The following is a 72,089-nucleotide window of genomic DNA, read 5'->3' on the forward strand; positions in this document are numbered from 1 at the left end:
TTCACGTTCTTTGATTATTTGATTGTTCTTTTTTTACTGTTGTAATTATTAATTAATGATACATTGTACTGTTCTCATTACGTTGTTCCCATCTCCCCACTTGTATCCCCAAAACCCACCCCCCACAACATGTACACCAATTATGTTTTCTTCTTTTTAACGATGTTCCGTTCTGTATACACGCGCTTTTTGTTTTTCTTTTTATTACGTTTCTCTTTTCTGTTTGTTCGACGATGAAGAGGAAAAAAAAACTTTCAAAACTTCGATGTATGAAACAAACTGTATGTGTGGTTATGTAACCTATTTACTGGAATAGCAAATATTAAAAAATAAAAAATAACTCTTCGTCTTTTCATTTATATATCCTACAACATTTCCTCATTTACATGTATTGGACGACTAATAGCCGAATGGTTAAGTCGCCTTACCCACGTGCCAGTGGTCACAGGTTCAAATCCTGGTCAAGCCAGGCACTTTGTGAGCCCATTCGGTGCTTGCATCAATAGGGCCATCGTTCATCACATATAGACAATCAAATGAATGAGGCTCAGCATATGGACCTTCAGCCAAGTCGATGGACAATGACAGTGTTAAGGATAGCAGCAGATTCGCAGAACATCAATATACTACTGAAGTTAACCCACAAGATGACAGCGAACCTACAAATTAGAAAAAAATATCATAATGGTAACTATCCACCGAAAAAGATTATCTATCTAATCTTAAATTTACCGCGATCCTAAATTTACTCAATGTTCACATTGATGAACAGATTGTAATAAAATTACACGACAAAAAAAAATTACATGATTTAATTTAATATTATTAAGTTAAATACTTAAATATTTTTGATCACCTAAAAATTTTAGTGGATTACTATAAAAAAATATCCTAAATGAAATAAAAACTCCATTAAGGTAAGAATTTTATTTGTAATTTATATTTAACTTATGAGTTTGAAGAAACCAATAAATTGTAATTAAATTATCAATAAAATATAAATAAGTCATAATAAAAGTATTACAGTCATGTTACTTCTCATAACGTAGTCCGCAATTGTCCGAAAACATGAATAGTTCTTGGAAAGAAGACTATAAGAAATGCTTAAATGGAGGCTCAAAATATAGGCTGAACTTATACTAGAACAACAAAATTAGAAAATAAGTTATCTAGATCAGCGTTTTTCAAACTTTTTGATACGAAGGTTTTGCGACCTCCAGAAGATTAGGTATGTGTAGAAAAATATCTTGGATTGATCTGTTGTCAATTTTTCTGCGACCCACACTTTGAGAATCACTGATCTAGATGGTTCAATCAATAGGTTTGAAAATGTCGATGAAATGGATGTAACGAAATAATTTAATGCAGATTATTGAATAGACAATTTAAGAAAACTTGTTAGTAGCGAAGACAAAGAATACGAAATGTAAGAAGTGCCTACCAAAAAAATGTAAACAACCAAAGATTTAAAGTCAAAAAAAATCCTGATTTAAGAGTTATTGTTAAGCTATCAATTTTTAATGCAATAACTCCATATAAACGATTGTTAAATGAAAGAGAAACAAAACACAAATGATCAAGTTTAGATTTATATTTTAAAATGTTATTTCGCTTTGCATATAAGCTTTCTATTTCCAAAAGTTTTTTCTAAATTTATTAAAGTCTAACAATATTTCATGTCAAATTTCAAGAAGATCGGTAAGAATGGATAGGATGGAATGAAAAATTGGTTTGCCATTCTTTATGGATTTCGACATCAACTCAAGCCTATGCAAATTTTCCAAGAATTCCAAAATGCATATGGAGTGTTTCATCCCTTTTTCTGTGGAGGACGAACATGATGAAGGTTGCCCGAAATCTTCACCTGATGGTACAAATGTAACCCCGGTGAAGGCAAAAATTAACAAAGATCCATGAATGACACAGGAAATGGTAGTTGATGAACTGGACTTGAATGTCATGGCTCTGTCGCAAATATTAAATCATTAATTTGGCTGCACGAATAAATCCGCTCGATGAGTTCCACAATTTTTAAATGACTAAATAAAGGCACGTGTTCGTTTTGCCGAATATTTCTTGGACAATTTTGCAAATGGAGATTCTAGCACTTTTAGTAAAATCGTAATAGATGATGAATCTTGATTAGGTGATTTTATAAGTATAACCTGAGAACCAAGCAGCATTCCATGGTAAAGCAAGACAACAAAAATCAGTAACAAAAATGATGATGTCGATTTACTTTAAAAGGGCTTAATGGAAATTATGTAGAGAAATTACAAAAGGATGAAAATTAAAAATATTAAAATTAAATTGTTACTATTTTGTTTATTTTTCAGCTAATTTAGCGATCTTTTGTTAGAGCCCACGTATGATAACGGGATTAGGAAAACCTTTGACACGACTTAGATAATGACGATAGATTATAAAATTATTTAGGTGTATTGGAGTATTTCATGACATTTATATGGTAGGTAGACTAGCGAAAGATCTAGCGTTCTAATTCATGACATTCTGAATCTTCTGTGAATGAACTAAGGCACTGATTCTGAAAGTGGAGGTCGCAGAAAAAATAATGACAGATGGACCCTGGATATTTTTCTATACATACCCATTCTTTGGGGAGTTCGCGGAAATTTTGTAAGTGCAAACGGTGGTGCAGGACCAAAAAGTTTGGGAAACGCTGAACTAATATATTACTTCTATTCTTGCTTCCTAACATTTTAATACTTGGAGCTAAATCGGAATTTTTGATTTTAGAACTTTAGAACTTTTCTTACAAAGGACATCGTCAAGTTCACGGAAGAACGAGAGCAATAATTCCTCAATCATCTCTTCCTCCGACGATTGCTGTACAAATGCTAAAGGCCTCGGCTCTTTGAGTTTCTGCTGACGTATTTTTGATTTCGTTTTTGGAGAGTTAAATGTGGGTTTTTTTCTTATGAATGGCTGACTGTAAGAATAGTCCCATGTGAGGGTGCGGATCAAGGAAGTATGATATACGGTTTCCCAAACTTGTTATGTTGTCGCTGACGAACATTTATGTATTAAAACTAATGTGTACTAATTTTTGTTTTAAAAATTTATTTTTATTATAGCAAACAAAATTTAGTTTGTTTTTTCAGCCGGTATAGCGAATCCAAACTGTTCGAAGCCGATCTACGCGAGGAAAAGCTGTTGATACAATATCTAAGCAACATTTGGTGGATATGCCAGGTAAAAATATCATTAATTTATGTTGTCCATGAGTTATACTCAAACTATATTAAATATTTGTAATAAAATCATTAATATCAATAACAACTTGCTTCAATATTAGTTTAGTACTCTATATTTATGATTGTATCAAAGGGTAATAATTCATTCCAACTTAGTTAATTATTATATAAAGACCTCGAAAGATTTATTCTCTCGAATGGGATATTTAAATAAAAACCATACGGTGCCATCTATTGGACAAGTCTTGAATTATATTTTTAAGTATTTTTCTACTTTATTAAATTATTGTATATTTTATAAAACGTGATAGTAATTAATTATAATATTTATTAAAATTTCAATTAATGTATTCAAATGCTATACAGAATATTAACTACATAATATAGTATATTTTTAAATGATCTAGGTTTAGCATCTCAGTATAAGATGGAAGCACATGTAATTTTCTTTTTCAAATTAGAATTTATAGTACTAGGCAACCAAAGAATCAATACAAGATAAAAAGTAGTTGAATTGACTTTTACTATTTCATTTTATAAATTGTAGTCAATATAAACAATATTTATGTAATTATTACTCTTCATTTGTATAAAATATAATATATTTTCATCTTTAAATTTCATATGCAGAATTCTGCTATTTCTTTATTTATAATTTTGCTATGTTAACCTTATTTTCTTTATTGACATACCAGGAACTATATATTTATACATTACTGCTTTATTAGTCATAAAAGCAAAATAAGCATAGTTACTTAACTTACCAATAAATGAATCATATCCTAAAATATATCATTACATCTATTTGTTTTTAATTTGTTAGTTAATACAACTTATTCTCAATATATCCAAAAATAATATAATTCTATAATATTTTTAATACGTCTTAACTTTACGAAATACTTGTTGAGAACAATTTACAACAACATTTTGTTTTCAATCAGGGGAACTCCCGACCACAGGTCATGTGATATAGCGTTTGATATAAGGCATGTATAAAGATAGATAACGTCATTGTGAGTGAGTAATTTTCAGTAAGTACTGCACGTGTGTAACAATATCAGTATTTATAAGGTTAGTACATTAAATAAATAAGTAATAATTGATGATGACAAAAGATGCTACGAAAATAAAACAAATTTACCTTAAGAAAAATGTTGATACATCTATAAATAAAAATTGAAATTATCATTGTACTGAATTTTCTAATTTTCTATAAAAGATAACATGTTTTATAAAACGTATTTTGTATATTTGGTTGCATGTGTATAATTTGGATCAAAAATACATTACATTCGCTGTAGGGAATTACCCTAATTTTTATTATAACTGACTGAAAATATGTGTTGGCAGACCTGTGCTTATTAGTATAGTTTGGTACTGGGTTAAAATGGTTACAATCTGGCAAGCATTTAGGGGAATCCCGTGCTTCAGTCATTTGTATAAATTCCACTGTTTATTATTTATTCGTTCAATTACGTTTTATGTGAAACATAAGTTAAAGACTAAATAATGGGTGAGTTATTCATTTATTAAGTGATACTGGTTTAATAACCTCAATAATATGTACATTTTGTTTTGCAGCTTCAAAAAAACTATTTGGATTTGTTAAAGTGAAAAGTGGCAAATTTATACCAATTGAGAGATCAATTAAAATAATGACAGAAACTGCACCAGTAGCTGAAAGTGATAAAAAGATTGAAGTGAAAAAGTTCATAAAGATCCCTTGTATAAAAGCAGATGGAACCAGTGAAGAAATTTCAGTACCACAAAGAGGTGAAACAGAGCTTCCCAAGAATAATATATTTCTAGAGCCAATATCCAAACACTCGTATAAAGTAATAAAGAAACATTCTTATCTACAAACAAACAAAAATCAACAAGAATGTGCTTGCCGTAAATTATGTAACTGCTATAAGGATCTGTTGAAAATATATGAAGAATTGAAACAGAAATATGAAGAGTTAAATATTAAGTTACAAGAACTCGAGCAAAACAAAGTATTATGTAAATTAGCACAAAATGAAATTGAACAATCAGATAATATGCAATTGAAGCTAACAAGTGTAGTGAGTAATGAAATTAATGTAGAACCTGGTATATCCACTTTTGCTGGTGAAGAATATACTAATGATTGTAGTAATGTGGATAATATTTATGAATCTAATGTTTTTGTTGACCCTAAGATAACATTGTCTTCACCATTAATTGGGTCAAATGTGAATATGGGAACAAGTTTGAATTTTCCAAAAGTTCAAAATGAAATTGATGATCCCCTCCAATTGAAGGTGTACCCATATTGGGTTCAATGTGATATACCTGATAATGATGGATATTAGTGAATATTTTACATTTTTATTATTTTTTTTAATTAATTAATAACATTTTAGTCCCATTCATCATGCAGTATTGGATCATGACATAATATCAGTGACGCGACAGTGTATAGTGTTAAAGATCAAAACTAATGACATCAATTTGGAGTGTTCTGATGGATTGGTAATACATTTTTTATTAACATTTATATACAGTATTAAAGGTACAATTTTCAGACTCCTCTTCACTTGGCTGTTATGTACAATGCACCAATAGAAATCACAAAGATGTTGTTAAAATTTGGAGCAGCAATGGATTTTACCGATGATTCAGGAAACAACTGCTTCCACATAGCAGCAACTAAGAACTATATGAAAACGCTACAAGCGTTGAATGTATGGAATAATATTGAATGCATAAATCAGTGTAATCATGATGGTAGATATGCAATACTGTAAATCGACTATACTATGCTTAACATACTATTTATTTGATAGGTTACACGCCACTGATGATTAGCGCAATTGAAAACAACATTGAAGATATAAATACGTTAGTAAAGCATGGCGTCGAATTGAACGTCACAGATAAGAAGTCGGGACGGACGGCTTTATTCTATGCAGTAGAAAATAATGCAGGTATATATCATGATACAAATATGTAAGGAAGGATATGGCGCTTATTTTAGGAATTTCCGAGTTACCAATTAGCTTAGATAGCGAGTACGATATAAACAAAGTTTGAGGTTGTATATTTGTATTATGGTTATATATTTTGATTACTATAAAAGTAATATACGAATCGGACTGAAAATTTGCATCTTCATTCGCATAAACTTACTCCACGATGACACGAACGTACACTTGGTTTCGACATTTATTCTCGTGTTAAAGTGAGGAACTAGAATACTCTTAGCAATTTGGTCGCAATACAACTACAAACAAATATGTTGTGTAAGCGACGACATTTTTAACAGATATAATATTAAAAATGTATCTTCTGTTTCATTAAATTTAATGGGTATTATGAAGATGGTTGATTTATGAAAATCTTGATTACTACTTCATTAGAATTAAAATTTCTTATTATGCTCTTATTGTCTCTTATACTTATACTTTTTTATGTATTATTTGGGTATATCTTTGATACATATCTTATTTATCGTTGCAGTCGAAACTGTAGAATTGCTGATTAAAGCTGGAGCTGATATTACGATAAAGAACTTCGCAGGATTAACGGTCTTGGATTTGACGGATGATATGACGACCATGCACCAGGAAATAAAACAATTAATAGTTAGTAACAGTTTTGAGATAGCTCAGAAACGAAAACGTACCGGCGATACGAGTCGAACGACGAAACGAAAAAAGCAATAGTTGTGCATCTTTTTTTTAAATGTACATATTTAAATAATTATATTTAATTTGGTAATATATTAGTAATTTTTTTTTTATGTTAATTTTACCTATTGAAATCTCGAGTACAAATATTTTGATTACAACTCGCATAAAGTAGTAAATTTTACTCTTTTTTGTTGTATATTATGTGATTAATTCATTAACAAATTTTATTATTTCAATAATAATTCCTAACTTATACAATTATTTAGTGATATGAAAAATGCATTTTTGCGAAATATTTTTTTGTTACCTATCATGAGATTATTATTACATTGTATATTACATTTAATTAGGAAGTCTAGTACAGTTTATGCCGCCTTGGGTCATATTATTTTTATTTCTATTTCAAATGAATTTATTACTTTTTAGAAAATGTTCCATATTCGGTAGCTGTAACAATTAAAGTCGCGAAGAAGCATGTGTATTATTTATCTACGAAATAAATGAAGACTGAAAAACCGTTTGTAGAAACAGGATAGACCACGTTTTAAATAAAAATAATTTATTATTACATATTAAAGATCCCATAATTTGTAGCATAGACTAGGGGTCCTCAACCTTTTTGCACCCACGAGCACATTCTAGAATGGAGGTTGGGCGGCGGGCACCATTTATTTTTTCAAGGTAAATTTATAGTTTGACATAGTCAATAATACACATAATGCACATTTTTTTTTATCGTGGCCGCATAGCGGCGGGCACATGTAAAATGGTCGGCGGGCGTAATGGTATCCGCAGGCATATGATTGGGGACCCTTAGCATAGATGATTATGACTGTCAACTTTTTAGGATATTTCTTCCATTACGTGTAATATATTCAGTTAAATTATATAAATGAATATAAATATCTATAGCTTGTCTATTAACTTGTTGACAACAATGTAGCAACACAATAAGCGCATATATTTTAGACCTTTTTTACTTGCTTAGCAACGGTAAACAAAATTGTTCGAAATAGAATGTAAATAGAATTGAAATAAACTAGACTCTTTATAATTATAAACAAGATTTAAAGTAGTATATGTTTAATGAAATAATTTATGTTTTTTGCAACCAATTTATGAAGAGATGGAAAATTAAATTTAATAATGTTAATAATTTATTTGTAATATCATTGTTAAGAATTGTTCTATAATGATAGTTTGAAATCAGACTAATTGAGCAACTAAAGGGAAATAAATGATCATTTTCGTATAAAAAATAATTTTTTGTTTGTACTAATTGTATATATCTGAGGTTTGCCCTCACTAATTCGGTTTTTTATATTTTAAAAAGAGCCACACGTAGGTACACAAATTCATTTCTTTTATTTAATGTAAATGCATATTATCACATATAAGAACATAAAACAAATAAACAAAATATAATTATGAAAAAGAATATATTATTTCAACATTTTAAAAATATAATGGCATAATTACCTACGGTAGCAGATCAATTTGTTTTTATTAATTTTCTTGTTATATTATGTTATTTTTTTTTAATATGTATTATGATTTGTTACAATAAATGTTATTATTATTTAGTAATACAATTTAAAAATAAAAATTTAATGGCAGCCGCTCTTGACTCAACAAGAGCCGCATTAGCTCACAGTATATACAATGACCGGATTAATCGAAGTCACAAGATGTCAAATATTGCTGTATTAAACGAGATTGCCGAACTAAGAAGAAACAGCCAGACGGCAATACCAGTGACAAAGGTGGAGAACACGTGAAGGAAACTATAAATACAGTTGAACGCCCGTAAGCGAGGTCGCATAACGAGCAAAATGAATTGTAAAAAAATGATTCGCTAAACGAGTGACGATGAGAAGAGAAGTCCAGGATTGTGCACCTGCTACATCATTTTTAAAACTTGTGTACATAATATGTATGTGTATTTTTTAATAGACTTAAACCCCATTGACGAGAAAGAGGAATATTCTTTATGGCTACCGTTCACAAAGAACGAACTTGATAGAGCACGTGATATAATAAAAATCGGCAAAGCCCCAGGGCTTCTGGTCAAGGAATTTCCAAATGCTGTTCTGTCTCACACAAGTACTATCGTGGCATGGGTGCTTTGGGAAATACCTCCACTTCATCAAGAAGAACGACCCTAAGTGTTTGTACTGCCCAGATTATCTAGATCTTACACTTAAAAATTTCAACATTTCTGCGACCCCCCCAAGTATTTTTCCACACTATGAGAGTCACTGATCTAGAGCACACCCTCTTCAGATGCAACTGGTGGCCGAACTGGAATCGGAGTCGGATAACATGGTAAAAGTCATTACGGAGAGTCAGGATAGATGGAACGTAGTGGTGGGTTACGTAAAGGGCATAATGACTACCAAGGAGAAAGAGAAATTTAGTGAGGCAGGCGGATGATGGCGAGTGTACCTGACTCAACAGGGCAAGGGCGGAACGAGAGCACGAAGACATACCGGTATGGGCAAAAAGTCAGTGGCCAACACGTCTGCTCACAGGCTTCGGTTTTGTACCAGCCGTGGTTCCTTTTGAAGGTTTCCACACTACAATTAATTACTTTCAATATTGAAACTAGAATAAATAAACACTGAATATTAGAATACTGTGGGCGGAAAGACCCCGGTCGTTAGCCCTTTGGGCAGCCTATTATTATATATATTTCTATTGTATGTTAAAATTTATTTATTTATATGTAAAGAATGTACTTTTTTTTCCTTATGTATTAATGTTTGGCCAATAAATTATTATTATTATTTAGAATACTGAAACTACAGTAGTACAGTAAATAAAGAAATTTGCCAAACTTTAATTAAATAAATAATTACAACCCTATTTCCGCAACCTTTTTGTTTTTTTTTTAAATTTAGGTGGGATTCAAATTATCGTCTTTGTTTTGGATATTTCAAACATTGAATTGAAGTAAAATACATAAATATGTCTTCTGATTAAACAAAGAGAGCAATGAGTGTAGTAGTTAAACCATTAAAATCTCTGGTATTAGATTGAAGTACAACAAATAGACTTTTTAAGAGATCACGGTTTAACGAAATATTAAGCAACATTGTTCTGAATATGTAAATAATATAAACATAATTAGAAATTATATTTTCGATTTAACGTAAATAACCAGAAATGTTTGATTTAAAGCGTTTAATGTCGATAGCGATTTGGCCAGATTGTTATTTAATTATTATTTTTTATTGTTTATTAATTGTTATTTTCAGGATTTAATTGTGAATTTCTAATATTTTAGTGTATTTATCAATTTTATATTTTTTCTCTTTGGTTTCATTTATGTTTTTTGTACATATACTCTGGCCAATAAATTATTGTTATTATTAATAATTTATTTAATATTTTTTTTATTTATGCACATAGACTTATGTTTTAAAACGTTATATTTACTTAAAAGTATAATGATATATTAACTTTCAAATTTGTTTACCATTTACCAAGTAGGAACCTTGGTAAATGGTAAACAACATTGTTCTGAATATGCAAATCAAAATAAGACGACGTAAAATAAATTCTTATCCTATATAGCGTAAATAACTAGTAACGTTTGATGTAAATAGAATTATTTTTGAGAAAAATATTGTAAATAAATAATAATTTGTAAACAAATTCATTAGCACATGTTGCGTTGTTGATGTTTTCAGACTAATGAGAAGTTCATTTGCTGTTGTTTACAAAATGATTATGGAGATAGATGCAAGTGATTCCTGAGAATCAAACTTTATCGTAAAAATAAGTCAATTCTTATGTAATACGAAGGTGTTTGTTTGCCTAGTGTGCAGGTCAGAATTTGTGTTCTTAAAAATAGCGAGAGCACACAAACACACCACACATGCACACTCAAACGTCTCGGATTAGAATAGACCGTCGAATTGGTTATATGAATTAGACGTATCCTGATAACGGAGAAAAATAGTTCCCAGAAAATATTACAAGAAGGTCGAAATCGAGTGCGCGTTTTGTTTGTGTGTCCATTGTTTTGGTTTGTTTTTATTGGGGGAAGTAATAACGATGACGAGATTTCACAGGACCAGGAATTGGCGCGGGGAGACAGTGCGTAGGTACGTCTATTGCGAATGGATGGATATGTTTGATGATCGGAAAGAGAATTGCATCTGATGAGTTGAAGGCATGCATGGTTCGGGTTTTCCGACTAGACCGCAGCATCGGATCGGATCAGATCATCTCCTTAATAAAAACGGCTCTCGTATACTTCGTCTTTGGCATCGGGCCCAGTACAGTCCACCCGAAAAGGACCTCGATTTTCTTCTTATTTCGACGACAACAAAGGCGTAAAAAAATATGCATAGTTTCGGCCGATTGGCCGTGTCCGAGATTACCGATGCACCGACCCCCTCGACCCTCTTTTACTTGTTTTGAAGACGTTGAGCGTCGCGACGCATGTAAATAAATAATTATATTAATCGCATTAAGTTTTTGTTCTGCGGGGCGGATATTTTCAGGATGCATGTTGTTTTGAGTGTGTGTGATGTTTGGCCGCTTCAGTATGTATAAATAAAGGCGTAATTGTGCGCGTTTTCCAGTTTTTCCAAACGCGTCACAGCGATAGGACCTATAGGGGAAAATATATTCACTGCAATATCAACCACCAGAACAAAACATTGCTTTTTCTCATAAAAAGAACTACAGTTTAGCAAAATACGAGTGAAGTTTAATTGTTTCTTCATCTTTGAGCAACAACACCAGCGCAATTGAAGTAAGAAATCATAATATTGCACATACATCGTATATTTTTTAAATTAAAATAATATATTATTTCATCCTTATTAATTAATGAAGTTATTACGTTATTATAACAAATCAATTTAAATATTTCAAAACAGTCATTGAAGTAAGAGTATTTTTGAAAAATTAGATTATATTATTTCTCCGTTTTCAATTAATATTAATTTCTTTTCTTATTAATATATTTTGTAATAGTGTATAGATTACAACAGTAATAACTTACATAGTGCGGCTACGATAAGTGCGGATTTACAAAGGTATGGTTTCAAAATTAAATTAAGCAAAATAAAAATTAAATCTATAAATTTAGTATAAAAAATTATTATTTTTTACAAATAAATAATCGTTATTTTTCCTGTATACAGTCACAATGTACTGTTTATTTTTATGTTGCTCAATTTCAGATATCCCGCACTATACGAGGCACTGGTGACACATAATATACAAATGAACGTTTAAATTGACTATTTAAGAAATAAATCATAGCATATTGATATCTATATTTGAAAAAAAATGCTTATATTTCTTTTTAATCTAAATTATCTTACGTTTCTGTTGAAAAAATCAAGTTAGTAAATTATATTTAATAAATAGAACTAAATTAAAACGAGCATTAAAATGCTTTAAAAAATGTATTATTGGCAGTGAGGAAATGCACTTTCTACACGAAACGAGCGTTCCAAGTGGAACTCTAGCAAATAAATTTCGAAACATCGTCATTTTCGTCATGCGTTTCAATTTCAAAACCGAAATATTCCATGGTTTTCTTTTCTTGATTTATATTCATTCCATCTATTTATTTTTATGTACCATTTTAAATGCATTATTTTGTACACATTCGAAAATGGTACACACCATTATTACTTTGAATTACAATGGTACTCAAAATAATAAAACTTATTGATTTTGTATACTTTTCTGACCTATGCCTATTGCGTTACGGGTATTCCCTCTGGCCTTTCGACACGCGCATCCTGCAATTGGCAGCGAATCCAATGATTACGATTAGAAAATGACATTTTGCATACAAAACACGACGGTGGAAGCTGCAGTCAAATCAAAGAATATTCTATTTTCGCACATACTTCCCGCTGGCCACGACCTTGCGTCCACAAATAGATTCGCAACTGCAGGCGACAGCTGTTTCTAGAGATAGGGGAATTAAGCGGAAATAATTATAAAAAAAATGAAACGAAATGGTACGCCAAAGAAAGGCTTTCGAGGCTTGCCAAGAAGTTGTCATTGTCACAATGGAACAATGGATAATTATTGAGTTGATGACCTTTTTCCTTTTTGCAGGTTGAGAATGCCCACGGAGTTCATTACGAATCCGCTGCAGCGAGAGCTGGCGGATTCCATAATTCGGATGGTCCCATTGGATGAAATAAGGATCATCTTGGCATGCGGAGCTAAGGTGCTGGAATTTAATTCTTTTGTATTTACTTTTAGACTAATTTTTGTTATCCTCGTCCAGGTCAATGAGCAAGTGACCCAAGGTTTAATGCCATTGCATTATGCCGTATGGCAAAGATATTATGAAGCAGCCCAACTTTTGTTGACCAGAGGAGGAGAGGTCAATGCTGTTGATGAGTGTGGATATAGCGCTTTACATTTGGCTGCGGAGCACGGCTATTACGAAGTTGTAAAGCTTCTTCTATTGTCTGGAGCAAAAGTGGATTATCGCGAAAACACGAACGAGGAATTTCCGAGGACAACCCTTTGCGATGAGCCTCTGCGCCTTGCCATCAGGAATAAGCACATGCAGATCGTCAGGTTATTGCTGGAACACGGAGCAGATACGAACAAACGTTACTTCTTCGGATCCGAGATCAATCTGGTGACCGATCCAGAATACCTCGAACTCTTGTTGACCTTTGGTGCAAATCCTGAGAGCAGAGATCGCGCTGGACTCACGCCTCTGATGAAAGCCGCTCGACAACCTAGTGTAAGTGATTCGAGGAAGCAAACAAAAATTCGCTTTTATGAAGGATATTTTTAGGGATTACAGACTGTATTGCTTCTGTTAAAATACGGCGCCGATGTTAATGCTATCACTGACGAGAGAAACGACTACAGAACCGTAAATATTCAACCGCTTAAATTCCTTTACTCTACGCACTAATTCTTATTATTTGTAGGTTTTGCATTACGCCGTTCTATCAGGAAATATAGACATTATAAATTTGCTAATCAAGCAGGGAAGCAAATTGAACTACGACGAAGTTTTTGAAGTCGGTAAACCGAGTCCTCTGGATTTGGCCATACTCAAAGGAGACTCGAATATCGTTTCTCTTCTAATTAGATCAGGTATTTAGAACTCAAATAAATACTCGGAAAAATCGGGCAAACGCATACGCAAATCACGAGTCTTTGATAGTTGGCTCCACTCCAATTGGGGATCAGCTGATGAGACTTCAAAGTCATTCGTCTATTGATATACAACGTCTGCTTGAAAATCAAAACAGATCTGTTGATCAGCTGATCTCAATTTCAATTTTTGTTTTCACGGAAATGTTGATTCCAATATATCTGCAGGATCCAACGTGAACTGCAGCTCACCAATCATCGGATCACCTCTTCACGTTGCAAGTGCTGATAATATAACAAACAGATTGGAAATCCTGAAGATGTTGCTGAAAGTCGGCGCCGATCCGAATCTGAAGGTCTTTAACGACATCTATGACAGGAATTCCCAGCTGAGACCCGTCCTCGTCGAATACTTGGCCAGCAATGAGAACCCGAATTCTTCAGTTGTCACCCTATTATTGCAATACGGAGCTAAAGTACAAATATTTATCTTGTGCGTTCATCAACTAATGCTTATGGTCTTTAGGTTGTTATGAAGACGCAGTTTAGAGATCCGGACGGTTTACTGAATTCTTTACATAATGTGTTGACTCCCAACACTGAAGAGATATTCTATTTGCTGCTGGAGGCATCCGAATCGTTCGATCCATGCATGATCCGTAGAAATAATGTGATGAATCAAAAGCAGAAGTCGTACATGTTAGATCTTGCTTCAAAACCGCTTTCTTTGAGAAGGCAAACTCGACTTCTGCTCAGACGACACTACGGAGCGGATCTTTTGAATATTGCCGATACTTTCGATATACCTAAGTGTTTAATCAAGTATCTTAAATTTGATTACAGTTAAGTTTTTTTTATTATTATATTAATTTACGTACTGTAGACAGGATTATTACTATTAATAATCAATATTGTTATTATTACTACATATAAGGTTTTTTGTATCTTTCTACTTGAATATGTGATAAAATAATAATGTATACAGGAAATATATCGACCTTCAATTTGATTCCATGTCTTTAATTATGATGAACTATCAGATTTCACAAACAATAATGGGTCATACAACATATACATATCATTGATATATCCTATAATTGGAAGTATTAGGTTTAGACTAATTATAGTTTGCATTAAATATATTGAGAATTTGAAACAAAAGAAATATTTTAACTAAATTTATATATTTTCTGACCTTGGGTGCAAATATTTACGAAGAACAGAAATTGGTAGTAAATTAATAAGAATATATGTTAGTATAATATGAACAAAAAAATAAATTACAATTTTTAAAAAATAAATTAAAATATGAAAGACTCAGGCTATTGCCGGAATTTTACTCTCGTATTAGCCGATTGTTATTGTCGCGACTCTCGGGATTATTACGGAACTACTATGATCGGAATATTATTAATGAGAATGCTGAAATGGCAGTGATTTAGTAGAGGTGAATGACGAAACTTCCCCATATGTTAATTCCAGTGGCAGAACTGCAATATCGCCCCTCCTTTATCAATTTTTGTAACTTTTGTGTATGGAAATATTATTTTCACTATTTCAAATCAAGGGGCACCTTGCTACTTAAGAAAAATGTCGAGAGATTTAGTGGCCCGAATAATATGCTGCAGGGTGACCAAAAAATGAAATTCCGTCACTGACTTATGCAGGAACTAATACATGACAACATTAACGAAGACAGGTAGTCTGAAATGTAAATACAAATTGTATTGACTAAAACAAAGCACTGATTATTTTGTTATCAACTTTATATAGAAAGATTCAGCGCGTTTTTTTCAATTTCTGGCAAAGCCGTTACAAAGAGTGTCATGAATAAACAGAACTCACCAGCACATAACGTGACTTATCAAAACAGAATAAAACAGATCGTTATACAAGAGAACAGGACAAAACAAACATGGATAAAACAGAATAGTACTGAAACAGAATAGAATTAAATCAGGACATCGGAAAAAAATATTGACTAAAATTAAACTTTGCCAAAATAAATTACACATGATATCCTCTTAAGGTCAAACAATGCAAAATCGCAACTTCCCTTCTTTCTCTTTGACACTCTTTATGCAAGCAATTTTTGTAATAATTTGTTTTGCTCGTTATGGGAATTACTCTTTATGTGAGGTTTTCGTTAACCGAAGTTCCACTCTATTTTAAAATATAATCTATAATATAAACAGCCGTTAAATTTTTAATAGGTCGCGAGAAACTGGTTAAATACTTATGGTAATTGGATCGCAGTACAACTACGACCCAACAAATATGATAGGTCGTGCGGCAAAAAGGTAAGAAACTCTGATTTATAATATGAGAGGTGTAATATTAAAATAAAATTTTCCAATTCTCGATTGTTCGGGAACAGCACTTAGTCTACTGTTTTTCAACCTTTTCGTCTCACAGTTCACATGATCTTATTGTTAAACTTTGATTTTATATGTACACTTATTGTAGTTTGAAATTCTTTAGTGTTTTTTTTTTGTAAAATACTAATAGAAAATAATAATTTATGTAATTAGAAGAGAAAAAACTGCGTTTTATTATTCCGTTCAATATTAGTGAGAGAGAAATGCCAAATATTTGGTATTTTACCAACTCTCGGAAAAAGAGTTCCGTAAACAGGCGAAAATATTAAAGTCAACTGTTGCATGCAATAATGTGTGGATGTTGCAATAGTAAATTACTCCAAGAATCACCTGATTTCGGGTAACCGGTGACGCGGAGAAGATGAGGAGGAATAGTTACCCATTGCGCAATCGTTTCGCTCCTCTTTTATCTCGCCTCCACCATTTCTTCGCTTCTTTTCTTTTCTGAGATAGGAAGAACAAAATGAGATTTTGCAATTGATTACGTCGCACAATAAGACGAGTGACATAACGTTATCCAATGAGACGTGTTGTGCAAGCCGTGGGCCGGACCCGAGAGCTGCTGCTGTTACTTTGGACACCGTATTATACTCCTTATCCCGTTTCAATGCCCGCTCTTGAACACTCTGAGCTACTTTCTTTAACGCTTTCTCTTCGACCAGCTCAACATACTTCCGCTTGCTACAGCTTAGCTTCTCGAAAACTCTTCTCCAGAACAGTCTCTATCGCGTTAACGCGACCATCAGACCACATAGTACCATGTTCATGACATTCTATAACTATTAGAAAACATTAGAGAATTGTTTTTTTCTCTTGATTACATTTTACAAAATAAAATATAATTAAAGAGTTAAACAATATAAAGAAAAAGTGCTCGTTTCTCTTCACATCAAATTTAAATTGTGCTGAATTTTGGACTTAATCAATTTGGACCATCATAATTGTAAGTATTCATTTATAGTTTTAAAAATAATTACTAAATAATAAAGTAAAAAAGGTCAGAAAAACCTATTGTCAATAGATCTTTGCAGCCGATATAACAATAACCACATGAAACACAAAAACAAATTATTTAAATCATTTACTCGCTTTTTTTTTATGAACAATGAAATGAAATTCTTTTCATTTTTTTTAAAACCAATGGTTAATAGCCCTCTGACTTTATAACAATAAAAAATATTGTTTTATTTTAACAAACAGATGTTTTTCAATTCATTTTTTTATCAATGCGAATATTTCAAATACAAGTATTCAATTTTTTATATGAAATATTTATAAATAAAAGGAAACTCAAAATAAATATAATAATAGATGATTATTATTTTAACAAACTTAAACTTTTTTATTTATTTATTTATTTTAGTGACCTTAATTTAAGCCAAGTTTGACCTAACTATTACCACCTATTTTTTTGTATATATACACAAATATTTCATACCATAATAGATTATTGAAATTAATTACTTTACTTTATAAAATGCGAATAAACATTAGGATTACTATAATTAATAATATTAAGAAACTTATTCAATATATTCTCTATTTCATATAATATTTTTCAATTGATTACTTAGTTTCATATTTATTTTGAAATTAGTTATGTAATTGTACAATTGATGCAATATTTTTTTTTCTTTTAATTTACTGTCAATTATTACAATCTTTCTATAGAAGAACAGTAAACAATATTTTTAGCGGTACAAATGTAATGAAGATGGAGAACTAAACAGTATCCATCTGTTATTTACTATCTTAAAGTAAATATTTGAGAATACACATTAAATAAAATAATGCTGTTATTATTTTATAATTCAATTGAATTTTTAAAAAATTATATAAAAAAATATTTGAGTTTGACGATATAAACATCAGGTCTTATTCAATCGAATTAATGAATACATTGAACGATGAGATAACACCAAACAAAAAAAAATATATATATATATATATATAAAAAAAGAGAGAACAGCGTTCGCGTGAAAATATATTTTGTTTGTCGGTTACGTAATTCATCCGGGCCGAATAAATTTCTATTTGCATAAAGAGCGTTAACATTCGATTTCGAGAAAAAAGTATGTTAAATACGAATTTATATAATACGTTGTATGTATTTTGTTTAGAATATTTTTTTTAATTAGTTTTCCGATATCGGAATTTCCTGCATAAGAAACCCGTCGCATCCACAAGTTTCTACTATTTTGTATAGAGGAATTTTAATATTTTCTTTATATTACTCATTTTATTTTTGTTGAAATTAATTAATTCTTAATTAATAAAAGCAAATAACAAATATATGAGTTTTTTGTACAATTTATTTTGTTAGTAATATTTATTGGCCCTAATTGAAGTCCAAGTGCTAACGACTCATATGCTTCTGTTTTTTTTTTATATAAAAGTAACTAAAATTTTACTGAATATTACATAGACAGTGGAACCTCACTTAACGAGCAAATTGAATTGTAAGAAAAATGACTCGCTTAATGAGCGACGTGTCGCATAACGAGTGACGATGAGAAGAGAAGTCCGGATTTCGAGTCGGCTTCATTACTTTTAAAACTTGTGTACACATATTATGTGTATTTTTTAATATATTAACCATCTTCGATTTTCTTTGTCATCTTTATATAAAGCGGACTATACTTTTCAAATATAATTTGTTGCTGTATATGCAACACAAACACAAATGTTTTGTGTCCAACCATTACTATAATATATAAACACACTATGTACGATTTTTTATATAAACAAATATTAAAAGTGTAAAGAGATCTAAACTAAGTCCCCGAATTTATACAAGTAATATAAACAAATATTTTGTGCAAAATTTAATAACACTTGCAGGCCTCCAAATAAAAAGACTAAGAATAAAAATAACCATAGATATGAAAAGTAAAATTATTAAACATCGAGACCAAGTTATACTTTTTTTCCGGCATAGAACGCATTATCGTATTTTACATTAGTTTATATGGGAAAAACTGTTTCACGAGTATTTCACTGTAAGAGTAAAAATCCGAAAATTTTGGAACGGATTAAACTCGTTAAGCGAGGTTCCACTGTATTTACATTTTAATTGTAGACACTACAAATAAAATAAATTGCTTAAAGATGTAAGAGTACTGTTAGTATAATTATAATTAAAATTAACCGTATGAAAATCCAGTTACATTTAATTAATTGAACATTTGAAAGTATTCAGTAACTAATCTTCATTTTTTTTAAATAATAGTTAAAATGTTCTGACTGTCAATATTTAAACTTAATTTAAAATTAGTATGATTAGTGTTCCCTAAATAGTATTATTGGATTTCACAATAATGATGTATTTGATACTCTAGTCATTTTTTATGTTATATTTTTTTTATTAAAATTAATCTAATTTACTCATTATCTAATAGTATACGAAATTACTTCGATCAGAAGTATAAATACTATGACAAAAATGAGGATATAATCAACCACCTTTGGAAATATTTTGATGTTTACATTTTCTTGACAGAAACTTTAAATTTTTCTTGATTTTTTCTGTCTTCGTTATTTATATGGTTTTCTAAAACTTTTATTAAAAATTGAATTGAGCAATATTTTACAGCAAACTGTAATTTCATAATTTATTGAAATTGTGAATTTTATTATCGGAAGTAACGTTTTTATTCATTTTATTTGATATTTTAAAAATATTTAATCAAATATTTTACATATTTATTAAATACTTCTTATAATTACAAAAAAAACTTTTTCACAGATTTATCGCAAATTTACTAATGTTTTTAAATATTTTGAATTAAAAAAAAAATATTGATGTCTCAATAAAGGCAGTTATTTAAAACAATGTGCTAAATGATTATTGAATATGTATGAGATGTTAATTAAATTAACTCTATTTGAATAATAAAAAAATAACGTCACACTTGATGTCTATTATCTTGATTTTAATATTAATAAATTAATATGAAATAACACATTAGTCAACTTATAATTAGTATATATTGTTAAGAAATTACAAAACAAATAAATATTTACAGAAAGATAATTGGTATATAATCAATTTATAAACATGTTAAAATATTTTTTTCAAATTTCAACAAACATTTTAAATTATGATGACAAATATTTAATTTCCTAGTAAAGGATGCTACTTATTTGTACATAAATATTTACAATTTTAATATCAAAAATGTATAAACTACATACAATAACGTATATACTGACGTAATTTATATGAATGTATGTTGCTTCAGCTCGCAGCTGGTTATTCCAGGAATGACTGATAAGGGTACTACCTCTTCATGATATATAAGGTGTAGCATATCTATGATATTTCTCTTTTGTTGTGTCTAACTATCCGGTAAGGTTTTCTGTATTGTTTCTTGTGTATTGTCCTTCCGTATTGGCTCTTGTGCCACTCGTTATACTGTAAGATCTCTATGTATCCTGTGTTTCTCTCTCTGTGTTATTAACTATCTGTGATGTCCTCAAATAAAAATATGTGTGAATACCGCCATTGTGGAATTAGTTGTTTCTACTATTCGAATATTCCCCTACGATCCATATAATCGAGCATCTCCAAAAATGCAATAAATTATTATTATTGTTTTATATACTGTATTATTTTCATCTCATAAATTAATTTAATTTATTTTTAATAAAACTACTATAAAATCCATAATTTCCTAAAAATATGATTATTATTGGATATTGTTTGTCACTACCAGTTATTTCGTAAGTAATATTCGATACGTCAATTGCATTTGGCATTATTTTATAAATAATAATTTTCATACATAGATTAAATCTATGAAAAAAATACACTAAAATATAATAATTCGTTGTTAAACAGACTGAACATTTGATTGAAAAACAAAAACGAAATCAATCAAATAATATAAATACTTTACATTAGTTTAAATTAAAATCTATTTCTAAATAAATATTCAATTACATTTAAATAGTTTCTTTTTAAATATAAGAACTATTAACAGACGTTATAGAAAGTTGTATTTAATTCTGGTTTATATGATTGAAACGTGATATTTATTTAGTGCTAAATAAAACAGTAGAAAGAAACCATTTTACGGCGAATGCATTCGAAATCTGAAATAATCAGTTATAATGTAAATAACGACGATTTCCACGGAATCGCTTCTGCTCGAGAATTTTCGATTCATAGAAAGCGAGACACATTCGCTATTAATGAAATGATCCATTTTATTTTGTTATTTTTTTTGTAAATAAACTTGTTGCATTTCTCATTTACAGGTTTAAATAGGAACGTATTTGTGTTAATTGAACAATTAAAGTATAAATGAACAGTTGTAATTTTAACACAATTTTTAAGATAGTAAAAAAAAATATGTAATCGTATATAATTATGACACGTATATTTAAAAGTTAGTTAGTTGGTTTTTACAAAGTACAAGTAACATCAATTTGATGATGATAAACAAACAATGGGTTTGATGTAGAATGACGCTCATCGGTTCTCAACCTATGGGTCTCTATCAAATATTTGGTCGCGAAACGACAGCTGTCACCTTGTGTCAAAAGTTTTATGTTATAATTGGGTTTCTATGCAACTACACCCAAATGTTTCAAACAAATAAATTTTCCAATATTCAGCAAATGTTATTGGATGGTCCAAGGTTGGTTAAGAGTGACAGTTCCTCGATTGTCTGACCCGGATTTGCTTCCATTGCTATCTTTAAGACATCATTGTCTAAAGTTTTTGGTCTTCCCTATCGATACGAGTCGAAAATAAAATAATTAGATTTAATTATTTGCAAAGTCCTAACCTTATAATGTATTTAGTATGGCTTTGAAGTACACAATAAGCTGATAAACAAATGTTTACATGCGCAAAATGGACATTACTTGAGGGTTGAGAAATGCTACTGGTCTATGAAGTAACTAATGTTTATTTTATTGTATTATTTTATTTAAAGTTTTCTTAAATTACTTCACATTTAACAATAAACATGATTTACTATTTAGTGTCTTTTTTCCATTGTAAAATATTTGTTTTTGCGTAAAATTAAAATTTTATTGTATTTCATTTGCATCTGGATTTATATATACTATTTTGAGGATAGAACGTGATTTTTTGTGGCCCACGAAAAAATATTTGAATTAGTATTTAAGAATATATACTTTGATGTTAAATTACTAAGATACTTAACTAAGTATAGGGCACACGACAACATTCATGCGGTACATTCATTTACGGTATACTCTTTCTATTAAATACCCTTATAAGAATTCTGGAGCGTGTTTGGCATTTGATTTCAGAGTTTCACGAAATTATTAATCTTTATGTCGTACTTCAGCCTATTTATTGTTTCACTGTTGTCGAGCAGACCAATAGCCAGAACATTAGTATATGACTCCAGTCTACCTTGGTAATTACTACTAAATGTTGGTATTGTATCCTCGACTATATCTATATGGAGATCTTCGAATATTTGTTAATTATTGACGAACCACGGAGCCTTAATAATATTTTTTAGTCATTTTGGTTGAAACCTTTGTATAATTTGTATGTTTGATTTACTGGCTGCACCCTGTATGTAAGTAATTTATTTTCCACTAATAATTCAGACCTTTTCCCTAGAAGCGAGTAGAGTTTTCTAAACTCTTAGCCTAAATGTGATCTTTCCAGGTGAATCTTCTGTCGAGATGCATGCTTAGATATTTGACTTTTGTTGATTTGGGTAGAGCTTGTCCATTAAGTCTTACAGTTGGGCAGGTGTCTTTTTTTAGTATGAATGTGATATGACGGATTTCATTTCGTTAACTACTATTCTCCTTATTTTAAGCCATTTTTTATTTTCCTATAGATATTCAGATGCTACTGCTGGATTCTCATTTAATGCCTAGATTGCTGTAACATCAGTGAATGTTGCCATCGTAGTATTGCTAGATTTAGAAATATCTTCCGTGTATCAAAATGTTTTTCTTAAAGAATTCAATTATGGGGATTTTTGAATTAACATAATTGATCGTTTGATTTGAAAAATAAAATAAAATCATTATCTAATGCTTTAGACATAAATAGTATTAACTCTATTGACCAACAATCGGATTGCATGTCTGATTATGACCGGAAATGCCATTAAAGCCTTTCACTTAATAAATTATTCGAGAAAAAAAAGAACACTCTCAATGCGGGAGACACATGACTCGATATGTATATATTAATGAAATCACCGCAAGGAAAAACACGACTCCCACAACTCAATCGATAATTGCACATACATTCAGTATATCTGTTTTCGTTACCTAGTTTATAATTTAAGTTAATAAAATAGCACTAGTACTATTAATTTTATATCTTTAAATACTACGACCGCTAATAATAGAAGCAGTTGTAACAAAAACAAGTAGTCAGTCGCTAAGGAAACATTTAATTTAACAAAAACAATTTATTTGCTTTAACATTAAATGTTTTTATTAACTTAAATCTTTAACATGTTGTCTTTATATTTTCTATAACTTTTTTTTATAAATTTATAATTCCTATCACTAATGTTTGTAAGCATTTAAACCACAAAATTTCAATTACAGTTTCTTATATTCTATTTATAAAAATAAATCAATGATTTAGAAAACTGAAATGTATAGTATCTATTGTATACTAATACGAAATTATTTATTAGAGAAATTACCCATGTTTATTTACAAATTAGTGATAAAGCAATTAATATTGCATTAATAACGAATCTTATAAAAATATTAATTTAAATCAATTTGTAATAAATGATATTGAATTTAATAATAATAATATTTATTAGTTTACTGACTTATTGAAAACACGATTATTATTAATAGGTTAGTATTATACATTAATATTGTAAAATATATATTTTGGAAACAAAATTATTATTATCTACATTTCTTTAATAAAAATATAACATTTTGTGCAAATTAGATAAAATTATTAGAAAAAAAATACTATACTGCATATTAATGAATGTATATGTTACCGTTAGAGCTTACAATTCCAGTATTCCATGAAATAACTAGTTATTTAATAAAATACCGATCTGCAGCATCAAATTATGGGAAATATTAATGTCATGATAAAATAGAATAAACAGATGACACACTTCACACAAAAAAAGAATTATTGAAATATTGACCAATCAAAAAATATCAAAAAAGTAGAAATATTTGTATATGTTTCTCTTGTGCACGACAGCCAATTTAATTTAATATGTTTCGGTAAAAATGTTTGTACAAGACAAAGACTGTACTGGATTTGATTTCAGTTCTAAAAATCATACAAGAGCCTTGTAACATCACCATTTCATACTTTGTGAAGAATACATTTAAGCTAGTAATGTTGTATATTATCTTCCTCTCACAGACACAAACAGACAAAAATTATATTCCCCTAAAATTATATTCCTCAACAATTTCATTCCTGCATGAAGAAGGAAATGTTGGTGATGTATATCCTTACTATTACAGTATCGTGAACAGCCTGGAGGTATGAACTATGATTTTCATTAATAATCTTCATCAAATTCTTCTACTATAGCATTTAGATAAGTAAAAAGCTTATTTGCATATAAGTGTTTCCGCTAAATCATACAATGAGTGGACAAAACTTCTGGATGTACGACTTTCTTTATTTTCGCAATTACTCCAGTCATATTCGCAGCATTGTTAGTATTCACTTTGACGCATTTGCTCCAGTTAAATACCTATAATTGAAAATACTCAAATAAATACACCTATCCCTGAATGAAATAATGATCCAGATGAAGTCGAATTTGAACCACTCACAATTACAGTAAAAATCATCCGCGAAGGACACATATTTGGAAGAAAATTGGATAATCATTTTGTTCAAAATGACTCAAATGTTGAACAGGCTCTTCGATTCCAATGTGATATTAAACACTGCTTGATGATGTAGATTTTCTTCAATTTCATACTTTTCTATTTACACGGTTTTTTGTTTAAAAAATGCAATTTCGATTTACTCGTTTTTCTCAGGAACCTATCTACCGTGTAAATCGGAGGATAGGTGTAAAGAAGTTCTTCACTAAGCAAAGTTGAATACCATTACTTATATCAGCCAATTTGATTTAATCATGTTATATTATTAAACACTTTTTCTTTTTGAATAAACTTTGTATAATTCTCTTTTCTGAGGTCATCTATTCATATTTACACTGTTATGCTACGAGTTTTGTCGTAGCTGTACAAATATGGCAAGGGTTGAGATAACGCGTAGTAGGTGTCTTAGCCAGACAAATAACCTACGAGATATCGTTGCCTACCTAACGTGTTAATCAACATTCCCAAAAGTCAACATTATTATATTACTTGGTATCTTCTAAACTTGAAGCACTTGTACTTGGCATACTTCCTCTTGATCAGCGGTTGCCAAAGTGGTGGTCCGCGAGAAAATTTCGCTGGTCCGCAGAAAAATGTGGAATATACTTACTCATCATGTTAAGTTATGTTTTAAGATGCATTAAAACATGATTCAATTCATAACAATACGTGACAAGTTATAAAAACTTTTGTCGTATACTGTACACACTGGCCATTTTTTTTATAAATATATTTAACACTTAAAAAATCCTATTAGTGGTCCGCGGGATTTAAATTATGAATTAACTGGTCCGTGAGGTCAAAAAGTTTGGCGACCGCTGCTCTTGATTATTGTTTTTTTATTTTTCTACTAAAGAAGCTTAATTTTATATTATTCTATCCAAAAACAAAAAACAAAACATCAGTTTAATACTATTTATAATACGTATTTTATGAAAATGATTTTTAAAATTAGAATAAACTTCAAATATAATTAAAATAAAAATTGATAATTTATAACCATTTATCACAACAAAGTTGTTTGTGTATTTGAAATTGAATTTTAAATGGAATAACAAACGAAATTTAGATACAGTTCGCATTATATTATATAATTTTGTATTATGTATTCCTGTGACGCATATTCTTAAAACGTAAAAAATAAAATAATTTTTTTTTAATGAAAATGTGAACTTTAGTGACCGTATTAAACTCAAGATAATATTAAACATTTTCAATTCAATTTCAATAATTATAACCTTGAAATAACCACAGTTATTACATGCATTCTGTTGAAAATTATTGAAATTCCAAAAACAAAATGCGCTTGTTTCTAAATAATTTTTCCGTAACGTAACAGAATTTCTTTTATCATTATTTTTAAAGCGTAATGGATTTGTTTATTGCTACAAAATACAAGTAATTACATACTAATCGTTTGTTATTTATAATTAATTCACTTATGTCCTTAAAAATATATTTTTTATCCATGAATTATTTAGTTTTGTTACAAATTCAAATGTTGTTTACATTGTTTTTAATTCGTATTTTTTTATTGAATTTAAATAGTCATGAATAAAGTATTAGTTTCAATTTGCTTAATTTATTGATTCATTAAAACAAATTTTCTTTAATCATTTATTTATTTACACTATGGATTTCTCGTTTTAATTGAATGTAAGTTTTTTTCTGTTAGCTTTGTTTTTAATTCGTAATTGATTTCATTAGTGCCAATAACAATTGAACTTAATTGAAACAGCTAATTATAATGTAAATTAATTAATTAAATTGATGGATATAAATTAATTAAAAATCTTGTTATGTTTGTTTTACTCAAGTTTCAATTATTATATACAATTAATCCTCGTTTCCCGACTGATTCGCTTCCCGAAGAAAAAGTACAGCTCGCATTTGAACAACCGGACATAATCAATGAATCATCTTTAACAACTAATGTAAATCATTTTTATAAAAAAAAATATCAAATTGAAGGAAGTGTCGTATCTCGGGATGGAATATCTCTGGACACTGTTGAATAATTTGTTGTATTGTCGATGTGGAGTGGGTTTTATGGAAGTCTATATTAAAGTTAGTGTAATAATAGTATTTATTTAACACTTAGATACTAGTGTTTCTTAATCTAGCTTCCAGTTGCTATTTGGCTAATTTTGCCAAGTGGGAGGTACGTCATAGGCGTCGGCGGGAGTTTTTATGTCTCCCGCTGCCGATAAGGTCTAAAGGGTGATACAATTGTTTGGGAAGATTAATTGTCCGTGGCGTAGTTTTTATAGTTAGTTGTCCCACATAATCCTTTTGAGACAGTGACCTAGAGTTTCTCCAAAAAGGTTTTATTGCACTATGCAGGTGTTGCAAGTGCCGAAAGCTTGTCGTGGGAATTTTCCACAAGCCTGTACTTGATAAATAGTACACATGGTACTTATTGGTATGTGTATATATATTAATAGTAATGTGGTTGGACACAACAGAAGCACAAACTGAACTGAGTCTCATCGAATTGGGCGTTCTACAAGGTAGTGTCTTGCGACCAATTTGCAGATATATCAACAACAGAGAAAACAAATGTGGCAATATTTAAAGATGTCACAGCAATCAAGGCACCTGTCCTCCAGTTAAACTCAACAACAAAGTAGTTCCAGCATCTTCAAGAGTGAGATACTTGGGAATACACCTAAACACGAGACTGACTTGGAAGGATCATATGCAGGCAAAGCGTGAAGAACTAGAAATAAAATTTATACAGATATATTGGTTGCTGCGCACAAATTCGCAGTTGACTTTGGAGAACAAGTTGCTAGTGTATAAATTATATTAAAACTAATTTGGACCTACGGTATCCAATTATGGGGAACAGCAAGTTCAACTAATATTAAAAAATATACGAACAGGCTTGATTCGCATACGAATCCGTTGGCGGTAACATTCTGGATATCGGCGTAACAACGAGAAGATTAAAGCGCTTCATCGATAATTTATTTTTCAGTAAATGCTATACTTTTTTGTTTGTTTAAATTTATAAAAGTTTTAAAAAATATTGTAAATTAATTGAATTCAAAATTATAATTTTCTTTGGATATTTTCATTATAGATTATTCGAAAATCTTGCATACATTTTGTTAATTAATGTAAACTTTACGTGTGTCTAATCCATTCAATTGAAATTCGCTGCATGTCGAAGTTCATATCCGCCATCTATTCGGAATTATTGATATTTCCGTCGCATAAGAAAATACGAATTATTGACCGTAACCCACAACGTATTTAGAAACTCCCGATACATTGGACATGCACGCATTAAAACCGATGAAATATTCACGTTTACGATTGCAATAATATGTATCCAAAGAGAAAACCTCATTAGCTCCGATATTGATTTCTGCATCAATAATATATTAATAATATTTCATATTCGATGTAATTATTCAAACACAAAAAAAATAACTATTTGACGTCGGATCGAAGAGGCAGGAATAAGAGAAGGGAGCGTCGGGGTTGGTGTTACGTAATTGAAGTTGCGACACACGAGCTGATCAAAGAAAGAGCGAGTGAAAGAAAGTGTATATTCGTGTTTCTTTCTGTCCCGTTATTGTTCTTTTCATATTTTGAATCGATAATGCCGTGTCTTTGTGGCTTAAATAATGTAGGAATTGGAAGAACACAGATGTCCTTCTGGTTTATTAAATGCAGCCGCGGATTTCCCACACACCCAATATACGTGTTATATACGAACCAACCCCGAACCCAGCATGTGATCCTTGTTTGGAACAGGAGAAGAAGGGATAGTGTGAGTTTAGAACTATAAGCAGGTCCTTGCGCGGATCACCGTTCAGTTCTTTTGCTCTTGCCGTTACCATCGAGTTGCATGGTCATCAGTTCCGTTCTTCTCGTTGTTCTTCATGTTTTAGGTTGTACTTAAAGAGCAGAACCACGCGCGTGCCGTTGTTTGAGTGCGTGTTTATGGTGTGCAAATGCCCGAAGAGAGAATAGAGAAATCTTGTAAGAGAGCGCTTTCCAATTTCTTTGCATTTCTTTTCTTTTCTCAAACCGATTCATCTTCGCCTAGTTTCTTGCTTTTCACGCTTCCTTCGTCAATTCCATTTTGCCTATTTGCAAATTAACGGTTGTTGTTTTTTTTTAATATATTATTTCCACAAGCAGCTTTCGAGAACTAAAATAAATGTCGCTTCGTTTAATGGATCGTGTTTTCTGCATGAATCAAGTTGCACTCTCGAGAGCTTTCTAAAATATGAGCCATTTTGTGCATTTCAAAAATATGTGATAAAACCGAGTTTCAATTGCACCGATTGACCTACTTCTATAAGTAATAATAATACATTGAATTTAATTAATCTAAATTACGGGAAAAATATCCTTTCTAGGACGAAAGGTCATCATTTTTTTAAAACATGTGCACAACGTGAATTAAAACTTATTGGAACATATCCAACACACGACACTGACCTATATACATAAAACAATAAAATTCAAACAAATTTCAAAAATTTATTAAAAGAATTTGTTTTGAAAATAGTATTTACTATGATTTTGTCTAGTTCTTATATTTTATATTCAGAATTATTATTTTATAGATGAAATAAATCTGTATACTTTATATTTCGTATTTTATTCTCTTTTGACTAAAGTCCAAAATGTTTGCTTTTTTTAATGAAATCTAAGCATTCATTTCAATTATGTTATTTTTTTACACATGAGTATGTTTATTTTCTTGAAGATTTACAGCTAGACTAAAGTCCAAAATTTCACTCATGATACTGTTATACTATGATTAATCTATATTTCTTCATATCATTTGAAATGATTCAATATAGTAAATACTTACTTTTAAAATCAGTAATTTGATATCTATTAACAGTTACGAAATCAATTGAATTTATTATACTGCCGACAACGCAAATTAAATAAATTGCAAAAAAAAAATCCAAGTTTCCACTGTACAGTAAAACATCGATTATTCGTGTTAATTCGGGAACGTTAAAGCGCGGATTATAGAAAAGTATGGTTAATACAAACAAAGCTTTTATTTGCTTTAACTCTTTGAGGGTGGGACACGCATTGTTCCATCTTTTGAACATACCTAGTGGGTCATTATTATATTCATTTATTTTGACTGGTATGTTAAAGGATGGATTTTTATAGTCCATACCCTCCGATGTTAATTCATTTGACGAAGTTGTATGACTCAGTCGTCGAAAATTTTGTTGGGTCTATAAACTTAGATGTTTCTGGCACTGCAAGAGGTCAAAACTTGATATTTAAATATGGATAAACAAAATCACATTTTATTATGGTTTTCCTTGAAAAAATATTTACATAACAACAGATTTGCTCATGTTATTATTTAGCTCGGGAGTTCTCAAACTTTTTCAGAATCACTGGTTTAGCTTACAAAATAAGTAAACACTAAGTCGGCCGTGACGACGGTTAACCTGAACCACGGTAAATTGAGGCACGGATAATCGGCGTTTTATTGTATTTATATACATATTAGGTTGAAAATTAGAAATAAATATACTACATTTAAACGCAAAATTTAGGACTCTCAAACAGTGTTAGATATTCACATTCGACTTCTCTCATATTTTTTTTTAAGTTGCTTATTCATGCATTGGGGGCCCCATTTCGTATTTAAGCCCGGAGCCTCAAAATCCAAAGGTCTCTTTTTTCTCATTTCTTTCGTTTTTTTTTATTACTTTTGATTTAAAATCAATTATATTTTTAATTATTAGAAACGAAAAAAATAATTAGAATTATCACCATGTATTTATTTTTTAATTTGTGTAATTATAATGAATTAACATTTTTTAAATATGATTCATCATAAATTTATGTATATCATGATTTTATTTTTGCACTTTGAACCAGACAAAATAATTTCACTGTTTTGAAATCTAGGTCAATGTGTATAACATACCTTTATTGTAATCTTAATGTTAAATCTAATTTTAGTTTATTGATTTTTATTTTAATATCGAATCCTATTAATAGATGTTAAAAAAAACGCGTTTCTAATTATATAATACAGTAATACCTCGCACAGTGATGGTTTAAAACCGGACTAATTAAAGACTTTAGAAAAATAAGCACTACAAAAAGAGGCTTGATATAATTTATTTTCTTTATAAAATAAATTACTTTTTAAATTATGCTGTAAGAACTAGAATGTATTGCATGGCAATATATTATATTTTTTTATTATTATATCCTATATTCAAATATATAATGTAATAAAATAACTTATTCCAAACAAAAAATTAAATATATAATGTTAAATGTTTGTCTTCACTTCGTAAAGTGTATAATTCATTTACAAGTTATTGACAATTGCAAAATAATTAAAAAAAATATATATTATAGACAACGATAATTACACAAAGCACGATCAATGCTATTTTTCAATAACAAATGACTCAAAATGAATAAATTCCTCATGTAAATAAAATAATTCATTCAGAAGTATCATTATTCCACTTATTTATTGTTTTATTTGATTTCTATCTGTATTTTCATCTATGCTTCGTTATAATAAAATAATGGCACAAATTACGTGTTAATTGTCTCGCCAAGTCAAGGATAGTTAATAGTAACGTCGTGCATGAATGATTTATCTTGCGTTTACCGATTCGAAAACCATGTTAATCAGGCGTGCACATTTGATCACGCTTCAAGTATACTTCTTTTGCAATCTAAAAATAATTATTTTCATTTGTAAACAAATATACGATCATGATTTATTTTCATAATTAAATTTAATAATAAATTCAAATTTAATGCAATTTCATAGTTAAATTTAATAATAAATTCAAATGCAATATCTGTACAAAATACAGGAAGTAATCATTAATAAATTAAATTGGCAGAAATCATTTGCTCCATAGACATTAATAAATAAAATGTAACTGTTAATAATGTTAGCTATTATTGAATGAGTGGTGCAAATCTAGGTTACAGATGAGTTTTAAATGGTGATCTAACAAGTAAAAAGTGTAACGAACGACTCGTTGCTATGTAAAGACACGAAAATAAATTATTAATATATAACTGTTGTTCTAATAAAGAGAAGAAAAAAACGAAGCATAAACTTATCTGACCTGAATAGGCTCGGAATAATACCATCGGTTAATACCAACTCAGTAAAAATACGGTAAACGTAATTCGAGTATAAATATAGCAATACCTCGCATAGTCCAACTTAGATTAGTCAGAATTCATTATAGTCGGATTTATGAAGCAAAATATAAATACTTTCTAAAAAAAAAATAGTACATAAAATGATGTACACAAAAATGTTACTAAAGTTTATCCGAAATAAAAATTGTTAATGTTATGAGTTTTTCCTTTTGTTATTTGAAAGATGTCATTTTTAGTTTCCTTTAGAAAGCAATTGCGAGTAATTACATGAACGTGTTTACAGCTGTTAGTTTAGCGTCAATTTAAACAGAAGAGCAAAAACGAATATAAAAAATGGAATATCTCTTTACATTGTTGAATAATTTTTAGTTTTGTCGATGTGGAGTCCTAGCGGTAAAGTCTAGATTAAAAAATCTGAATAACAAGTAATATTTATTTAACACTTAGTTGGTAAAATCTGAATTTACCTTCGAGTTCCTGACAAGCATAGTTAAGAGTTACATTAGAATTATTATTGCAATAGATTCACTTAACATATTTGCAATATTCATGTCAAACGCAATGAAATCGACATTTTTTAAACAAATCAAATTGGATCTTTTACAATAATATCAATCGGAAATGATAATAATTCAAAGGTGATGAACTAGCATAAACCACACCTAAAACTGAACTGCATAAAAAAATATTTCAATTAGGTGATATTACAAAGGTGTTGTGTATTTTGAGCTGCATCGAAGGAAATAAATTATTAATTCAGATGTTACGATGTTCAACAACTAATGACACTAGAGGAAGCAATAAAAGAAAATTTTACCTGAATTGGTAAATCGTGTTTCAACAAATTCTCACTCATCGTTGGTAACTCCTGTTGGAACTTGGTTGCGAATATAGCCGTGACATTGTACCTTCAGATTACTATTTATTTTGAAGCTTGCAAAACTCTTTGAATAGTAAAACTTTCACTCATTATGATGACCTGAAATAACACTTATTCAGTTTGATAAAGACTAGCATTTTTTTATATGATCAGAAAAAAAAATATCCTATATTCAAAGTTCTAAAGTTATATGTTTTATATAAAAAAGATTTTTATTACTTGGCCGAGATGCCTAATATGAGTAATTGAATTTTTTTTTAAACACGTTCAATCAAACGGACATAACTACAACATTAGATTTGAAAAACATGTAATTGACCTTGCACAAAACTACCCATTTATTCTCATCCAGTACATTACTGATCAATTTAAAACCCATTAATTATATATTTTCAAATGTGGCATTACTTTATGATGTAACATGTATGTATGTACGATTTCAAGTTTTTATAAAACGTTTTCACTCGTATAACGAGAAAAAATGTATTATTATTTGTTAATTTATAGGTGAAATAAATATAGAAGATCTTACATTAATATATGAATATGTAATCAAATTTAGATAAAAACTAAATATATTTTTAAAATTAACATACAAATCCTAAAGTGGATCAAGGTAAAAAGAAATATATTTAAACAAACTAACAAATCTTGTGAAGTTAGTTTAACAATTTAATTAACACAAAGATCTTGATTTTCAATGCAAATAAAAATATTTACAAAGTATTTTGCCATCAATAAATACATTCTTTTTGCAACTTTCTCTTACATTTACGAGTTAAAAATTGTTAATATTGAGTTTTTCAGCGTCATTGCGTTGTTGTGTGGTTGTTACTCAATAATTGAATTGTTAGTAATATATGAATGAAGACTTTGATTTATTTTTTTTTAATTACCTTAGAATTATATTTGTTAAGTACTACTGGATTGACTATTGTCCAGTTAGAAAATTTCAAAAGTAACTCAATTTTAATTGATGAAAATAAAAATTAATTTTAAAAAATTAGCAAACAAAGTTATATTTTGTATATTTACATTATTTTTTCTCTTTGAATAGTCAAGTCTCTTTTTGTGCGGTATTAAAGTCTTTAATGCGCTTTCGAATCGTCTAGGGCAGGGTTTCTCAAACTATTTTCCGTGTTCCGCGTTAATAGGTGTTTCGTGAAAAATTGTAATGACAAAATAAATAATGAATATTTTTCAAATTTTATTGATTATATGTTAATACCTAGCCCACAAAATAAACAAAGTGTTCCGTAAAATTCTCAATGTGTTCCGTTGGAGGAACGTTGATGGAATCGAATACCCGCATTATGCGATGTATTGCTTTAATCATATAAAAATATCAAATATATGGTGTAAAATTATAAATGAGTAGTAAATTATACAAAATATTCTGATCATAAGATGTAAATTCTTAAAATAACAAGTGATTTTCTGTAAACACAACTTTAAAAAATTCAAACAGTTTTTTTTATGAATTTCAATGCATTATACTCAAAGAATTATTTAATGTCGAATGACAATCGTTCTAATGTATATATCTTGTATAAACACATTACGACTAATGTTTTTCTTTTATCAATTTTAATTACATAATTGAATTTTATAGCTAATGCACGAAAAGTATACTCAATCAACGTATCATAAAATATATCAGCAATTAACATTAATCATCGTAAACATAATGATTTCATGCAAATATATATACTTTAGGAACAAATAAATATACGTTGTCAGAATGACGTCGTTAAGTCATATATACAAATTAGGATAGTCATGGACAACGCATGCGCCCACTTGAACTTTTCAGTTATGAATGTTATGAAGATATAAAATCATTTGTAAGAAAATTAAAGCTTGATGAAAATCATTTAAGGTTATTAATAATGTGACCGTAAAGATTTCTAAAATATTTTATAATATTTTTCAAATAAAGTCACAAAATTAATTAAAGAATTACAATATTCTCATAATATGCAAAAGTATGAGGAAATTTTCAAAATATTCTTAACAACGTGGCGTAAAATCAGTACCTGTAAATTTCCAATTCAGCTAATAAAATTACAATCAAGCATAGAGTTAAAGTGCATGTTAGAAGGGAATAAGCTTCATTTTTATCATAAATGTATCCTCGAAGATAAATTTCTAAAATTAAAACGACTGCAAATGTCCATTACAACAGCATTTGGGAAAATTTCATGGCAATCTGACGTTTAGTTCACAAGTAACATTTGCTTTTGTAATTTTCAAAACAATAGAAAAATATGAAAATATTGTGTGTTGATAAAACATTGCTTTTGATGGGAAAAATACCGTTCAAGCAAAGCAATGGCTTGAAAAGTGTTATGGGGACTCTTCTCCGTCGAGACAATTGGTAGAGAAGTGGTTTGCTGTTTTAAACGCACAAATTCGGCAATTGTTGCAGAAAACATAAAAAAAGTTACAAAATGGTTTTAGCCGATTGTAAATTGAAGTTGTGTGAGATAGCTGACACCCTGAAGATGTCAGAAGGCAGTGCATTCACCATTTTGCATTAACAATTGATCATGAGAAAACTGTTCGAAATGGGTACCTCGTTTGCTCAATGTGAACCAAAACAACAACGAGTTGATGATTCCGAACGATGTTTGGAGCTGTTTAAGCGAAATAAAAAGGATTTTTTTCATGCGATATGCAATAATGGAAGAAACCTATACAGCTATACACCAATATACCTTAGAGAGGACAGCAAAGAGTGAAATCTGTATTTAGAGGCCAAAGATAAATCGTTCTACAAAAAAGTTATCAAAATGTTAAAGAAGCGTTAGAATGAAGGAGACTCTTGAAGGAGACTATGTTGATGAATAAAGTCAAAATGTAGTAAAAACGAAGTGCAGCAGCAGGTTGCTCGATGAAAACAGGACCAATCAACTAAGATGTGTCACTTAATATGCAAAAGATATGAAACAGTATACAAAAACAAGTGTCACCTTGACTATAAAGAAATAAAATATTTTGAATATGTTCTTTGTTTTATTTTTTTACATATATTTTAGGGGCGACTAATAGCCGAATGGTTAAGTCGAATTCTGGTCAAAGCCAGGCCCTTTGTGAGCCCTCTCGGTGCTTGCAGCAAAAGAACCATCGTTCATTAGAGATTGACAGTGAAATGAATGAGGTTCAACATATGGACCTTCAGCAAAATCGATGGACAATGACAGTGTTAAAAACGTTCCAAAACTTCCGGATGTAGCAGGCGCGCGGGACTCTTCTCATCGTCACTCGTTATGCCAAACGTCGCTCGTTAAGCGAGTAATTTTTCCTACAATTCATTTGTTATGTATTCATTATGTATTCCAATTAAAAATATAAAATTTGTTGGAATTATAATATCGTTTCATTGACAATAAAATAACAGCAATATGCAAGAATTATAGATTAATTTTATTTGACATAAATTCAATTAATGATTCATTTTAATATACCACGGTAATACGATGATTCGATAAAGAATTCTAATTAGAATGATTAGTTCCAAGCTATAACTTTCAGTGTCAAGTTTGAATGTTATATGAGCTTCCTCTATCATTAACAATAATTATTTATTTACGTGCCACTTAAATTATGATGCAATTATAAAGTATCATCATTAAAAAAAGTGAAGAATTACATTTGATTTGTTCGAACAAAAAAAATCAAGCGGAAAGATATATGTACTTTTAAACAGTATTTTTTTAAAATTTATTATTTTTTGTATTATGTATTAATGTATTTTAACGTAAATAAAACAATAATACAAATTAATACAAATAAGTCTCAATTACTAAGAAAAACGTAAAGAAAGTGAAGATAAATAGAAAAATATAAGTTGAATGAAAACTAAAAGTTAACAAAATAAAAATATAATTAATTGTTCTTATTTAATTAGCGTATAAAATCGCTTGATTGATTGTAATAAGAAATTTAATAAAAGTACCATTATGTAAATATAAAATTTCTATAAAAAAATGAATGTATACAGCATTTAATTAATGAATACAAAAAAAGATTAGTTGCAATAATACATGTATAATTGCATAGTCGTGGTTTAAGGAAGAAAAATTTCATGATGGATGGAAAGTAATAATTATCACCGTTTATTAACAAAAGATTAAATGTTTTTGTTGCACTTAATTGAATTACCTTGTAATAGTTCTTGTCAATCAACATGAAATAAAAAGTGGAGAATTTGAACTTACAATTAAAACTTTCCATCAGTGAATAAGTATATAATTACAAATAACTAATACTTAATCATGCTGAAATAATGGTCAGAATGACGCTACAAGTTATATTTTTCATTTTCATTTTTGCGGGTTTGAAACCTTTTTTATTTTATCCGAACTTGACTGATGAGCAACAATTACGATACGTTTGTAATCTATGAGGATAGTCCCAGAAATACCCGACCTCACATATATATGGTTGCTGTTTGATAAAAACGAATATTGCAGTGGTTGACCAAATGAGGTGACCACGCCAGAAATGGTGAAGAAAATCCATAAAATAGTATTGGATGACCGTCGACTGAAGTGCGCGAGTTGGTAGGCATTTCAAAAAGTGCTGTACATTAAAAAAACGATTTTCTAATTTCAACTTTTCTGCAAAACCGGTTTTTGAATGAACATAGGACATAGGATTTTTAACTATCACAAAATAACGACTAACAATTATTTTATAATCATTTAAAATAATATTTAATTTGTTTTGTTCCTAAGAAAATATGATTTTAAAAAGGAAATAATGTTCAAACATGTTCTTGTTTTGGATACAAAATTTGTAGAAATACTCACTAACTTTGCACGCAGCATCAGGTTTTTAGTTATTGACAGAATTTTTCCTACAGTAGAATTAAATGCTTTTTTTTAGGCGAAGAGTAGTTGAAGAGGGAATTTGTATTGTGTGTTATTTTATTGATTTTAGCAACACGTTTCATCGAATACATTTGTATCCCATTCATACGGTGAAGTCTGTAATTTCTGAAATATTAGCTTATATATAAAGAGATGTTTAATAGGTGTGTATATTACATACTTGTATTCTACAACATATATTTTATTAGATTTCTTTCTTCTTTTGCATCAGCAAAAAAAATAATATTAGTCAAAAAGTAATATTAGTACGGACAAGTACAATTTTTGAACCCCGCAAAAGTCAAAATATTTTTTTTTAATCAAGTAATTAAAATTTCAAAATTAATTTAAAAAAACTGGGCATATTGACTGAAAATTTGGACATGAGAAAGCAGTGCGCAAAATAGATGCCAGATCGCCAGATTTATATTTATTGAAGCTATTAAATATCGATGGGAAAAGTGTATCATGTTAAAAGGAGACTATCTATGTTGACGGATAAAGATATATTTTTTTCCAATTTTTTGTGTTTTCTTTTTAGATTGGGTACTTCTGGTACTACCCTCGCACCTCATTCAAAACTCACTCTCGGAACTTAATTAGCAATATTCTTAATTTGTTTTATAGTACATATGAGTGTTTTTATTTAGAATTCAACTAAATATAAGTGTACATCTCATATATTATTAACTAAGAGTTACATTTTCGTCTTAATACTCTTAAGACTAACTTTGAATTAACATAATGGGAGTATAATATATGGTAAGGGAAGATAGTGTTTTTCCGAAGAATGTATTTAGATGACTGTACTTAACTGTCCTCAAACATTAACATGTTTAGGGAGATGTACATATTTGTAGTCACAGGGCCGGATCCAATAAGTGCATTTGCTTTTCGGGGTTAATCAACAGTTATAATTAACATATTTAAGGAATTACATTTGTCGGTTGTAGAAATATATGTTTTTTAAAGTGCCTGTTCATAGTATTATGATTGCAATCAAATGTGTGCATCCTTAAGCCTATTTTTCATAATTCATAAGCAAGCTGTGTCTTCATCTATTGTATCAATTTTTTAATTTTAAAATAATAAGTATTGATAATTTTTGAACAGGTCAAAATGACTGGTGTTGGTAAATAAACCAGGTTATAATTTTTTCTCAGAAAATATAAAGTATATTAATACGAAAATAATATGCATATTGTAGGGAAAATATGAAAGGTATTGATATCTTTAAGAAATTGTACACCAATGTGCGAAAAAAGGTCAAAATGACTAATCTGTACTTTTAGTGTTAATTTAATTATAAATTGCACATTTTAATGTATTTGTCTTACAAAGAAGTAAATGAAAGAAGATTGCGATCAAATAATTAGAATATAATAAAATATAATCAATTACGTTACAAAAAATTAATGAATGAAGTAATGTAATTGGATTGATTAATTCAAATAGAAATTGCATTTTTTTATTCTTCGATGAGGTGAGAGTCAATACATAAAAGATGCATCTAAAAATAATTAAAAAAAGAAGAAGATTTGGTGAAAGTTCAACAAATTTCTCTCAGTTGTGATCTGACACGACAAAACGAAAGTGAACAAATACGCATTGGAAGATCCTGTTTTCTCAAGATGACTCAGATACTAAAGAACTACAAGAATATTGTTTGTTTTGACTAAGACCATACCAAAGTATTACGTAAGATTGCTTCAGTATCAGTGCTTTATCGTGGTTAATCAAATTACCGTTGGTTTATTGATATCAGCGGTGTTTTATTGATCCATTGATATCAGCATATAAAATTCGTGCAAATACAATTACTTCCTATTGTGAAGATTCGAGTAACCAACGAGTCGAATGCATTAATAAGTGATGGAATGAGTGTTCAAAAAATTGCAACCAAAGTGACAATTAAAAATAGAAAGAGATAACAAAAAAAAACACTAAAGCAATTACATATGTGATTTTTTAGAGAAAAAAATTAACGTCAAAATGACGGAGGATTGGTTATAAAAGGATTTTCGTTTTCCCCTCCGACAAGCAGAAAAGCACCGGCCATTTGTTGAAACGGCAGCACGAGCGGCACCAGTTGACCATCGCGCTGTAAAAAATTACTATCAATCTCTTTCGTAATATCGGATTGTTTAGAAAGTGAAGGCAGCTTACGCACAAGCACATAAAATCGTACTGCTCCCGTTTTTCCCTTCTGGCCTTTTTTATTCCGTTCATCTGACGGTTTTCTGCATCGGAAAATTCTACGTTCTTTCGAAGGAAGTGATTGTGATTTACGTGAGTAGTTTTTCCTTTTTGAACACACATGAGAAAAGCTTCATTTGGCCTAGTGTTTGTAATACTTCAAAAGTGATTACAATGACGTTAGTATTATTTTTGACATTTTCAATGTGCTCAATATTGCAGCAATGATATATATTATTAATGCATATTTCGATGATTTGGAAACCAAAACACACTGACAAAAACAATTAGTAAAACTCCATGAAAATACAACAAAATAATCAATCCATTTTATTATTGACATTTTTTTTTCAATGAAAAACTTTCATATTAAAATATTCAATTCAGAATCGAATCAAAAAATTTCAAATATTTGTAATCACATTATATAATTATATATTATATATATTATATAATGCAAGGTTTGTATTATTATTTTATCGAAGAAAAACTCACATGTAAATAATGAAAAGAATAAAGTGAACAAGTGTTATACAATATTCATATACATGACTTGATATTAAATTAGAATAAACAATATATGTATTAATTGTTTTAACATAATAATAATAATTTATTGGCCAGACATCAATAAAAAAAAGAATACATTCTATAAATAAATGATAATAATAACAATTCTCAAAACAAACAAAAATAAATTCTAACATAAATCAAAAAATATATTTTAATAGGCTGACCAAAGGTCTTTCTGCCCATTTTTTTTTATCATATTTCTATATTTGAGTAAATATTTTAACAAAAAAAATACTAATTAATTATATAAGTTTTCACATTTATATATTTCATAAAAATTCTAATAGTAAATTTTCGAATTAATCAAGAACAAACTGAAAAATTTAAATAAATAAAATATTTAATTTAAATTATGCTTATTGAATTTAATGGAATAATCATAATAATTTGACTATATTGGCCATTATAATAAAATTTAATTATTATAATATAATACTATTGTTTACAGATGGAAATTAATATTATTGTCAAATACAATTTTTATGATCATTTTTTTAAGAAAGGCCATTAACAATTTTATAGCATTAATAACATTTGAGTAAATATTATATATGCAATTTAAGCAATCTTATTGACTAACTGTATATTTACCAAGAGTAATATATAAACTTCAGATATTTTAATCTATCAGGGAAAATTAGGAAACATTCTCACAGCACATTAGATTGCATACTGAATTAGTAATATTATTAACGGTACGTTTAATATTGATTTAATTATATGTTGAAATATACGTGTCCATATGGTATGTAATGTTATAGAGGAAATAGATAAAATAGTTTTTTTTGCATTAGTATCACAATAAAAATTAATTACAGTTTTTGAATAAATACAAATTTAAAATGCTTATTTGTTTAAATAAACTTATTGAGTATTTATTTCTGAGAAAAACTATGCATAAATAATTGCGATTGTTTGCAATATTTTTTTTCATCGCACTTCCTTTCACATATGGAATAAGGTTATTTTTTCGTAATATTATTTTTGTTCGATAAATGTATAAAAAAAAATTATTAATTATATTAACTTACTCACTCGTTATTTTTGTAAAGAAACAAAGGAAAAATCATTTAAATATTATTAAGTAAAGCGTTTTGATACTACAAAAGTAATGTAAATATATAATCAAAAGTGGCAGAAAGACTAGATGAAAGGACTTACACATTTTTTAATTATTATTACAAATTAGGAATTTATAAAAAAGTTATTTATAAAAATTATTATTTTTTTGTCTTTTCTTTCAAATAAATTGGAAATATTTTTAGCCAACAATGTTTATCTTGCATACATTATTGTACCCTTTTAATTCCTGACAGATTAGATGATATAAATGCATATTTCCATCGACAATTAAATCCTACAAATCTAGTTAATAAACTAATGCGGAGCAATTTGTCTGTTTTTCTCACCTTCAGTCGAACTTATAACATTGCATTCAGATTCTTTTAATAGTCTACATCTGCAAACAATGCATATGCAATCATTGCAGGTACAAATAACTTGAATGATCTGCGATTTATTTCAGTATCGTGATAATACGGATGCGGATGCGGATGATAGTTTTGCACTGGTGACTTAATAGTTAGTAATAAAAGTAAGCAGGGAATATTTTAATAAATGTGAAAAATAATATTAATTGAAAGTTTAAGTAAGTTTAGTAACGTTTATTCTTAATATTTGAATTATTGATGATTTCTGTGTTAATCAATTTAAGAGAAGTAGTATAATGTAAGTCTTACAATATTCACGCTGAAGGACTTCGTGGTCGATGGGAAATCTGCTGGGGAAATCCAGATGTTATATATCTATATTTTATTTAGTTTATATATTGAGTGATATATTGATTTATTTTGATTATGTTTCAGTAAAATTATGGGGATAACGACAGCCACCAAACCAATGGAACTTCTCGACGCGAATGGCAACGAAATGATAAACAGGAATCATGTACTGCATGATTCACTGATCGCTGTTCCGGAAATCTCGAATAACATTGGAGAATTCTACAGAGATGCGAAGATCTTCATGACCGGAGGAACGGGATTCGTGGGAAAGGTCCTTCTGGAGAAGCTTCTACGCTCCTGCGACCTCATCGACAGCATCTACCTCCTGGTGCGTTCGAAACGCGGGATGGCCATCGACCAAAGGTTAAAAGAACTCTTCAAAAGTCCGGTAAGAAAGATCCTGAATATACTTTATCTAAGGCGTAGAATTGAACGTTAAACTGCTTGCAGCTCTTCAATAAAATTAAAGACAAGGACGAGAACTTGCTGAATAAAGTTAAAGTAGTCGAAGGCGATGTTTCCCTTCCGAATTTGGGGCTTTCTCAAGCCGATATAACGGATTTGGAGATGAATGTTAATATAGTTTTTCATTCCGCTGCTACCGTTAGGTATGTATACGGCATTTAATGTTGATATTTGGATTTAATTGTGGTTAATTGTTTAGATTCAATGAAAATTTGCGTGATGCCGTCGTTTTGAACACCATGGGAACGCAACGCGTTATGGAACTTTGCACTCGCATGACGAACTTGAAGGTATAGCTTAGTTAGTGTAATTATTGGAAATACTTTAATTGTCTTTTGCAGAGTGTCGTTCATGTCTCGACGGCTTACAGCAACGCAGATAAAAAGGAGATCGATGAAATCGTTTATAAGCCACCGTTTGATCCGTACTCGATCATCAATTGCGTGGAGAATCTTCCGCAGGAGGCTTTAGATCTTCTTGCGGAAAAGCTATTGGTAAGTTGATAAAATTGATCATCGATGAAAGTGAATCTTACGTTACGATGTTCGCAGAATAAACATCCCAATACGTACACATTTACTAAAGCCATGGCCGAGTATTTAGTGATGGATTACTCAGCTCAGCTTCCCGTCTGCATCGTGAGACCTTCTATAGTGACCGGTGCTTGGAGGGAACCGATCCCTGGATGGGTGGATAATGTTTCAGGCGTTACGGGGATCATGATGGAAATCGGTCGTGGATCCATCAAATCCATAATTGCTAACGAATCATTAACCATGGACTTGATCCCCGTCGATATAGTCGCTAATTCTTTGCTCACAGCCGCTTGGCACACTGTTGCAAATAGGTAATTCTTGATGCTAACTATATGCTTACTAACTCATTCATCTATTGTTTTCTTTTTGGTAGATCTAATGTTATGCGCGTCTACAACTGTACCAGCGGCAACATTAACAGTATACTATGGAAGGACTTTGGTACCCTGACGACGAAGTTTGCTCTCGAATACCCAACGAAATATTTAAGTTGGTATCCAGGCTTCTCGTATCGCACCAATCGCGTCATGCATTGGATTTGTGCAGCCCTTTTCCAAACCATCCCAGCTTGTATATTCGACATAATCTTATATTGCACCAAACACAAACCAATGTAAGTATCCAAATATCAACCACCAATTCTTATTGGTGGATGCGCCGGTTAATCTAACTTAACTAAATAGTAACTTCTTCAACTATTATCAATCTTAAAACATTTTTTAACCGACTTTTTACAGAATGTATACAATCAGTAAGAAATTCGAGAGGGCCTGCAAAGCTGGCGAGTTTTGCTCCTTGAATGAATGGGACTTCAAAGTTGAGAACCTAAGGCAATTACACTCCGATGTGAATAGAGCCGAAGACGGAGAAAATTTCAACGTGGACATGAGCAAGGAGAACGGTTTCACATGGGAGAAGTACACGCACGATTTCATGCTCGGAATCAGGCAGTACGTCCTCAAAGATGACCTTTCCAGTTTACCACATGCAAAAACGAAATTAAATAGGTACTGTTTAATATTTCAAAATGTATTATTTCATGAGAACTATCAACCAAAGTCTTTCTACCATATTGATTTTACGATTTATGTATATAGTTTACACTTTTTGACATTTTCGTTATTTCAGGTTCTATTGGGCAAATCGTGCAATTCAACTCATATCGATGTATGCGCTGCTGAAGTTATCCATACTCTGAATACTAAAGTCTAGCCAAAATGTGCGTGGGTCTTAGCGAAAACATATCATGTACGCATTTTATACTTTTTTTATTTTATTTATAAGTTTAAATATATTTATACCTTATAGTATGTATTATAGTAATTTTATGTTATTTTTTATATATATCATTTATACTTATTTTCTTTACATTATTTTTTTAGTCATCTACGACTTAGAGTATTAATAAATTAGTGTGTTTTGTTTTAAATATTGTTTTACTATGCTTCCTACCGTAACTATTCACATTTTAATAAATTTAAACGTTTATTAAATTTTATATGAAATTCTACATAATAATTACAAATCGGGGGTCTGGAGATGAACGTTAATACACAATCATCTATATATAAAATGATCTGTTGCCCACTCATCGATTATGCCTCAATAACTTTGCCGTGACGGAGTGAGTGGCCCTCCGAACAATCACCATCAAACTACTGTATGAACCAGTGTTGGATTTCAGCCGATTGGACCGAGTGCGCGAAATCGGGTCCCGCAGCACATCAAAATGTATATATTTAAAAATATCAACAGCACAGGGTTTATAAATATGGAAAAGGAAGAACTAAAAAACATGCAGCAGGTTTAATTTTTTTTTAAAGATTCTAAGGTTAATGATACATCTATTGATATTGTGAAGGAAGCAGATTTACATGGTTAGTCGAAGAAATGGTAGCTCTAAAATCTATTCTTTCAATATTTCCAAGAACCATTTAAAATGTCTGAATTTTTATCTGAAAAGGACAGAGCTACAGCATTTCCAAACTTATTTATTGCCCTTCGAATATATTTAATAATTCCAGATAGCGTTGCTTCTGGAGAGAGGTCATTTTCTAGATTAAAACTTATAAAAAAAACTATTTATGATCGACAATGACTCAGGATAGATTAAACAGTTTAGCAATGATGTTGATTGAGAGTCAAGAAGTAATCCAGTTGGATTTTGGTACTGTTTTAGAACATTTTTCAGAACAAAAACTTCGAAACATGTAAAACATCTCTTTATAGGTTTAAATTCAATACATTTTATTTATATACATTGTTTTTATATTTGTTTTTTTAATGTAGAAAATTGTCTACCTTATGGTTCATGACTTTTAATTTTTATAACTGCATTTTGTTTTAAATAAATATTTCAAATATGTAAAAGCTAATTTGATGGGCTGCGTAAAAAAATCAATCGGGCCTCGCACTTAATGGATCCGGCCCTGGTATGAACACACTAATATAACACCCATTTTGAACGCAATGACATATTGTTTAGAAAGTTTTCATCCGGACTTTCCAGTCTCGATACAGTTTACCGGTGTTGCATTTTAAGAGTCGGAGATCGGTCTAGAACCGGATTTCCTGCTAGACTCTTTACGAGCACATATTGTCAACTTTAGAAGTACTGCAATAAATTTGATACTTCTTATGATATTTGTGTACATTAATTTAGTTTAGTTACAAAAGTTTTAAACCTAAGTGTTATCTACCGAAGTCTTTCCACAAAGTATAATAATATACGGAGTGTAAGGTTTTTGAAGAGAGATCTATGCTCGCTAAAAAAATAACAAATATTACAAAAAAAAAAATAACTTTATTTCTGAAAAATATTAAGGATTGAAGAAATAATATTTCTTTCTAAAATCATTCAATAAAACTACCATCAGCATCAATAACTACCTCTATACGAGATCTAAATCGTCTACAAGAATGAATTAAGAGATTAAAATTCATAGCAGACATTACTCTGACTATAGCAGCTTTTAAGGAATATTTAGTGTTATGGGGGTATTCATTTACCTCTCCCCAAAAATTCTAAATACGTAAAAATGGTAGATTGATGCCCGGAGAGTTTTTAAGTGACCGCATTGATTTTCTGGGATCATGATCAAAAGTTTGTCATTCTCAAAGTTGAGGTCGCGAAAAATATTTGGGGCTCGCAAAAAAATTGATGACAGATCAATCCAGGATGTTTTTCTGCACATAACCAATCTTCGGGCAGTCTTCATATTTTTAAGTGCAAAAAGAGCACTTATCAGAGCGTTTGGAATGTTTTTTTTTATGCTTGAACACTTCTTATATGTTGCCATATTTGTTCAGCAACTTCTTACGAACTTTAGCTACATTCAGAAATCGCGATATTTCCAAATCTCCATAATCATCTTTTAAAGCAGTGCTCCGCAACCTATTCTCACCCACGGCACACCAACATTGTTCATAGAATTCCGCGGCACACCAAAAGTTAAAATATATAGATATTAAATTGATACACAAATTTCACAATAAATTTTCATTCATATTTTATAAGTATACATACATAAAAAACATAAAATAATTAATAATTAATGTGATACTTGCGCATGTTTCAATGAACACAAAACTTTTATATTTGGCTCAATATTTGACAGCGCAAACCCGAAGTTCTTGGTCGAGACCTTTTAAGCATGATCGCTTATTACTTGAAAAACTTTACTCACATGAGACGCAAATGTAAGTAGTTGTTAACGGTTATCCAAAAAATTTCGTAGATTTTATTGCATGGACTGCAAAAGAATTTCGAATCCATTAATTGCTGGTATATTTCTAAGCATCCTTTTTATAACCCTTCCTGCCAATGATCTAGATTTTTTTTGAACCCTTGTAATTTGTCGGAGCACATCAATATATTCTCATTCCTACCTTGCCTTTTTTATTAAGTTTATTTGTATGCTCGAATATATCAGCCATGTATGAAAGTTTGGCTATCCAGTAATCATCATCGAGGTACTGGTATAGTTCGGGCACATTTTGATTTCACCTCGTAGCGTCGCTCAAACAATCTAGCGAAAACTTTCGAGGCAGCCAACGAACTTCAGTATAAAGTATATAATAGGGTATAATAAGGATTCATATTCAGCTCCCATTTCTGCACATATACCAAATATTCGTGAATTTAGGGCTCTCGATTTAATTATGTTCATAATTTGAATGCATTCATTCATCGTGTTAAAAAGTTCCTCTAGCAAATTATTGACCATTTGACCATCAATGATTCTCGACGTATGCAACAGTGTGTAAATTGTATTATCGAATTTATTTGGACTGTTGAAAAATCATTTAATTAGAATATTGTCGTATTTGACCGCGGCACACCTGTATCGGCAGACCGGTTGCGGAGAACTGTTTTAAAGCAACAATTGCAGCATGTCTTTTCATTTAGTCATCTTGGATTCTGTCATTACTTTTAAATTACTAACTTGAAAAGAAAAATTTAGAATGAAACACCCTGCATAATAGAAATTAATTCGGGCAAAAAGATCTATGGTCAATAGCCCTTTACAGCAGTTTATTTTTATTTTGTTATTGAATTAAGTTTATATTTTGGTAATTTATTGTTGCAATTATTATTATTACTTTATAAACTAATTAAAATTTCAAAATAATTAATTAATTTAGTGTACAATTCGAAATAAAACTAGTAAATTTGACTTGTAAGGTTTTCCAAATTTTCCACTGAAAAACAATAAACTTCTGCATATATTTTTAACATCGACATTCTCGAAACCTACTGATTGATCCATTAATTAATTAATTTCTTGGATTCTACTTTCTTCTAATAGTAAAACTTCTGGACACATTATGCTTGAAATTGCGAACTTCGTTATAAGAGGTAATGTTAACCGAGGAATTACTCGACTGTACGATTATGATACTTCGTTTTAAAATATTATTTTACTTATTTTATTATAGAATTTTAGTGTAAATTTATGATATAAACCATATCATAATATAATATATGAAAAATTAACAAATTTAATTTTAAATTCAGGAATTATTACTATAGCTTAAATAGATTTCATCATAAATTATCACATTTTAATTGAAATTGAAACATTAATGAAAAATTTTGTATAAAAAAATGTACAATTATCATTCCGGTAAGAACAAAAATAGTTTTTGATAAATTTATCATGAGAATTTCACGAAAATATACTTAACTTTTTCTGTTATTTTATTATGTTTTGTTTCAAATCATATAAAAACTGTATTATTTTAAATTAGCAATTTCGTTAACCTCGATATGGGAAGTTTCCAGTCGATAATAACTGTTGTGGTTATACACTTCCTGGAATAAATCAGGCAATCCTATTTGTTCTTGAAAACTACCAACAAACATAACATTCTAATTATTTTATAATTCCACAATATTTTTCTCCAAGTTTTATAAAAATCGATATCGAATGTAAAATAAAAATGAAGAATATCTGTTTTATGTCCAACTGTTCACGATCGATGATTGTGATCCATATAAAAAACACAATTTAAAAAATCATAATGATCTATACAAAAAAAAAAGTTTATTAATAACAAAATACATTTATAGTCTGGTTTCATAATTTACGTTTTAAAAAAGAAACAAAACAATATATAATTAAAATCGTAGATAAACTAACACTTAATTATCCATGAGTTATCTGAACCCTCCAATGACCACCGCAACTGAAATAATAAAGAAATCATAATATTTATGGTACTTCAACTTTAAAAAAATAACACATACAGGCAAGACTTTGACCATCTTTGATCCCACGCACGGATGGCAGCAGTTCTGGTTACCGGTACTATACCAGCAGATGAACCGCATCTAACACATTGCTTAATACATCTTGGACTCCTACCGAGAAATACATGTCTAATGCTATCAACAGTTTGGCCATAGAAAGAATCATTAGAACTTATCAAACATTCAGGTTCTACGTTAAATTCAAGCTGAAATTACAACGATTAATTTATTAATCAACTGAATAAATTAAATCTAAAAAAAATAATTACCGAAAGTGGAAGAAGTTGCTGGAACATTTGATGAGAAGCCAAAACGACGCGATTATTTTGTAACTGTAGTTGTTGCACTTGTACTTGACTCGGAAGCAAGCAACATTCGTCTAAATAAGAAAATAAAAAAGAAAATACACTATAAACAAATTACATTAAACTACACTAATTTAAATCTATTAAACGGAACTATTATTCTTTAAGCCCAGTTTCCAAATCGACGACTACGTTTATTTCGTGGAGAGGAGGATCGTTTTCGACTACTAAGAAAGCTTCCGTTTTGCAAGTCGACGCTTCGTTTACATTCATAATGAAGTATTCCGTTTCCTCTTTAACCGGTTTAAAGTTACCAAAATAATTCGATTTCTCCGTTTGGATAAAATCTTGGGTATCTTTGAACAAGCTCAAATTGGCGGAATTAATCATATCTTGAAAGAATTCTTCGCGAGTCGTTGGAGACATCGTTGCTGGTCTGTCGACGCTGATTATTTTAACCATTTCGATGTTTTGAGGTGCTTTTCTTCGCTTCGTGCTACATCTCAGAAATATTTTGTCGTCAGAGGGTTGCTCTGCTTCCAACACTTCCTTAGCGCTGAATCCATCTTTCTCGATTTCCTCTTGCTCTTCGTTCCTTTCATGAACATCGTCCTCAATTTGTTCCTCGGATTTACCAGCGAAATCTGATGCCGAGCATTCGCTATCTTCCAGTTTGTTCAATTTACTCTCCTGTACTAAGGTATTGTACTCCATCTTCCGTTCCATTATCCTCTCGCTTATTCTGGTGCTGGATCTGCATCGCCATATTAACAATAAAATCATCAGCAAAACGATGAAAATTGCCAAAGCGGTAAAACAGAATTTCCAATTTAATGGTTTTCCTTTGTACAGTAATAGATATACGGGCGGAAACAGAAACCAATAAACAATGAACAGAATCACGACACTAACAGGTAGAGTTATACACCTAAAGGGATGCGACCTAATCTTGTTCGGTTCATAATGTTTTGCAGTTATTTCAACCATTTTTGCCGCGTGTCGAAGCAACTTCAAAACACCAACTGAATTATTTATTTCTGAACAAAATTCTAACTTCCTGCTGATAAAAGTATTAAACCACAAAACTCACCGATAAGCGAGTCCTCGGGTTCCGAAACGTTCTGCACCAATTTGCTCAACAATCTAAAGATCAAAGCTAATACATCCAAATTGAAGTCCGATTTGTTGAAAACAGGAAGACAGGCAGGTCTAAGTAAGCCCCATATCCTTATCAGAACTAACATCTCACGAAGCGTGTTGATTGCTTTTATATCTCTCAAAAGTTCGTAAGATTTGGCCACTGATGGTCTGCTATCTGGCAGTTTCACCAACAGATTCAAAGCTAAATCGGAAACCCATTGGATCAACTGTTGAAGACTCTGCAACGTCGACGGTTCCACCGTAAATTCTTTGGCTTCCAAATGCATTAAAACTTTATCAACGTCATTTTGACCTTCAGCCGTTACTACACCTACATAAAAAAATATTATTAACCAAATAAAATTAAATACTAAAATTCTTGGCATGCATTAATTATTAATAGTTAACATAATAGTTCTAATTTAAGAAGCTTGAAAGACGCCAATTAGTAATAGTAATTTCAATGATTCATTGGGAATAAACATAATTGTATTTAAAAATACACTCACTAGATAATGAATCTCCTGGGCTGCACTGTTCACTGGGCCTTAATAAACTTTTGAATGACGTGGCTATGCTGTGAAGCATTAGGTACTGAATCAAATCGTTAGCCTTGCTTTGTCCTTGTAAACTCAATCTACAAACACCATTTGTTGTATATATAATAAACAAGAAACAACAATTAATGGAATTACCTGTAAAGTGATGCTTTTATACACATATATTTGATATAATAATATTGTTGGATTGAAGATGGTTGTCTATTGAAGCTTTCTGTAAAACGATCGCACAAAGGATCCAACATACCGGATCTCAGAACCAGCAATAAATCAAGCCAATCCAATCCAGTCATCAAGCAATACTCTAACATTGTTGTCGCGTAAGGAACGCTCAGAGGAGTCGAGCTCTCTATTTGCGGTGGCAATTTAAAGACATGGATGTAACTATCTGCATCAATAACGATTAACACGTTTCCCAACCAAGACATATCGATGGTGTGGATTCTGTGCGAAGATCTGGAATATTTAGAAAAATGTTCTTCGCTAGGTAAATTGCCCAACGTTATATTGCAAATCGACTTCAACGTGTCTCTGTACAAGCAATGAATAGAATTATCCGCAAACGCAACCACAATATAACTACTCGAAAGTGTATTAAGGAAAGTCATTTTACTTGTAGCCAACGACATAACTTTGTGACCGTACTGAAAACTGCATTGAAACTGCCACAGCTGCAAAAAAAAGTCAATACACCTGTTATATCAGATATGAACATAACTGACCACAGTATTAAAGAATTTAGGCTCTCCAGTATCTGCCAGTACTTCGTGAACCGGAAGCGCCTTCTCTCTTAATTCCCAAACTTGTAAACAGCTTCCAGAATCGTTTCCAACAGCGACTACCAATGAATCAGCGTCCTCTTTCATCACCCAATTCAAATTTAACAAATCCGCGTATCTTCTATCTTTCAAAAACACTTCCACTAAAAATTATAAAACATTAATTATCATAATTTATCTTAAATTTTATACGTACTTATAACTTCTTTACTTCCTTCTGAGAGAAAGAAACTTGGCAATGTTTCACTTGTTATTACACATTTATCTTCGCTTTTGCGAACAGACACTTTATAACATTGGATCGGCATACTAATATCGCCACTGCTAACGGCCAGCAAAAAGTGACCATCTAAAAATGTTGTATTTTGTTATTAAATCAAGCAATCACCAAAGAACAAGATACTTACTTTTCCCATAGCAAATATCAGCAGTTTTTATGTAGATCCTTGTTGGTCCTAAACTTTCTGTTGCTACTATCATAGGTGCCTGTGATGTGTAATGTGGTATTATGATAGCAGCTAGTAATCCAGTCGAGGTAAGCAGCAGAGCACCAGTTGCAGGCCTACTTCCGAATTGTTTAACAGAACATGCAAATTTAACATTTTGAAATTTCTCATTGTAGAACAAACTATCTTTTTTCTCTGGGTTTAAGCAAGTCTAAAATAAATAATTGTTATTACACATTTAATAGTAAATATCAATCATTTTATTTACCTTTTTACCAGAATGGAAGAAAGCAGCTGAGAGAATATGCTCACCATGCAATGAAGTCTGCCATTTGAGATTCCATTCATTTAATACATGTTCCTTCATTTGATAAATTTGAATAGAGCCAGATTCATCTGCCATAAGCAACAGCTCTCCAGTACTGTCCCATTGAAGTACTGTGACTAAACATGCATTTGATAAGATCCTAGAAATAATTATGTTAAAGAAATACTTTGATAATTAACCAAGGCAATGAAAATTACTTGTGCGATAGCCATGGTGTATTCAAATCAGCTACATATACATGAGAACCATAACTTCTTATTGAGTTATCTTCAATTTCAGTTTGTGTGGTAAATGCAATAACATTATTACTGCTGATTGTTGTAATTAATGCTTCATTCAAACTGCAAAAAGAAATATTTAGTAAATTAATGCATATGAAATTTTCAGGTTATACGATAATTTACTTACTCAGGACAACCCTTACTAGGTTTTCTCTTTATGCAGAACAAATAATCCATAATCTTAAAATGTTACTTTTACTTGAACCAGCTTGAACTATTCCAGTAAAGCTTTGAAAATTAAATTGAATTAGTTTTTGTTTACTTATTTATATCTTCGTTATTAAATCGGCAAATATTCGCTATGCAAAACTATTTACAAACATGTCCTACTAATATTTATGTTTTTTATCGTTGTCCTTGAAATTCATGTATTTATGTATTAATGTAATAATATGTGCTTCATCCACAGTTGGCTTAATACTTGATGCAGTTATTAACTAAATGTTCAGTTGACAGATATAGCAGTCTTATGAAATTGACCAATTTCTTTGGATTCTGAACAATATGAAAATACTAATAATTGTAATTTAAGTGTAATAATATAATTATTAATTTTGATTAAGAAATTTTAATAAAAATATACCTTCTCTTGTATATTTGGTTGCAGCTAAATTTAAATGTTATTAATTTTATATTAAAAATTTCTTACTCTTGCTAACAATAACTATAGTATAAATATCAGAAAATATTGTTATGTAATTATTTCATTTTACAATACAATATAGGTAATATTAAGAAATGTATTTTGTAGTAAATCCAGAGGGCGCATTTAAGAGTTTACATATTTCTACAATTGAAATTTGTGTTAAAATACTGCTGGACCAAGGGACCAAAGACGCTGTGTGGTGGCGTGCCCCGCGTGCCCTCCCAAATCTAGAAATCGAGTGGCGCCCCCTAAAGAGTTGCCTATAAAACCTTACACCAAAACAAAACAACATAACCTCATATAATCAGTATTTTTGCTTATTATTAAATGTTTAACCAATACTTACATTTAATAAATTAATAACAATTAATAACTGTATCTTATATAAATATAGTGATATAGAATGAAAGGATTAATTATTCAACACTTCTCAATGAACGCATTTGTTAATTACAGGTTTTATAAAGATTTATATGTTAATAATAGTAAAACTTGTTTAAAATTTTATAAGAAATTTTCAAATTTTAAATTATTTGGCGCTTGTACTTGTGACATTTTACATTGGTTTATTGGTCTGATGAACAGGTTTTGGCTTTATTTTTTTTGTCCATTAAGCACAAATGTGAGCTGAATATAAAGTGAAAAGTGTTCATGTTAGACATGGCTGATTTTTATTATAATGCCTGGGTCCAAGTAATTCATCCACCTGATTGCATTCTCCAAGAGACGGATGTTGAAGTGTTCAAACTAATGAGTAAACAATATGTGGAACAATTACTACAAGATGAGGACACAAAAAAATTTGGAGAATATTTTCAAACTTACTATATGAAAAAGGCTGAGTTTTGGGCATGTTGTTATTGACTCAATAGGATTAAATACTAATATGCATATTGAATCGATGCATAAAAAATTAAATATTTATATTTAAAAGCAAAATAACAAGAAGGCTAGACGTTTGTATACAGGCCATATTAAAATTTGTAAAATATGCTCTGGTAATTATGTTACAATTAGAATCCATCATGATTAATTATTTTATCTTTTATTTCAGATGATAAATGTGATGAAATCTGACATAACGTCTACTTTAGTTGATTGTGTCAGCAAGAAGTCAGGAAGTCAAATCATGCTTGCAGTATAGTAATCATTTATTATTCAAAAGATTACGGGTAGTCATGCAAAATGTAAATTCTGCAGAAGAGAGGGATAGGCTTAGTAAATGGATAGATTTAATTGAAGATTTTAATCTTCAACAAAAAAAATCTTTACCATCAACGTCCTCTTCACCATCAACCTCATCTGCACTATCAGCCTTCTCTGCTTCTCTGTACCATCAACTTCCTCTGCACCATCAGCACACAATAAAAGAATTATTCCCCATTAATTCATCACGAAAACATGAAAAATAAGCAGAAAACAAAGAAAATGTAGATATTTTATCTTTCCAAATCAATTTAGTTTAGAAGAAGACTGAAAACAAAGAATTATTATTTATTTACTTTTTATATAGTTTATTTCTTTAAATATGTTTGTTTTATATAGTTTTTTTTTTCTTCCTCCTGCTTCTTCCCTCTAGGAAGAGCCTCTTACATTTAGCAGAGTTCAGAGGACCTTCAGTTGCTGGTTAATTAATTGCTTGCTAAGTGCAAGTTGCATCTAGCGTGCATGCCTAGCCTTCCATGCCAACGTTAAAAACAACAATATAAATATATATATAATTAAATTAAAAAGATAATTTAAATTTAAAATATTTTTATTCATAACTTTAAAGATGTGCTCTCCCTCCTCGTAGATGGTTCACAATTACTCGTGTATGATCTCCAATCTAAAACGAAAATATTAATTAATAGTAATTTAAATGTATTGAGTAATTAATTAGTTACCTCTCCAGTGTGGTCCACATACTCCCTCATAGATGGTTCAAAGTTACTCGTGTATGATCCATCCAATCTAAAGCGAAAACATTAATTAATAGTAATTTAAATGTATTGAGTAATTGATTAGTTACCTCTCCAGTGGGGTCCACATACTTCTGAAACCATCTAATGTTGTTACAAAATTTTTCAAGACTGGTGGCTGATTATTTCGTTCTTTAATAAAGTTGTAAATGACCTGATCCCATTTCAACACACTTTACATCAACCTGGTTAACTACTATCAAATAGTTTATTTCAATAATTGCAGTACTGCTGTACCCTTTGATTCTGATGTAAATTTTCTTTCCCATTTGGGCAAGATAGGTTACATTCTATCATTAGTTCTGTAATTGCACCTACTGTACACTTGCACAGCATTCAAGACCTTCATCTTAGGAATTTGTCCGAGAATTACATGTCTAACTGTAACTTTTTTCATTGATCTTCTACTTCTTGAAGGATCAATGAAATAAGCAGTTTTAACATCCTCTCAACTTGCTATGAAGTCCTAACCATTCAATGAATATTTTTAGATAATAAATTGTTCCTCATACATTTAATAATATGACAAACATTGTCTAGAGGAACAATCTGATTTATCATCACTTACTCTTCCTATTGTATCCCTGTTGAAGTTATCTGAAGTAATACAACTGTTATATAGTTCCATCAGTGTCAACAACAATCTCTTCATATACAACATCTACTGGTCCACAATAAGAGTCATCTAAATTAATAAGATTGTTATCAATAGCTGTATCACTGTCAACAATAATCTCTTCAGATACAACCACTACTGGTTTACAATAAGAGTGATCTAAATTAATGAGATTGATATTGACTGCTCTATCACTATCAACAGTTCTTATTTCTTCAGACTCAACTTCATATGGTTTACAATAGGAGTGATCCAAATTATGAAAATTATCACCAATAATGCTGTTACTATCATCAACAATATCAATTTGTTCAACCTCTACTACTTCAAACATATATTCCGTCAACATCGGAAAATCGTAAAGATAAAAAATAGGTTTTCTTTTGTACTTTTCAGCGAAATGAAGATTGCAAACCATCCTTGATTTCCTTATAACATGATTATCTACATTTTTCAACGAATCATTCCTCGTAGCAACTTTCCATTGTTCGAACAATGGAGAATCAACCGGAATACCATCTCCGCCTTTAATATTACATCCTTGGACGCAACAATAAGAAACCATCCTAATATACAACATACATTAATTGAATTGTACTTAGACACACGCGTATATAAAGAATATTTGTGGAAATGTTACTTACTTGCTTGTGTTTACTGGCGTTCTCCACAATGGCGAAATAGAAATGGTCGAAATGAGACAATAGAAAAGTTTTGAAAGTTTTATTACCGCAAAGTAAACATTTGAAACGGTTACTAAGGTTCCGAAGTCAACCGATTTCGTACGAAAAAAAAGATTACAATTTTGCCGTATCCCGTGAACCCACCCTGGTCAAGGTTGGTCTTGGTCGTCTTGATCCCCTGTTGCCCCTGTTCTAATCCATTGTCGATCGCTGATCAATCTCAATAAAAATCATGGTTTTACTGAGACTGTTCTCGTCCTCAAAGGTTCTGCTGAGACTTTATTATTCTTTAAAGGTTTTACTGAGACTAATTCTAAATATTTATTCTACTTACAAAGTTAAATTTCATAAATACGGACTAGACTAGCTGGACTAGAAAAAAGACTGTTACGAAAAAAATCAGTTTTAAAGCTACAAGATTTTGTTTGTGTGTCTTTGTTACGTTTTCTGTTATTAATAATATTTAATATGGATTTTTCAAGAGATGAATTTTTTTTTAATTGGTTAGTGAATTAACGAAGACATTTCCAGGCGAATGCATTCCGGTCGAATTAAGACGTTACAAAGATACAGTAAATAACATCGTACTGAACGAATTGTTGCACAAACAAATAACTATGACAGTCGAACATGACATGGACAAAATCTGTGTCCCGTAGATATAGATAAAACCTTGCAGTATCACACGTTAATGAATAATTAAACCGATATGAAGATCTCGGATAAGAGCGATATTGTGGATTTTTAACTATTGAGCCTTCGAATATTCCATTAACTCCGCCATTTAAAATTTCCGACTCGATTATTTTATCTTGCAAAGTATCGAAAGATGTTCAATACGAGATTAAAATGGAACAAGTGGGCAATTCAAATTATTTTTCTCCTGAATTTTATTACTAAAATTTTGAATTATTTTTTTTTAAAATTATATTTACAAATGCAAATATGCAATTACATTAAATAAAAAAAAATGAATTTGTGTTTCTACAATATATATAAAAAACGGATTGCGGCTCTCTTTGGCCTCGTTTGTGCCCACCCCTGTTATGTAATGTCCACACTAGAGGATTTTGCAACAATACAGGAATAAATAACGCAATATATGTGATTTGCTAAAAAATAAAATACGTAGTTTTTTATTTATATTATGCATTCTGAAACTAATCAGTTTTTATCTTTTGACCTTTACATTCAACGGGTCACGATGAAATAATATTAATTCAAAAATTGATATTACCCCATTCATTAAGTTCTTAACACTCGCAGAGTCTCAATCTAATAATGCGTACTTTAATTTTCACGTTATGCTGCATTCTCATCGTGCAAATCAAGGTAAGTCATTAATTGTATATATATTTATGTATTTCAATGAAATGTTCATAATTATTAATATATCAAATAAGATGTTTATAAATTTCTATATAAATATTTCTAATTCTTCAATTGCATTTAGAACAAATATAATATATTAAAGGTCAGAATTTTTTATTTTCTAGAATGTGAAATAATATCAATTTAGGTGGAAAGACTGCGTTGAATATTGAGTTTAAATATGTGTATTTTTTTTATTATTAATTTGCACAAGTAATTTTTAATTTGCGAATTTTAAGAAATTACATTATGATATTAATGATATGGTTTCATAACATTTGAATTAATGAAATAAAAGTCAAAACAAAACTTTTATTAAACAAAAACTTAACATATGTTTTACAAAGTTATAAATATTCATTGATGTTATTTAAAACATTACATTCTTATTCTTTTTTGCTTTTTGTAACTTTTGCTTGCTTTTTTATACATTTTCCACTTGTGAAGCAATTGATCAATTTACAAATTAAAAAAATAGGAATAATTGTAAATGCAAGTATAATAGCAGCAACATCTAAAAAGAAGTATTTGTAAAATGGTATAAAGTAGGCAGTATTTTTCAAATGCTTCGCTCCATTGTTCCTTAGAAGATATTCCACCCAATAAACAGCTTCATCGAGAGGTTGCATAGGTCTATCCTTCATCAAAGCCGACCTTTTTTTCACAGCTTCTTTAATTCTGCAAAAAGAAAAAGAAATCATCATAAAAATGACACACATGTAATAGATATGCTTCTTATCAGCTATAAAATTTACTTCGTTCCTCCGATAATAGTATTGAACGCTTCGGTCAAAGTCCGTTCGTTTAAATCCTCGAAAGCAATTTGCAAGGCGATTCCGTTCTTCACGTTCCTCTCCATATTAGATCTTTGATCCCCCATGAACGGTACTCCTATTAACGGAACTCCGAAGTAAATGGCCTCGATGGTGCTCAAAAGACCTCCGTGTGTTAAGAACAATTCAACATTTGGATGATCTGTAGTGGAATCAATGCTGTTTATCGATTAGAACATTGAAATGCTTATATCTTACTCAAAATTTCTTGCTGAGGCATCCACTTTCCAATCATAACGTTGTTGGGTTTGCCTGGTAAATTCTCCTCTTCGAATTTCCAAAGTACGCGTTGCTTCAATTTGGATAAGGCTTTCATAATACCGGCTAGTTTTTCAGGTGGTAAATCCTTGCTTTGAATGTTCGATCCAAAACTGAAAAATACTGCTCCGTGTTTAGCTTCGTCCAAGAATTTTTGGATATCGTCCGGTAGCTTTTTCGAGGCTTTAACGTGTATTCCTCCCACTTGGATCATCTGAGGCATGTGCGGAACGGCCTGATTGATACACGAATGCGAATTCATGAAGACCAAATCTACGTTGTTAATTAGCTGATGGATGTCGGGCGTTTCAGGGAAATGTTTCTTGATAATCGCTTCTTGCTTCGGCAGGACATATAATTGCTTTGCTGCGTATGTGAAGATTTGGAAGAATGCATTGTACGTCCTTTCAAATAAATCCATGTCTTCTGAATAGTTTAAGAATAAATCCGGTATATAAGAAGGCGGTGATGGATTGGAAACTATGTAGTTGCTTATTTGACTAGCGCCAATTGTTGTAAATGCGATGCAATGGGCTTTGAAATGATGACAATAGACTTTAAGGTCATCATTGAAGAACTGCTCCACGATGACCACGTCGAATTGTTCTTTCATCAACGACCGGATTTTACTATGTTTTATAATAATTTCGCTGATATAAAGATTCATCGTGTTTATCCAGGTGAACATAACGAAAGGAGACATCTTCTGCAATTCGTTTGTGCCGACTTTTGCGTCTTTTCCCACCGCTTCTTTGCGCATTTCTGTAAATACAAATTGAAATTTCCATCTGAAAGATAGTTGCATTCACATATTACCGGTTAGTTGTTCTATTATTCCGTCTAATACGATGTTCCTGTAGTTGGGAATTGCTGTGTTGTTGAAGGTACTTACCATCGTGACTTCGTGTCCTTTCTCGGCCAAACCTGCAAGCAGGGAATGACCCAGAATGTAGTGGCTGTACGATGGTACCGGGAAAAATCCAAGTATTTTAGCTCCATTGCAGAGGCTTAATGATAAGAGCAGAAAGAAGGTCGATAATTCCATATTCGCAAATCGTTGGCACACGTATCTCCGACGACGTGCGTATATCTCTGTCGTTGACTAAATTTACATCAATTGCATCGACTTGGATCGACTCCAACTGAGATGCACCGTTGCATGTACTGATGCTCCAAACGTAGGCAGCCCATTGAAACATGTTTCGAGTAGAGGAGGCAAGGTCACAAAAACCCAAGTTCCCTGGAAGCAACGATTACGTTGTAATTCATATTACGAAATTACGTTTCTAATTTATAGGAAAACGCCTTAATATTTTTTAATTTTACGCCTTATTTTGTCTATAATTGTAATTATTTTGTTGCAATAACTATTGATATTATTATATTATAATTAATCAATTAATAATAATTATATTATAATTAATCAATATATTATTATTAATCAATTAAGATAATTTTTAACAAAATATTTCTCAGCATTTTCAATTTGATTTGCATTCGATTTTTTAAATAAAATAAAGTAATAAGATTATTAGGGCGGAAAGACTGCGGCCAATACCCCTTTGTATTATACAATATATGTTATTATACAATACATTTTGTTTATTATAAGATTATTATAACTGAAACTATACTATTATTTCTGAAAATAATATTTATTGCAGTTTACAAACAAAATATATTAATGCCAATATATAGGAAAAAAGTTTCTTCTACTTGCTTGAAGGTTACGCTGTATTTAGTATTTTTACTGAAAACTGCGTCAATTTAATTGATGTCAGAAAAACAGAAATAATCATGTTATGATTGTATAAACCAGTAATTAAATAATAATTTCATTCCGACAACCTACCAATTATATTACTATTACATCATAAATATCATTTTTTTTTATGAATTTTATAAATAAGTCAAATAAGTATTCTAAAATGAATAATAATATACATTATGTTTTTCTAGAGTTAGTCTTACGCAGTGCGGACTTGCATTATCGTGTCAATTAAAGATTGATTTATTCGATCTATTTGTTAACGAAGGTTGGTTAAGAGTGTTTGACAGTTCATCGATTGTCTGACATGAATTTGATTCCACGTCCGCCCTTAACATGTTATTGTTTAATGTTATTGGTCTTCCTGATAGATACGAGACGGAAAGATCAAAATTATTGTATCTGAAGTAATTCTTGAACAGAAGTGGAAACAATATGGAATTTTAATATAAAATATATAGTTTAAAAAATAATTTTTTCTTTTTTTTTTGCAGGCGTTTCACCTAACCACAGAGGAAATGCGAAAAATCGGCAATGAATGCGCGGAGTCAACGAAAGTCGATAGGAAATTAGTAGAGAACGCCGTGAAATATATGATAATAGTGGACGATCAAAAGTACAAGGAGTTCCTGTTTTGCAGCTACAAAAAGCAAGGATACCAGAAGAAAAATGGAGATATAGTCTATGACGAAATCAAAAGTTTCCTATCTTCTTTCTACAGCAAAGAGGAAACCGATTACGCCGTAGATAACTGTAAAGGACTGACATACATCCGTCCCGAAGAGATGTCTTTCAACACCATGAAATGCATATTGAAAAACTTGTTGGAGGTTGAACGTATGAAGGCGCAGAAAAAATACGTAAACAACTGAACGCTGGTGATTAATTAAGATTGTGATTATTTAAGATTAAAAACAATATGGATACAGAAGTATATTTATTGTATATAAATAGATATTGTGTATCTTATATATAAAATTTTATTTAGGTTATCAAAGCATACAAATGTAATAATAAAATAAAATTAGTGATAATAGTGAATAATGCATTCGATTTGTGGAGATACGTGTATTCGAATTTAAAAAATAATAAGGTTGCATGTGAACGAGTTTTGCAGGAAGTTCTAATTGAATTGTGTTGGTCCCCATGGTAAATGCATATCTGGGAGTAATAAATACAAGTTTACGAGATGGGTGGTTCTCAATCGTCTAAAATTTTGAAAAAATACTCGAGTTCGAGTGCAGTATCCTCCTTCAAGTCGGTGCAATGGACGGCGTTCCTGTATTTATCCACGCCGAACATTCCACGTATAGTTTTGGGTCTAATGTGGCGCGCGATGTCAGAATCCGCAGGACCGCAAAACACCCGGAATGCCTGGTGCACATCGATGGAGTCGTCTTTCCCTGAAATCTCCATGGCAACGCACGGTCCGTCTAGAAAGCTGTGCAGAAGTGCATGGAAATCGGCCACGACGCCCTTGTAGACCTCCAGAAATTCCGCGGCGTTAGCACTGTCCAAGTAAAACATCTGAAGAGCCGTGATGTTGAAATCGCCCTGCTTGATGTAACCTATAATCTTGCCCAGCTTTCTCTCATCGATGGCGTGTGGCTTAATGATGCAGCAGGTGCTGTTGTTTATGCGAGCCGTCGAAGGTGGAGGTTTCTTGCCCACGCCTTGAGGGAAGAAGAAACAGGCACTCCTTATTGCTGCTTCATTACTTCTTGCCCCATGCACCGCGTTACTCTGCAAATCGATTCCGAAGCGGGCTCTGAATGTTGTCGGCTCTGTCTTCCTTGCCTCCACTGGGTCCTTGGGCCCCATCAGGATACCCCAGCGATCCAAAGCATTCTCCCCAACCAACTCCATCGCGACAATAGGAGCAGAGCTCACGTGTTCAATCACGAAGGGCAGAAACGCATCCCCTTTATTCTCCTCGTACAGATCCAGTGTTTCCTTTCTGCTTAAATGTGCCATCCTCATGCGCTCGATGGTAAAATTATGATTGTAAATATCATCGATAATATCTCCGAAGTTACTCATACCGGACGGTTTTATCATGGCAAAAGTATGCTCCTTCCAGCGTCCGACAAAGTTCTTGCTTCTGCAGTCCGCGTAATCCGTCAGCTTGATCTGTCTACCATAAATGGTGATGGTATTACCAACGAAGACGTCCTTCAACCTCAAACCATCGTACGCCGCCCTCCGCAGAAACATACGATTCATATCCAAATCCTTGAGTTCGACTGTACTGTCGCAGGGGTAAAAGTTCAGCAGAAACTTTTTCTTCTGCTCAGCCCTAGGATCGAACCATTCCGCGTGGAACGATAACCGAAATGTGTAATCATACTCTTGTGTTGCCATTCTCTAATAATCTGCAATTAAAAAGAACACAACAAAAATCAATATAAAAAATAACAGTTTAGACAGATGTCATTAATTTTGTTATAATTAATTATTGATATCTGGACTATAAATTTATATACACAATTACGAAATTATCTAAGTGCAGCGATTGGATGCAACCAATTTCACATATCCTGGTGAAGCAATAAGATAATCCGTTAAACGTAATGCATCACAATCTTCTTGCAGCTCCACCGATAATGAATTAATCGAGTTGCGTTTCGGCCAATTCGGTATAAGCTTTTGACGTTTCCATCGATCTCGCAAATATTGTTTTTATCATGTCACGGTTGAATTGTAAAAATGAAAGAGATTATTGCCGCTGTCGGTGTACGCAATGCAAACAAACAACACGTCTTTTTAATTTCGAACAAAATCAACGCTCACTTCAGTAGATTAGATTAATTCAATTAATTATGCCGTGTTAATCAACAGATGCGCACTCTCTTCAGCATTAAATACCAATTTGCAGTGTCAGTTTATTGATATTTACTAAAAGGTGTTTTGTTTTTCTATTTAGCAAACACGCACAACTAAAAAATAAAGTTGGGTAATCATTAAATGGACGCGAAAATATAGCATATATTTTGCATACTTGAAAATAAATTAATTTCATAAATATTGTACTGATCCTTTTTAAATTATTATAATTTAAATAATTAGAATAAAAATAGTAAGATTTGTACATATTTTAGATACAACAATTTTTCAATATTATTTGATTTGTTTACATTTTGTTTAATTTCTCAAAAACCATGTACAATAATTAGATCATAAAATATCTAAATTACAGAGGTTTTTTCAGCGGGGCCACTGAGAAATAAGTTTTTTTAATTAATATTCTACTTTTAAGCAAGTAGAATATTAGTCTAATAAGAGTTATACATTTTATAGAATAAGTCTAAAAGTTTTGAAATAAACATTATTTTTATTTAAAAATGTACACAACTGAAACTAATTTCCTTATAGTGCATAAATAAATAGCAATTTTTGCAACAAAGTCATTTTGCTTCATAGAAAAAATCGATATAATGAATTCATCATATTAACGTTTCTAATGTATTAAATATTCAAATAATTTTAATTTTATATCGTGGATGACAAGGGAATTATATGTTGACATCCGCCTGCAAGAGCTTAAATATACATAAATACAATTTAATAAAAACTGAAGTTCAGGAGTATTTAAATATTATGGAATACTTGTAATATAAAAATAGCCTCAAAGAGAATAAATATGTACTAAACAATAAATAAGTAGTAACTTGTAAAGTGCTTGAAATTTGTTTACGCTCTAGTTTACGCTCTATTACAAGAATTTAAATTAAATTAAAAAAAAGTAGTTAGTTTGGAAGTAATATTATGGGAAGTCAAAATCTGAAAAATTCTCCAAAAATTTTCCCAAGAGGAACTCCATGCAAATGAACTACAAAAATGTCAATGGCAAGATATCGATTTAAGTTCCCACTTGGAAACAGTATGAAATAGAGTGTTTTCGAAACTATGTTCAGTTAATAGGTGTTCCGTGAAAAACCGGGAATGAAATAATTACTAAATAAGTATAATTTTTCTCATTTTTGAATTTTTTATTGATTATGTGTTATTATTATCTACCCTACAAAATAAGCAAGATGTTCTGTCAAAATTTCAGGGTTTATGCAGGAAAGCTTTGGGAAACCCTGAAATAGACGGTTAAGGTAGTAAGACATGACGAGATATAAGTAATATAGTCATATTTCCATAAGAAAGTGTAATAAAAATCTGTAATAAAGTATATAAATTGTAGGGAGGAATTGTAGGGAATATATGACTGTTTCAATAAATATTATTATAAGCTATATGTCTATATTATTAAAATTGTTAATTTTATTCAGACACATAATAATGCTATCTTAGTTTTTTTTTGCAATTTCTATTTGGAAAAAGTGGTAGAAATTCACTACGACGCTTGTCAAAATTTCATGGCAATATGACATTTAGTTCATAAGTTACAGTGGTTTTAGTGACGCTACTTTTGTAATTTTAAAACAATGGAATAATCTAAATTTCGTGTTTTGATAAAACATAGATTTTTTATGAAAAATAAAATACCGTTCAAGCAAAGCAATGGCTTAATAAGTGTTATGAGGACTTTTCTCCGTCGAGACAAATGTTAGAGAAGTGGTTTGCTGATTTTAAACGCGGTCGTGGAGACACAAATGATGCTGCTCTTTGGTCACCCAAATTCGGTAGTTGTTGCAGAAAACATAAAAAAAGTCCACACAATGGTTTTGGTCGATCGTAAATTGAAATTGCGTGAGATAGCTTTGACACCTTGAAGATATCAGAAGGCAGTGTATTCACCATTTTGCATGAACATTTGATCATGAGAAAGCTCTATTCGAAATGGACCAAAAACAACGAGTTGATGAATATAAGCGCTGTATGGAGCTGTTCAAGCGAAATAATAATTTTTCATGCGGTATGAAACAATTACGAAAAAACGACCACAAATGAAGAAGAAAAAAGTACTCTTTCACCAACATAATACCCCGTGTAACAAGTCGATCAAAACGATGGCAAAAATGCACGAATTGTTTTCCCATTCACCGTATTCTCCAGATCTGGCTCCCAGCGACTACTACTTGTTTGCAGACCTAAAAATAAAGCTGAAGCGTATTTAGAGGCCAAAGATAAATCGTTCTACAAGAAAGGTATCGAAATGGTAGGAAGCGTTAGAATGGTCACTCTTGAAGGAGAATATGCTGATGAATAAAGTCGAATACAGGTATCCCCCGACTTACGAACACAATTCTAAAAGCTATAACTTGTTACAAGGAGATATATAGTTATAAAAAATGAACTGTCCAAACAAAAATTGATAATTTCTTTAATAAAATATAATATTGTTGCCATTTTTTATTAAACAATTGTGATATCTACACTGTAAAGTATTTGTAAGTAATTATTTTGTTTATTTTAATATAGTAATCAGTCAGTCAGTCAGTAGTCAGTAATACGGAATTTAACATATGTAAAAGTAAAAACCATTATAAAGTGTAGTAAGATAAGTATATTTTGAAATTTTACGAACAACCCTTTGGAACGGAACTAGTTCGTAAGTACGTATAGCCCAAAAGTTGTTGTTTCATTACTCATCCTAGGAACTTATTTAGTAAGGAGTTATAAGATACGGAGAATTGAGTGTAATTGAATAACTTGAAAATTATAGTAAAAATAATCTATATGAAATAATACTTTGTTTTCTTTTTCTTTATATGTATTATATTGACAAAAATATTACAATTTATATAATGATTAGAGAACCTTAAGTATAATTAGCTAATGATGAGAAATATACTGAAAGAAAAGAACAAATAGATGTTGAGTGTTATGCGTAATTAGGTGCGCAACGAAGACTTTGAGCACATTCAATAAACGATCGTTCTGTCACAGGAAATAAAAGAAAATTCGAGAAGAAAAAAATGGAACGGCAAAAGTAAATACATAATAAACATTGGAGAGAATTACATCACGTAATTCGGATTGCAAGCAAAAGACTGAAAGCAAATGAGCAAATAGAATAGGGGAATTTATTAAATTATAATTTCTCAAATGGCAAACAAGACAATTCCGAAAGTTTATTAATGTATATTATACTTGTCCCCCATATCAAATAATAGAGAACAAAATTAAAGAAATGAAAAAAAAAAGATGATAAAATAATGAAAAGCGAATCGTTGAATGATTCTCAGACAGAAGATTAATTGCATTTAAATTAAGTCTACTATTCCACCGACAGTTAGTTTATATTTCATTTGCATGCAGAATGTATCCATTTTCATTTATTGTATAATAAAACTGTGAAAATTACATGGATTTCTTTTTATTGTACTAATTATTTGCGTTGCTTCAATTCAACCAGGTGGAAAATAACGCAATGAATATTAAAAATGATTAAAAGAAAACATGTTCGTGAAAATAAACCGGTGACTATTAAAAATTTTGCGGCTCACTTTTATAATGCAAAGAAAACATGTTTCTTCTATAAACACCACATGACATATTCAAATAGTTGTTGGTTTAAAAAAATGAGGAGAAAATCATTTTTCAATCGTGAAAATTAAAATATACACCTGATTCTTTCTACATTTAAGAGCCATTGTTCTGAAACATGATGCAAGATAATGTAACTATTCATTGTTTTTCAGGAAATTTGTTTTATTTTAACACTTTAATATGAAAAAAAAGGACAGAAAGGCTGAGATCGATAGTCCAAATAAAAATGTTTTAAAAGTTGATTTTAATAAATTATTATAAAGAAATATTAATTGCATTTACAACGCAAATTATTCGAGAAAAAACAAAATAATTTATCTAATATTATCTTATATTTCAAAAAAGTTATAAACCAAAATTATTTATTTTACAAATCAACAATAAAAGTTAAAGAAATGGACACATTTAGTATGTAAGTAAATGAAAAAAACTTAAATTGTGTAAACTTTGTTCTAAGGAAAATAAGTCATCAAATGTGATTGGATGAAATAATTCAAAATCAAATTTAAAATTGAAATAATTCAGAAATTTTAATTGAAAATAAAAGTGCGTATATTTCTTAAAGCAATAAATTTAATGTAAAAACAGATCGAAATTTAGAACTTTAATAAAAAAAGTACCTTGTTTTATAATTGTAAACAAATAAAGATGTAATATTTTTATTGTAAAATAACCAGTAAATTTTCGTAATAAGTACTAGTAATTTTTTAAAATTATTAAATGATATTCCTTTTAATTCTTTAAGATGGCATGGAAGTACTGAATGAACCTTTTCATCTGAAGAGGTAATATGTACGACCTTTTTTATTATTGATAATTATCTTTTTGGAATAAATTTTTCTTTTCTTATTAAAAAAATAATATATATCTTTATTATTTGTTTGTTAGTCAAATTTTTGTTAAAACTTAATGGATTTTTGTTAATTAATCCTTTGCACATACTATAACAATAATGCTTAATAATAAATAGTAGTACAATCATACGAATTTTTCAATTAAAAAAATTAAACAAGTATTTCTTACGTATTTTGATTTTTTTTATACAAAATCTAAAAATATTAACCGCTTCGTAGAGCACAGCTCCATGAAATACACGGGCGGCGTTTATTTGCAGAATTATGCAGTTCCGTGAACGTTCAAGGCACCACCACATATTCTGTTCATTCAAATATAAAACCTCAGTATATGTTTCGTTTAATATAAAATTGTTTATTTACCTTTACATGAAGTGTGATGTTGGAATTTTAGGCATTTTGGAGGAAAAAAGTTAAAGTTATGAAGTGGCATGACAAAAAAATGGTCAACTGTAATAACCCGGAAAAAGTACCAACCGCAAAAAAGGACAATGAAATAAAAGCAATATTGAAACCGAAATTGGTTGTGGACTACAACAATACAATGGGATGTCAATCGGTAATATCAACAAATTACAAAAAAAAAACTGGAAAAAATATTATAAACAAAACTTTATGCACATAGTTGACCTGAACAAAACTTTTTTTTACAAAAAGAACCACAAATTAATAAAAATATTATGTATATTTATGATATAAATTAATTGATCAATATGTTTATAATGTTAAAATACTAACTATTCTGAAAAAAAAAAGTTTAGTAATAATTTGTTTAAAAAATTGAAAATATTATACAATCCATTAAAAATCAAATAAATTGAAAATAATCAATTATTATTAACAATTATTTACGTTAATGCATATTTGTCGGTACGAATATAAACCAGTTATTAGTAAAATGATTTAGTATTTCTATTAAAACATGTGGAATATTTCTGTATAAATCAATAATATACAGTAAAAGTCATGGGTTTGACGTATGTGATCGATATTGTATATGAAAAATACAATTTTATTGGAGCCAATAAAAATGTTTAAATAGAATATAATAAAACTCCTTTGGCCAGTAACATTTGCTTTAATTTTATTTATCTTTTAATTTTTGGGTTCTAATTTGAATTTTGTTATTTTGTTGTTTCTTTCTTGTTTTTGGATGCATGCATTTTGAATGTATAAATTTAGCCAACAAATTATAGTAATTATTATTTTATTAAAAAATAGACATAATTAAAAATTCAATGTTAAAAATAAATCAATACTAAATAAAATGATGTCATTTTTGAATTTTTACAAAAAAGAATGTCATGTTTTTTTTTAAGACAAACTTATTTAATCAAATTATGGAGCTTTCAGGAGGGGAAAAAGCACTTTTGCGTGCAACAAGTAAGTATTCATGCGGGAAGAGACATGAAGGGTTGAAAAAGGGCCGAAATGTCCGGAATGGGTTGTGTCTGTCTGTGTGTGCATTTTTGAATGCATCTCGGTGCAGTGGGCATCAAACACTATTTTGCATCGTGCAAAGACGAAAAATATGTTAAGAGCACAACATTTCAACGGGGGCGAATTCGAATCGCGCGTTCCGGTTTTTAAGTTATGACGTTGCAAAAGTATATTTCATGAAGCTGCGAGCACTTTTCATTTTCACATCATTTTTACATAATATTTTATAATGTACGCGGATAAAATGCGCTGTATGAAAAAAAATAACAGAAATGAGAAGCACCATATTGTATAACGTCGTTCTATCGTCGTTCTTTTACATAGTTTAGTTATAAAATTTAAAAGAAAATATATATTTTAATGTTTATATGTAATAGCAATGCAAAATGGTATTGATAAATGTACACATTTACTTATGTAATTCATTCATATACTTCTTTTGTACATTTGAACAATGTTCTGTTATTTTCGTACTCTGTTGTGTTCGTTTAGTTTAATATATATTTATTAACTTTAATTTTACAATATTTCTTCTTAAACATTTGTTATGTGGCTTTTTATGAGCTGTTGCTCTTTGAGCCGTGAAGTGGTGTTCTGTCCTGTTTTGTCCGGTTACCGTACTTTTTTTAATGAGTTTTATATAGTTTTAGAAATATCGTATAATTATTTGCTGCAATCTAATATAATAAAACATTATATAAATAATTAACAATATTTCACTCTCAGTGCTTACAGCAATAGGGCCATCATTCATCATGAATGGACAGCGGATACACAAACAAAGGAAACTTCGTCAAAAAAAAGTCCTATTCTAAAGTAGGAAGAAATCTTGCAACAACAAAAAAACGCCTGGGACTAATAATGAATGCGACGTTTGCATGCAAGTGAAGAGAGTATTGTCTATTGCAGCATATTGTGCATCCAAAGAAAGGATCTGTTTTAGCAATAGATCTATAGACATTCTTTTAAAATCATATTTTTTGAGAAAAAAAAATAAGAAATAAAACAATATTTTATAATCATTTAGATCAATGATTCTATTATTCGTTTATCTGTATAGTATTCTACGGAGAAAATATTATATTGTTATAGTTTTATGTAATATTGTAAGTTTGTATTTGTAGTGTAAGTTGTTTTTTGTATAAACCCTAATTTTATATCTATTGTCTAAATTTCTACATAATATTCTACAAAAATAGTTTATTTTTCGAATATACAAAATTTCTATTGTTATTAATGTAATAATAGAAGTTTCGTAAATAAAATGTTATAATTTTACAAACGTATTGATAAAGCATGCTATGATGTTGAAGCCATAGAAATATGTAATATAAATGTGGACTCGCCGGGCTATACTATAATTATTAATTTCTAATACAACAATGAAACCTTACTAGCCGCACACAATTAATCCTACGGCTATTTGATAACCAAATAGTTTAAAAACCAATAATAATTCAAAAAGATATTGTAGCATTTAAACTTATTTTTAGTTATTATTGTTCTGAATGACAATGTTTAATTTTGTTTTACTGTTGCATCATTATTATTAATTAAATTAATAAAAAACTAAAACATGAGAATATGCCTAGATAATTGATTTTTTAAAACCGGTGATTATATGATTTTATTTAATACATTTTTATTAATTTATGTATGACCACTATAATATATATATATATATATATTTATAATAAATTTATTATTTACAATCTGCCATATGCTGGCAGCGAGTAAATAGTTTTGAAACAGTAACAAAATATAACACTGAGCGGAATAGTTTCCCATTGTAAACCTTTCAAAATACATAATATAAATAAATATTAATTTTAACAATAAAAACAAATAACTAAAACGTTATTCTAATTTTAAAATCTATAAGAGAGATCAAGAGTGTTATGCCTCTTTAGTATATGGGGAGTTTCACTATTGTCTAATAAATTCATTGCATTTAGAGATTTCACTTTTCACTGTATTAA

At 30.2% G+C, this 72,089-nt stretch overlaps 7 protein-coding genes across 15 annotated transcripts in view; 4 read left to right on the top strand and 3 right to left on the bottom strand.

Annotated features, from left to right (window-relative positions):
* Nucleotides 1–4,239: 4,239 nt before the first annotated feature.
* Nucleotides 4,240–6,940, top strand: LOC108567621 (NF-kappa-B inhibitor epsilon-like). 2 transcript variants are annotated; one of them, XM_017928202.1, is made up of 6 exons: nt 4,240–4,289; nt 4,800–5,553; nt 5,606–5,714; nt 5,768–5,969; nt 6,029–6,169; nt 6,702–6,940. In XM_017928202.1, exons 2-6 carry the CDS (start codon nt 4,874–4,876, stop codon nt 6,905–6,907), a joined length of 1,338 nt encoding a protein of 445 aa, XP_017783691.1. In that variant the 5' UTR covers nt 4,240–4,289; nt 4,800–4,873; the 3' UTR covers nt 6,908–6,940. The 2 variants fall into 2 exon arrangements, with proteins under 2 accessions (XP_017783691.1, XP_017783690.1); XM_017928201.1 differs by lacking the exon at nt 4,240–4,289 and adding an exon at nt 4,559–4,731.
* A 3,799-nt stretch (nt 6,941–10,739) lies between these two features.
* LOC108567634 (putative ankyrin repeat protein RF_0381) lies at nt 10,740–14,984 on the top strand. Of its 4 annotated transcripts, XM_017928228.1 has the most exons (8): nt 11,131–11,325; nt 11,467–11,639; nt 12,968–13,082; nt 13,143–13,613; nt 13,668–13,748; nt 13,807–13,975; nt 14,204–14,451; nt 14,502–14,984. In XM_017928228.1, exons 3-8 carry the CDS (start codon nt 12,975–12,977, stop codon nt 14,820–14,822), a joined length of 1,398 nt encoding a protein of 465 aa, XP_017783717.1. In that variant the 5' UTR covers nt 11,131–11,325; nt 11,467–11,639; nt 12,968–12,974; the 3' UTR covers nt 14,823–14,984. The 4 variants fall into 4 exon arrangements, with proteins under 4 accessions (XP_017783714.1, XP_017783715.1, XP_017783717.1 ...); XM_017928225.1 differs by lacking the exons at nt 11,131–11,325; nt 11,467–11,639 and adding an exon at nt 10,740–10,983; XM_017928226.1 differs by lacking the exon at nt 11,467–11,639 and having other exon boundaries at nt 11,106–11,325.
* A 14,052-nt stretch (nt 14,985–29,036) lies between these two features.
* Nucleotides 29,037–44,936, top strand: LOC108567622 (putative fatty acyl-CoA reductase CG5065). 3 transcript variants are annotated; one of them, XM_017928205.1, is made up of 9 exons: nt 29,037–29,187; nt 42,729–43,035; nt 43,098–43,255; nt 43,312–43,402; nt 43,454–43,606; nt 43,664–43,959; nt 44,022–44,261; nt 44,386–44,655; nt 44,777–44,936. In XM_017928205.1, the coding sequence occupies exons 2-9, from the start codon at nt 42,736–42,738 to the stop codon at nt 44,844–44,846; spliced, it is 1,578 nt and encodes a 525-aa protein (XP_017783694.1). In that variant the 5' UTR covers nt 29,037–29,187; nt 42,729–42,735; the 3' UTR covers nt 44,847–44,936. The 3 variants fall into 3 exon arrangements, with proteins under 3 accessions (XP_017783694.1, XP_017783692.1, XP_017783695.1); XM_017928203.1 differs by lacking the exon at nt 29,037–29,187 and adding an exon at nt 40,149–40,383 and having other exon boundaries at nt 44,777–44,935; XM_017928206.1 differs by lacking the exon at nt 29,037–29,187 and adding an exon at nt 42,429–42,511.
* Nucleotides 44,937–49,225: 4,289 nt separating this feature from the next.
* On the bottom strand, nt 49,226–53,658 carry LOC108567632 (mediator of RNA polymerase II transcription subunit 16). Of its 2 annotated transcripts, none has more exons than XM_017928221.1 (12): nt 53,367–53,658; nt 53,156–53,299; nt 52,899–53,097; nt 52,592–52,841; nt 52,381–52,533; nt 52,128–52,327; nt 51,541–52,076; nt 51,355–51,482; nt 50,796–51,170; nt 49,670–49,779; nt 49,398–49,606; nt 49,226–49,336 (listed from the first exon to the last, which is right to left on the bottom strand). In XM_017928221.1, exons 1-12 carry the CDS (start codon nt 53,414–53,416, stop codon nt 49,297–49,299), a joined length of 2,394 nt encoding a protein of 797 aa, XP_017783710.1. In that variant the 5' UTR covers nt 53,417–53,658; the 3' UTR covers nt 49,226–49,296. The 2 variants fall into 2 exon arrangements, with proteins under 2 accessions (XP_017783710.1, XP_017783709.1); XM_017928220.1 differs by having other exon boundaries at nt 50,796–51,176; nt 53,367–53,656.
* Nucleotides 53,659–56,460: 2,802 nt separating this feature from the next.
* Nucleotides 56,461–60,791, bottom strand: LOC108567615 (UDP-glucuronosyltransferase 2B33-like). Its single transcript, XM_017928193.1, has 5 exons — nt 60,424–60,791; nt 59,548–60,369; nt 59,272–59,491; nt 58,937–59,194; nt 56,461–57,028 (listed from the first exon to the last, which is right to left on the bottom strand). Exons 1-5 carry the CDS (start codon nt 60,650–60,652, stop codon nt 56,461–56,463), a joined length of 2,097 nt encoding a protein of 698 aa, XP_017783682.1. The 5' UTR covers nt 60,653–60,791.
* Nucleotides 60,792–60,804: 13 nt separating this feature from the next.
* On the top strand, nt 60,805–62,247 carry LOC108567616. The gene is made up of 2 exons (XM_017928194.1): nt 60,805–60,867; nt 61,870–62,247. The coding sequence occupies exons 1-2, from the start codon at nt 60,805–60,807 to the stop codon at nt 62,245–62,247; spliced, it is 441 nt and encodes a 146-aa protein (XP_017783683.1).
* Nucleotides 62,248–62,340: 93 nt separating this feature from the next.
* The window catches only part of LOC108567628 (nucleoside diphosphate kinase 7), a 57,417-nt gene continuing 47,668 nt past the window's right edge, over nt 62,341–72,089 (bottom strand). For both annotated transcript variants that reach the window (XM_017928215.1, XM_017928214.1), the window contains exon 2: nt 62,341–63,747. In XM_017928215.1, the coding sequence (XP_017783704.1) occupies nt 62,576–63,736 (1,161 nt within the window). In that variant the 5' untranslated portion in view covers nt 63,737–63,747 and the 3' untranslated portion in view covers nt 62,341–62,575. The remainder of the gene's footprint in view (nt 63,748–72,089) is intronic.

This window comes from Nicrophorus vespilloides, unplaced genomic scaffold, assembly GCF_001412225.1.
Source record: "Nicrophorus vespilloides isolate i.1.1-1 unplaced genomic scaffold, Nicve_v1.0, whole genome shotgun sequence".
Classification (NCBI taxonomy): domain Eukaryota; kingdom Metazoa; phylum Arthropoda; class Insecta; order Coleoptera; family Silphidae; genus Nicrophorus; species Nicrophorus vespilloides.

Excerpts from the sequence above, each read along its gene's own strand:
- LOC108567632 (XM_017928220.1), bottom strand. The coding sequence starts at position 53,416 with ATGGATTATTTGTTCTGCATAAAGAGAAAACCTAGTAAGGGTTGTCCT. Across the intron at positions 52,842-52,898 it reads TCTTCCATTCTGGTAAAAAG|ACTTGCTTAAACCCAGAGAA; the intron begins GTAAATAAAATG and ends TATTTATTTTAG. Across the intron at positions 52,077-52,127 it reads CTAAATTCTTTAATACTGTG|CTGTGGCAGTTTCAATGCAG; the intron begins GTCAGTTATGTT and ends TTTTTTTTGCAG.
- LOC108567634 (XM_017928225.1), top strand. The coding sequence starts at position 10,934 with ATGACGAGATTTCACAGGACCAGGAATTGGCGCGGGGAGACAGTGCGT. Across the intron at positions 13,614-13,667 it reads AAGCCGCTCGACAACCTAGT|GGATTACAGACTGTATTGCT; the intron begins GTAAGTGATTCG and ends GGATATTTTTAG. Across the intron at positions 13,749-13,806 it reads AGAGAAACGACTACAGAACC|GTTTTGCATTACGCCGTTCT; the intron begins GTAAATATTCAA and ends TATTATTTGTAG.
- LOC108567622 (XM_017928205.1), top strand. The coding sequence starts at position 42,736 with ATGGGGATAACGACAGCCACCAAACCAATGGAACTTCTCGACGCGAAT. Across the intron at positions 43,256-43,311 it reads CATTCCGCTGCTACCGTTAG|ATTCAATGAAAATTTGCGTG; the intron begins GTATGTATACGG and ends TTAATTGTTTAG. Across the intron at positions 43,960-44,021 it reads TGGCACACTGTTGCAAATAG|ATCTAATGTTATGCGCGTCT; the intron begins GTAATTCTTGAT and ends TCTTTTTGGTAG.
- LOC108567615 (XM_017928193.1), bottom strand. The coding sequence starts at position 60,652 with ATGGAATTATCGACCTTCTTTCTGCTCTTATCATTAAGCCTCTGCAAT. Across the intron at positions 59,492-59,547 it reads GCCTCAGCAAGAAATTTTGA|ATCATCCAAATGTTGAATTG; the intron begins GTAAGATATAAG and ends ATTCCACTACAG. Across the intron at positions 59,195-59,271 it reads ACTATTATCGGAGGAACGAA|AATTAAAGAAGCTGTGAAAA; the intron begins GTAAATTTTATA and ends TTCTTTTTGCAG.
- LOC108567621 (XM_017928201.1), top strand. Across the intron at positions 5,554-5,605 it reads CCTGATAATGATGGATATTA|TCCCATTCATCATGCAGTAT; the intron begins GTGAATATTTTA and ends ATAACATTTTAG. Across the intron at positions 5,715-5,767 it reads TGGAGTGTTCTGATGGATTG|ACTCCTCTTCACTTGGCTGT; the intron begins GTAATACATTTT and ends TACAATTTTCAG.
- LOC108567616 (XM_017928194.1), top strand. The coding sequence starts at position 60,805 with ATGTTTCGAGTAGAGGAGGCAAGGTCACAAAAACCCAAGTTCCCTGGA. Across the intron at positions 60,868-61,869 it reads CTGGAAGCAACGATTACGTT|GCGTTTCACCTAACCACAGA; the intron begins GTAATTCATATT and ends TTTTTTTTGCAG.